This window comes from Stegodyphus dumicola, chromosome 9 (genome assembly GCF_044657685.1).
Source record: "Stegodyphus dumicola isolate Sdum_Otavi_A_Nest chromosome 9, ASM4465768v1".
Classification (NCBI taxonomy): Eukaryota; Metazoa; Arthropoda; class Arachnida; order Araneae; family Eresidae; genus Stegodyphus; species Stegodyphus dumicola.
In genome coordinates, this window is record NC_140776.1 from 115,094,614 (window position 1) to 115,166,702 (window position 72,089).

The 72,089-nt window shown below is 32.7% G+C and overlaps 1 protein-coding gene across 4 annotated transcripts; it reads left to right on the forward strand.

Moving 5' to 3' along the window:
* Nucleotides 1-6,287: 6,287 nt before the first annotated feature.
* Nucleotides 6,288-45,762, forward strand: LOC118185178 (cytoplasmic dynein 1 light intermediate chain 2-like). Of its 4 annotated transcripts, none has more exons than XM_035355000.2 (2): nt 6,288-6,443; nt 43,426-45,762. In XM_035355000.2, exon 2 carries the CDS (start codon nt 43,440-43,442, stop codon nt 45,525-45,527), a length of 2,088 nt encoding a protein of 695 aa, XP_035210891.2. In that variant the 5' UTR covers nt 6,288-6,443; nt 43,426-43,439; the 3' UTR covers nt 45,528-45,762. The 4 variants fall into 4 exon arrangements, with proteins under 4 accessions (XP_035210891.2, XP_035210892.2, XP_035210893.2 ...); XM_035355001.2 differs by lacking the exon at nt 6,288-6,443 and adding an exon at nt 6,569-6,826; XM_035355002.2 differs by lacking the exon at nt 6,288-6,443 and adding an exon at nt 6,569-6,821.
* The last annotated feature ends 26,327 nt before the right edge of the window (nt 45,763-72,089 follow it).

Genomic DNA, 72,089 nt, shown 5'->3' on the forward strand with positions numbered 1-72,089 from the left:
CACATAATACTATATCTCACTGCATATATTTGTACAACACTATATATCAGTTCTTTAATTGGGAAATTAAACTATGGCATTTAATGACACCGACTTGTTTAACAATTTGACATCTAATAAGAAATGTATTGCCGAAGGATGGTACTTTCTAGCATCTGCTTAAATTTTAAGTTACCTACAATACACTAAACCAAATTTGAACAAAACTAGATGAAAAAGACTACTACACAAATTTCGGGAAGAGAAACACTATTACAAGTAAAAATATTAAATAAACCAGTAAGCAAAAAGAATAAGGGACGTGCAAATTAGAAATTTAACGAAGAGTTCAAATTTACCATACTTGCTATCTCCTTAAAACTTGCTTCCCACTGCTAGCAACACCCTGCAGCTTATTATGACACGTATACATATAGATGGTTTGTATGGAAGAAAGGATGAATCTTAGAATATAATACAGAGAAGAAATAGTAATATACAAACACTGTGTCAACCAACCTCTTTATAATACTTTGAATGTTACCTGCATCTCTCAGAATATAAATGAAAGATCAATGTAAAATATAATAAACTTTATAATACCTAAAATACAATAAATTATATTTTAACAAACCAAACGTTAAAAAATTTACCAGTCTCAACAAATGCCGATTCTCAACCGACAATTCGGGAATTAAGAAAATATCTAATTTTAACTACTATTATTTAATTACTTCTTTGACGAATGTGTTACTGGCAGAGGTGGTCATCTAAGAAAATAACCACTATATGAGGTTTCACTTAATGTAAATTTTTCAAATACATAGTTCATATCTTATACTCTCAAGACAAGCACATTTAATATTACATATACTCTACTAATTATTCACAAATCTATTTCTATTTTCAAAGCAATTTAAGAAAAAAAAAATATGAAGTTTTCTTCATCAAACTAATACTGATGAAAATTAAAATACGCATAAAAATGTTTGATTATATGTGTTTTAACAAAATAGCACAAAATATTTAATGTAACAATGTGAATCTAGTCTCCTTCTTGTACAGAAAAAACAGATAAAAAAGAAAAAAAAAAAACAATGTAAACAAGGTTAAACTACTATGATCATCTAAACTTTCACATAATTTTTAGTAATGCAAAAAAGACTCATTGGCTTGTATGTCTTGCTTACCTCATGCAATAGGTAATACACACATTAAATATTTCAATTTTTATTTCATTAAGAAAAAAAACTTACCATTTTTGATCGCGAAATAGAATTAGTCCATTTTTAAGACATAAAACAAAATTCCTTTCTGCTCAACCACATCATATTAGTCGAAAAATTGAAAATTGCATCATCCAAGATCATTTAAGTAAGGTTTCCTTAAATTGATTAGTACATAAGCATCTACGTGAACAAGCTTTAAAACTTATTTCTAAATTGTAATTAAAAAAAAATCTCATGTGCACACCACATGACTTCCTTGTACGGAATATTAAATTGTACATACTTCATTTAAACTTATTGAATTGAATTAGATGTACTTCTTCGATAGCGCATAAACCATATTAGAATAAATGCACTTTTGAAAATTCATTACATTTGTTTACTATACCAACATTCTGGTGCTAGGTTCACTTACTAGCGTTACATTTCATTCAATTTATGACGGTTGATCGGCAGTTATGTAGCGAAGGATGCAATACATCACTTAAAGTTCATAGCCTCGAAAAACGCAATTTCGTGAAATTCCGAAAATTTGGAGGTACACCGTGAAAAAAAAAAGGGGGGGGACAGTTCTGTATTTTCCGTTCTACTGGGCTGATTGAAGAAATTCAACTTAAGGATATGTATTAGATTTATATATAGCATTGTTCTAATATAGGTATTTGACTTTTTCTAATATAGTTATTTGACTTGAAAATTGCACTTTTTCTGAAATAACATACCATTTTTTTTCCATATTTCAATTGTACAACTCAAATTACACCAAACTATTACGTTTCGTAAAAATCATACGAGTAGTTTTAAAAAAATTAACTCTCAAAATTTTAGTTCCTCAATGATAATTGAGTTTGGTATATATTTATTAATCTTTCCTTTTTCATTAATCATTATTTGATTCTTCCTTTCACATTCCGAAATTCGGGTTTATTCCAAATAAAAATAACCCATTTTTTGTGATTTATTTTTAAAATTTGTTTTTTAAAATAATTTTTATATATTTTTCTTAAAACATTTTGAATTATAATCAATAAAATTTCACCATCATCTTAAAGTAGACGTATCTCTATGCATACCTGCAAAAAATGACAATTTTTTATTCAAAATTTCCGAAGATATACGTGAATTTATATATTAGCGCGTTTTGAAATTGGGCATATTTATAAAACGATAAAACGATAAACATCAGATGTGGTTTAAACATATTGCTAAAATTATTTGGAATTAGAAACGATGTGACGTTTTTCCGCTCATGTACAATGTAAAAAGGTAGGAACGAGGTGCCTTTTTTACCGTTCCGGCATAATAGAAGGGAAAGGAAAATTGGTTGCCATGTATTAAGAAGTTCGCCAAATGAATTATTCTTGGCTCAAATTGAAAAAAATTTCGCCAAAATAAATTTTTGAATTTCTCTATAAATTTCGCTCCAAATTTTTCAAAATTTAATATCTAGGCATAATTTGAGTCGTAGAATCGAAATATGGAAAAACATTGCTATGTTATTTCAGAAAAAGGTCCGATTATGTGTCAAAATACCTATGTTAGAACAATGCTATATAGAAATCTAATATACATTCGAAGTCGCGCTTTCGAGCCATGATAAACGCAATTTGAATTTTGCCAATCAGCAAAACGGGAGATATAGAACTGTCTTTTTTTTTTTTTTTTTTTTTTTTTTTTTTTTTTTAAATCCCATAAAATACATAGTTATTACGTTTCAAATACTTTTCCGTTGTTTTCTTCGAACTTCTGTTTTAGATATGAATTCTTTGCATGTTTTCAGGATTCATGCAAAATCGAAGCCATCTAATATGGCGATTTAATGAGTTCGCGATTTTCTAAAACGAGCGAAAATAAGCCATTTGGTGAATTGGAGATTTTTAAAAACGCGCCAAACTGACCCATAATATCTAGTTTTACCAAATTCGCCTAAGCATTAGACACGATTACACGTGCATGGCTTTAGTGGTATTTCCTTTCATATTCACAGTCAATGCTGCTATTTCAGTTTCCATTATAAACATATAAGCAGTAAAACATAGTAAAATTTGTAATATAGTAAATTATTTATTGCAATACTACTATCCATCAAGACCATAAAACAAACATCCCATAACAACATTAACAAGAACGGCGCCATACTGCTTGTTTGGGAAACTTGTTCTGGGGAGCAAAGGAGGAAGGGGAATTTTTTTTTTACCTCACGTTAGCGTTAACACGGTGAAAAATAGTTTTGCAATAGATGATGTTTGATACCGGTGTTTATTTGTAATATAAAAAATGTTGATATATGCATATATAAGTGTGTATGTGTATGTATTTAGGGAGCCAACTCATGGCAAAACCCCCTCCCTAAGATGAAAGCCTCTGAATGAGACCAGTATTTCTGAAAATATAAGCATATTTTGGTACTGAATATTCCCTCTCTAAGACGATCATTCGCAAAGAAAATTCTGGAATCTCTCTAAGGCTCTAAGGCTTAGAGAAACCAATCTCTCTAAGGCGACCAGCCTTAGAGAGATTGGTTTCGGAGAGGCAAGCTCCCTAAAACAACCACCTCTAAAAGAGAAACGTATTTCAGAGAACATGAGCATCACTTCTCTAAGGCGACCATTTGCAAAGATGTATTTTTATGTGTGTTAGGGCGCTTTAGAGAGACCTCGTTGTGTGTTGTGTATATGGTTACTGTTATTGTGTCCGATAAATTTTTCGTAAAAAAATAAGCATATTTAGTAAAAATAATCTCTTAAACGACCACCTGCGTTTCCAGGTTACTCTGATGGTCTTAATGAGATCATAGTTTTATTCTTAGAAATACTGATCGTCTTAGGGAAGAGACGGACACCAGAAGGTTCGCTGTATATTTTCTAATTTTAAAGCTTTGTGTTGGTTACAAAACTGAAATAACCTTAGTTTCAAAAGTATCAGATAAATGAAATAAAAGTAAATAAATAAATAATTAAAATAATCAGTAGACAACAAGAAAACTAATGAATTTTGGTGATACCAGTATTATATTGGTTACAAGAAGTCTATTGACGTCAGACAATCAGCATAAACACATATAAACCAACAGAAGATTTATTTAGCATCTATTTCTATTATATTATTACCAATAGGGAATCCAGTAAAATTCAATATAAACCAATACAAACCGGTAGAAAGTTCTGATATTAATGTTGGTTGTATGGGTGTCAGTTGATACCAGTAAGAAAAATCCACAGAGATCAACAGAAACCAGTAAAAGTCAGTAGAGACCAAGATAATTCTATGGGTATCAATAAAACGTTTTACTGGTTTTTTTTTGGGGGGGGGGTATCTTGAGACCAGTAAGAAAAACCCACAGAGACCTGTAGAAACCATTAAAAGTCAGCAGAAACTCATAGAACTTATGGGTACCCATAAAAAGTTTTACTGGTTTCTATGGGCCCATTTTTAGAAGGGACTATTATTAATTGTTACATAAAATTGTCTTTTTTGATTGAATAGTTGACAATCGATATACAACTACATTACTTAAAAAAATTTGAAGGTATTTTAATTCAGTTTTTATCATATTATAGTTGAAGCAAAACTTCATAAACTTTCGGCTGTACTTAAAGTATTATTTAACTATTAGTGGTATTTTCTTCTGTGTACACCTAATTATCTTAGTCATTTTGTTTGGAGAAGCAGATATGATATCAATGTTGAATTCGTAACTTTTTACTCTGTTAAATTGTTTAAAATAGAAGTTACAAATTCCAGAGTAATAAGTAACTCATATTCGTTTTGATATGAATATGTTTAGCTGTGCAAGTAACAGAAGCTAAAAAGTTTCCTTTATAACATCATTAATATTAATACGTTGTTTTTTTTTTTTTTTGATTAAAATTATAATAAGACTGATTTATATATTTTTCAATTTAACATAAACGGACATGCTTCCAATTGGCTATCACAATTTTAACCGAGAATATTACGATAAGCGTTCTTTCATTTTCCAAATTGTTGCCACCAAATATTATCGCCCTGTATTATATTTAAAGAAATGAAATAATGAATAATCTGCATGAATGTATGTATGTTTCTCGCACTGTGATAAAACAACGGTACCTAGAGCTATCAAAATTTGAATAACATAATCTTCCATAGAATATGGGCATGTGGAAGCCCTAATTTAAATTTCATATCTGTTTTATTATCGATTTCATATTTTGTAACACTTCAACGAATTTTTGATTAACAAACTAAACGATTTCGCGAGCAATGGCAATACTGTACGAGGAAAAAAAATAATAAAAAAAAAAAATAAAATAAAATAAATAAATAAAAGAAGTCTCCAGCGCGTAGAGACTCTGCATCGGGAATTCTAAAGATATGCTCTTTTAAAATTATTTTGCGATATTGCGTATTGCGGTTGAATTTAATTTTATGGCTTAGGAGCGAAGAACATTATTTAATAAATAAAAGTAAAATGTTAAAAATGTTTTAAAAAACACCCCTTTGAACGTAATTTAAAATCTGAAACCTTTCAGATTTTTTTATTATTATTTTTGCCGCTTTATTCAAAATTATTATTATTTTTTTTTTCATTTTAAGTGTCTTGTAGTAAAAATCTCATATAAACTAATTAGTTGAAAAATTTTAGAAATCTTTGTAAACTTTGAATTTGATTTACAAAGTTTAAAATTGATTTACAATTTATAATAAAAAAATTAATTTTGTGTATTATCTCTCAGCAAAAGAATTTTCATCTCTTAAAATATTAACATCACATAAATGTGAATATTATTGTACAAGTTTTAAAAATAAGTATGAAAATTTTAAAAATAAGTTGTATGTTTGCCAATTAAATAAATAAATAAATAAAAGAAAAAGAAATGCTGAGCATTGCATTTTATAATATTGAAAAAATAATTAAACTAAATAAAGAAACGTAATGATTTAAAAAACGTATTTATATCTTGTTAGAATTAGTGTTATTAAGCCATTATTTCCCCCCTTTTTTTAATGTTCTAAACGAAATTAGTCGTCTGATCCGAGCTGGTGCTGCTATCTTTTGAGGAAACGTGAAGATAAAAGACTAAAAGCATACGCAGATCTCGCTTGCACGGTTCTGCCATCTATTGGCGAAGTATATAGGCTCTGAAATTTTTTAAATTATTGATAATTTCCGTGGTCAAATGCCAGCTATTTCGTACCTTTTTCCGGCATCTTAAACTGCTTCATTCAAGATGTGTATGACATATCAGTTCTGTAAGTTCTTCTTTGCTTATTGAATTTTTTTGTTATTTCTGCTACTTGTCAAATCTGTGCTTAACGAGCTTTTCAAGATGGCGTCGCATTGCGGATTTAATGTTTTACATTCTATATGTAATACCATATACTTACAGCTATTGAAATATAATACTTACTGTCAAATGTAGTGATAAAAGAAATCTTCTAGTAATCTTACATAAGAAATTTATTTAAATTTATTATATTTGAATGATTTAAATAAATGTAGCCTTATCGTTTGCCATTAAAGAAACGTATCGCAGTATTGATCGAACAGTATAGATGTAGTTTACTACAGTGCAGTTGGAAAATCCCATAATGCAAGTGTCTAGTATTTAGTACATCAATGAGCCAGTTGTAAGGTTGCTGCTAGTTTTTTGATGTTGTTTTTGTATTTTTTGTTTTTCTATTATGCGATTTTATAGAACATTTAAAACCTTAAATGTGCATGTATAAATATCAGTTACGTTTCGTTTCATGTTTCATATTTGATTGTATTTATCATTTATTATATACATAAATTCGACAACATATGCTAAGCATGAATTTATTTGATATTTTTATGAGTATTCAGAAATCAAATATAATAAATCGTAAATCTGTATGTTTAGCATCAATTGTAGAGATTCCGCAAGTCGGTGTGCCTCTTCCAAATAATAAATAATTTGTTATTACCTATTTAAAATACTTCTTTTTCACATAGTTTTTTTTATTTATTTTATATTTAATTTTGGCCAACATAGTTATCTGTTGAAACCTGAATGATTAGGGAACGTTTGATATGTGTTATGAAGTGTATGCGTAGTAGTTATTTAGGTATTTTTGTGTTATATCAAACATGAGTGAATTTTGCCATATTTTCTAGTTTATCGTATAGTTTTAAATGGTGAAAATGTCTTTTATTCAGTCTTTACATTTGCCGCCACATGTTACATTACTTTATCTCAAGATTAATTATTCTAACTGCCAGTTTTAAAAAATACGCCCAATTTTGGGGTTTTTATCTGGAAAATTATCAATTATGTGAGCTGTGTCATATTTTACAGTATCTAAATTAACCTTCGTTTAAAACACTATTGCATAGTAATGCATCAAACTCTGTGGTTTTAAATCATAAATATATATTTCTTCATTATTTTTAATAATATATTTATGTACCATAATTAACTACACGTCTGACTGGTACTTTTTACAAACATTATGACGTTAGTGCAATAGATAAAAGCAGTTCTAATAAAATCTTAAGCTGTAGAATAATAATTTATGCATTCTCTTTAAGGATTATTAAGATTCATTATTTTCATTTATGTAGTTTTTGTTTGCGTTTTATGTAAAGTATTTCCTGCAGAATACATATACTTGAATTTTTCTACGATGAAGTGTAAAGATAATTTCGTGGAATTATTTTCTAATTATAATTACCTTATTATATGGATTTTAAAGTCTTAAGTCTTAAATACCTTAATTGACGATTATATATATATATATATATATATTTATTTATTCCTAAGGTTCATTATTGAGATAATTGAACTATTTATGGTAATGCAAAATCAAAGTCCAAATCATTTTTGGAGTAATATTCGAAATTACTGAATAAAATGACTTAATATCAATTTCTAGCCGTAGTTGCTTAATAGCGATATCCGAAGAATAAATTTAGTCTTCAAGTAAGACATCTTAAAAAGATTTTCGCAACATTCACGTACTTTCTATTTATTTTTAAATTTTTTGTTTTTAGAGTATTTGTTGAATCTCAACATTATTTGTTTATATTCTTCTACATGGGCCTTGTAAATTTACGTTTGGTGTATAGAAAAGTCGCAAATTTTTACAGAAGCATTTTAATTTAGAATTTAGTATTCTAATATAGCTTATAAAATTTCGCAACTGACCGAATACAACATAAAATTATCATCTGAAAATAATATGTTTTCGTTTTCGAAATGATCAGCGTGTTTGTGTTTATAATTAAAAGTGTTCAATAGATTAAGAGACAGAATTTGAAACATCTGATTAATGACTGTGACATAATAATTTTATCTGCATATTCAAATACAGCACAGGGTGGCCAAACTAAAAACGGGCAACAAACACAGACGTTAGAGGCTTAATGATGTAATTTGTATATTTGCTCACAGATGTGAAGAATGATTTAGTAAAAAGTGAAAATTATTTTTACTAACTTTTATTGCTATGCATTAAGATGTATGCTTCTTCAAATGATTGAGGATAAATTATTAAGCATGTGAGGCTTCATGTTCGGAGGAGGGATGATTTCCTGATGCAATGTATAATTCGTTCTTCAGTCTTTTCCCTCCGTTATTTTCTTTAGAATTTCGACAATGCGTTCCCTCTAAGAGAAGTTCAATTAATTATATAGATAGCTGTCGGAAAACTATTTTATTTTTATGGTAAGATATTTGGACTAAGTTTCCTATTCTAAGAAATAAAATATTTCTCCTAGTAAAAAAAAAAAGGACTTTCTGAATATTGCCAAAGAAACTGGTGAAATTGTTATGCCAGATGTGAAAGTATTTGAGGCCAAATAAGTCTTCCTAAACAGTGAGAAGTTAAAATATGGACCTTCTTGCAAATTCTGTCGTCGAAAAAAGAAACAGAAAGTACGGAAGCGAACGCATAATGTTCCCTACGGTATGAATTATGTGAGAATGGGAGAATTAAAAAGTAGGTGTACTACGTTTCTATAATTCTAGTCTAAATGAGTGGATAGTATAAAAAAAAAGAATTAAAGGGAACTAAGAGTTTTTTCCGGTAATTACTAATTAAATAGTAGTACATGCTCTGGCATGTTGCCCTTAGCCGAAACCAGTGGCAAAATGAGAGTTTCTGGTGCTGTATTCTCCTTAACATGCCGCCGTCCGTTCGAATTCCAAATTTCAATACATGAATTATAAATATAAAAATTGAGCAATTTCAAAAACAGCTAATTTTACATTAATATAAAAGCTATTTGGTGTTTTTCATCATGACTATAAAATAATATAAACAGATAATCATGAAATACTGTATAAAATAATATAAACATTGAAAAGAACATAAACTAATTCACCTCTCACAATTTTACTTGCTTTTTAAAAACAGCTCCATTTCAATACTAAGCACAGCTTTCAATAAGGGCACAATAATATGAAGCTAAGCATTATTATCCTTAAACAGGCAGAAAACAAATTTTACTATTACAATCAATATATAATCACCATTTGGTGTTTTCGCTTTAACAACTCTTTTATTACCTTTACCTAGTAAAACTTCTACAGTTGTATCTATAAAACACTCAAAACGGGAAAGACTATCTTCCTTTAACAGTCCTTTAAATTTTCTTTATTAATAAACCGTTGGGTGTGTTGCTGAAGATGATTTAATTAATCAATTTGCCAACATTTCAAAATAATTTGAAAGAACTTGGTAACGATTTTCCATTTAGAAAGTCTATTATCTGTCAGATGAGGTAAGTCAGATTCAGACAAAGAAGTAATGGAACGTCCAGTTAAAAAATGACCCGGCGTTAAGGCCTTAAGATCATTCGTATCTGTTGATAAAGGTAAAATTAGTCGAGAATATAGAATATTTTCAATCTGTACTAACAATAAAATACTAACAATAGTCCAGAATTCTTCTAAAGTCAATTTATAACTGCTGACTGAACGCTGCAGGTATTATTTAAATGACTTTGTACCTGTCTGGCGTAAACCATCAAAATTTGGTGCCTCAAGTAGAATCAGTTTCCATTTTATATCCTCAAATGTTAAGAAATTTGATGCAGCAGAATTAGATTTGATTTAAGGACTTTAAGAACTAAGTTATGCAATTTTTCCAGTTCTGATTTTGCACCAGCCATATTAGTACCGTTATCTGACATTGTGGTATTATATTTTCCACGTCTAGCAATAAACCTTTTAATAGTAGATAGTATTAAATCTGTTGTTAAACAGTTACTATATTTAGTAGTTTAATAACATATGAATATAGCGAAGTGCACTTTTACATAAATATTTTTTGGTTTCTATACTTGATGAGGAGTGGTTCAGAAATTTGAAGTCCACAGGCATGAAGTACATACTTGGGTTAACACTTTTACAAGGTAAGTTTCTCACAAGTTGTTCACATATAATTGGTTTAAAATTAAAATATATTAAACTATTCATAAACAACCTTTCGAACCATATCTCAACCATGAATAATACAAAATTTACTGCGAACCTGATGCAATAAATCTTGCGTACCAAGATGCAAGTATTTAACATGGTAATATTAAAAAATTAATCTAGTAAATACATGATCTTTCGGTATTACATAAGGAACTTTTTCACTGTAAGTAAGATTACTATTTGCAAGTCTGTTTCCTGCTCTCAGAAGAGAATCCTTGTCTAGAAATAGACTGTAACGAAAGTTCTAGATCAAAGTCGAATCACTCATAATCCAAAAGACGAGATGCATGGCCTGGAGGGTTTTCCATAAATTTTAATTAAACTTAATATTTACATATATACAATGTAGGCTAAAATGCCTGAATCGAATATTTAATGCTCAAAAGGCAAGAACTGAATAGTTCCAGCTAAAATCTCAATCGAATTCTATTGCGTAGTGCATCGAAATTCTACCTTCAAGAAGAAGAATATTTTTTCAAGTCACGTGTTCAGAAGGGAAAAGGTTAAGTAAGCCAATAGATGGACTCCTAATGCCATCTCTTGGCGATATCAAAGAATATTCCTTAACACACTCCCCACCTGAACTCTGACAAGAGTTCATCTAACTCAGTTATACATACAATCAAGTACATAAATCACTATTCTATAAAAATATTAAAAAATATTAATTAATCAAACACTTCAATTCCAATACAGGTTATACACTTCATGTATCAAATAATAAATGTTATAACTAATAAATGAACTAAATTTTAAAATATTTTCCACTTAACTGAACAAACTTAACTAACGATATTCAATTTAATCATTAATAGACAAAAAAGGAAAAAAGCATAATTAAATCGTTAAAGTTCAAAATATCTAAAGTTCAAGAGGATATAGATGTTGAACAGTACGTTTTAAAGTCCCATTACCAGTTTTTAATTCGAATGATCGGACTTTACCATCACGTCCAGGAATAATTTTTATGATTCTACCAAGTTTCCATAAGAGTTTGTTTTTATTATCTCCTTCGACTAAAACAACATCTCCTACTTTTAGTTCTGGTTGAAGTTGCGGATTCTTCAAGAAATGGACAGTTCTAAGATCTAATAAATATTGTTGCTTCCATTTCCACCACAACTGTTTTAACAGTAATTCTTGATAACGCTTTCTTTTTAACAGCGTTTCTCTTGTCGTTTCGCTACCGATGATTCTAGCAAAGGTCAAAGGATACTTCAAATCAGTTTGTCCAATGTTTAAGAAGTGCATTGGAGTCAACGGTTGCGGCTCGTCATTGCCGTTGTAAACGTAACTTAGAGGTCGTGAATTAAGAACTGACTCCACTTCGACAAGTAGTGTAGACATTTCTTCGAAAGTCAACAATGCTTTTCATACGATTTTTCTTAAACATTCTTTAGCAGATCTAACAAGTCTATCATGAAACCCTCCCCACCATGAGGCTCGTTCGATTATAAATTTCCAATGGATTCTTTCTTTGGCAATGAAATTCTTGAATTTGTCATCTTTTAAAATTTTTGAAAAATTCTCAAGTTCTTTTTTTGCCCTCTTAAAGGGCCGTTGTCAGAGTAGATGATTACGCAGATGATTACCTCTTCTCAAAAATCTGCGAAATGCAAGTAAAAAGGATTCTGTTGACATATCTGATACAAGTTCTAAGTGTACAGCTCGGGTTACTGCACAAACGAACAAAAGAATATAGGATTTTCGAGTGTCTTTAGAATTCTTTACATAAACTGGTCTGGCGAAATCAATTCCACAGACTGCAAATGGAGGCAATTCTTGGATTCTATCCTTTGGTAAGGGTGCTGTCATCTGGTCTGCTGGTTTAGCTAAATATTTTTGGCAAATTATACAACCTTTTAATGCTTTTTTGACTAACTGTCGTCCTTTAGGAATCCAGAAGCGTGATCTGACTTTAGCTAAAGTCGCAGCAATTCCTCCATGCATTATCTTCTCATGTTCTTTGCATACAATCAAAATCGTTAGTCGAGAATTTTTAGGTAAGATTATTGGATGTTTATTATCTAGTGAGAAGTCAGAAAATTCCAGTCTTCCTCTCAACCTCATGATTTTCTTTTCATCAATGTAAGGAAGAAAATTGTACAAAGGAGAATTTTTTTCAACCGAATTACCTTCTTTGAGGGATTCATATTCTTCGGCAAAAAACTTCTTTTGCTCTGATCTTATCCAGAAATTTTCTGCTTCTTGTAACTCTTCAGCTGTGAGAGTTCCTTGAATGTCGCTAGTTTTTCTTAATTTTCTAATGAAACGTAAATATGCGACTGTACCATAGGCTTTGACACTTGCATCTGAAAAGCAATGTAGTTCGAGATTTTCGACATTAATGTTCGAGTACATGAAAAGGTAACGAGAGATGGAGAATTCAGCCATTTGAGGTAGCTCTTCACACCACTTTCTCCATTCAGAGGACAAATCTTCAGGTAACGGTTCATCCCAATCTATTTGTGACAACCAAATCTTCTGTATTAAGCACTTTATTCTAACAGTGAAAGGTCCTAAAATTCCAATCGGATCGAATATCCGACCCAACACTTGTAGAAGAAATCGTTTTGTTTCTATTGGTTTAGATGTGAAAGACAATAAGTTCCGAACATCAAAATACAGTAAGTCCTTTGAATTATCCCATGCCATACCTAAGACTTTAAATGGGAAATTTTCTCTATTAAAATCTTCAGGATTTTCATCTGGAACGATACCCTGTTTTACCCACAATTCATTAATTGTATTGAGTTACTATGCCATTTGTGAAGCTGCATGCTTGCTTCCTTTTCATCATTAGGGAAATCGGAAAACAGAAACCTGGTTGCATCTCGATCTTTTTCATGTATGAGAATCTGTAAAAAGGCTTGTTTTATATCTGCGGTGAAGGCTATTAGATTATACCGAAATCTTAACAATATTTCGAATATTTCAGGGTATAAATTTGGCCCAACATGTAGACAGTCATTTAAAGAAATGGATCCTGGGGCATGCGATGATGCATCATAAACAATACGTAATTTACTTGTAGCTCGATCCTCGCGTATAACTTCCCTATGTGGCAAGTAAAACACGACTTCCTATTCATTTGAAATTTTTGAAACTGGTTCGATAATATTTTGATTTAACTGATCTCTTAATACGTTCCTGTATTCGGAAAATAGATAAGGATCTTTTTTAAATCGTTTTCTAAGTCTATGAAATCTTTGTTCTGCGATTTCCCTATTATTATTTAAATTTGATGTGTCATGTTTCCAAGGCAATCCAACTTTATAGCGAGAATTTTCATATGTTATATTTGATTCGAAATATTCGACGACTTCATTTTCAGTTCAATCGAAGTTTTCCCTCTGATCAATAAGTCCTGAGTTTTCCAAGTCCCAAAATTTTGTTATTTGTTTGGAAATCAAATCTTCCCCTACAACTACATTGAAAGCTAAAGAGACATCATCATCACCTTTTCGTCCATGTAGGCACCAGCCGAAAATAGTTTCCACTGCAACAAGATTTTTGCTTAAGTATTTAACGTGTCCCATTACTACGTTGTAATAATAATCTGCGCCAATTAGAATGGCAATGGGTTTTTACAATCGGGAAAATCTGCGAGCATCAAATTTTTTAATTGTCTGTTTTGCTTAATTTCTTCTGATTTAGGAGGTTGAATATCTGTACCCGATATATGATCAGTTACTAATAATTCAACTTCTATTCTAGAATCGGGAGAACTTCTATGTTCTAAAGTTAATTTAACTACGTCATAATTTTTTTGGATGGGAGAAGTATTCCCAAAAGTGTAGACAGTCAATTTTTCTTTTCTTATGATTTCGAGGTTTAATCTGTCCGCTAACTCGCGAGCACAAAAACTTTTCATACTTCCACTATCCAAGAGAAGTCTGGCAAACACCTTTTCTTTAGCTGTTTTAACTTTTATCGTGCAAGTCTGTAAAAGAATTGTATTATTTGCATTATGTGAAACGGCCGAAACAATTTCTTCTTTCTGTTCGTTAGTTTGTGTATCATTTTTCGAAATTGATATACTATCCTTTTTATCACTTGGTGTATTTTTAACTATCGAACTGTATTTAAAACATATGGCTTCTGAATATTTACCTTTGCAAATTTTACAAACTTTAGTTTGGCGTTGCCGGCACTGTGAGATTTTCTGTTTATGGGCCAGGCAAAGAAAACAACGCGCTTGTTTTTTCAAAATATCTCTCTTCTCATTAACTGTAAGGCATAAACAGGACTCTGAGTCATGGTTTTGAAAACAAAAAATGCAGTTTCCATTTGGTGACGCGGCTGGCATAAATTCATGTGTGGTGACAATTTGTTTATGTTTCGGCGTCGGTGGATATCTGTTAATACCTTTCATTTCCGGGTTTGACTTGCGTGGAAAGGATAACGAATTAATCTTTTCTCGCGATTCTATTTCTAATCGGAGAAAGTCTAGAAATTTGTTTAAATCATAGGTTGAAGGATTTTCAGTATTTGTACGATGAAATTCTAAAGTTATATCGTTCGGGACAATTTTCATCAAAATTGGAATAAACATGTTGGAATATGTTTCTGGTTTCACACCGAATGCTAAAAGGCTTCTGACTTGAACGTTAATTGTATCATAAAGTTTTCGCAATTTTGCCACTTCACTTGAACTTTGAACGGGATTTAAATTTAAGAGATTAGAAATGTGTGTATTGATAATAAGGTCACTTTGACCGAATCTATTTTTAAGAATGTCTATAGCAGAGTCATAATTAGCCTCTGAGATTGAGAGACCTTCTATGGCTGATGCTGCGTTTCCACATAAATAAGTTCTCAAATAATTAAATTTTTCTGTCTTCGAAAGTGTAACATTGTCATGAATAGTGACCTTGAATGAATTCCAAAAATTCATCCAATCGTTATATTCTCCGGAAAATTTGTGAATTAAGAGTTTGGGCAATTTCACATTGTCTTCAATTTGTCTTTTGGTTTCAACTTCTGTAGATGAATTATTTAAATTCGTGTTGATATTTTGAGTATTGTATTTCCTTAAATAACGGTTGATTTTAGACTTCGCTATTATTATTTTATCGTTATATTCCATAGAAGTGTTAATATCTGAATCTAATTTTGATTCATCTTCAATCAAATTTTGTATTTTTTCATTTAAATCATGTAGTTCCGTTTCTTTACTATTTAGCAATTCCAAACAATTTTCTAACTCTTCTTGATTTTCTTCTTTTAAATAGTCATCTACATTTTTAATAATTTGAGTTACAGAAGCACGTATATGTGCTCGATTCTTAATTAGTGTCTTCTGTTCCATTTTAATAAATTATCAAAGGAGACTTACCGTCTTCGCTTACAAAGCTAATCCAAAAGGCAAAAAACACAAATTTTCAAATTAATCAGATTCTTTTCTGGAGCCGATGCACCATTATGTTGTAACGAAAGTTCTAGATCAAAGTCGAATCACTCATAATCCAAAAGACGAGATGCATGGCCTGGAGGGTTTTCCATAAATTTTAATTAAACTTAATATTTACATATATACAATGTAGGCTAAAATGCCTGAATCGAATATTTAATGCTCAAAAGGCAAGAACTGAATAGTTCCAGCTAAAATCTCAATCGAATTCTATTGCGTAGTGCATCGAAATTCTACCTTCAAGAAGAAGAATATTTTTTCAAGTCACGTGTTCAGAAGGGGAAAGGTTAAGTAAGCCATTAGATGGACTCCTAACGCCATCTCTTGGCGATATCAAAGAATATTCCTTAACAAGACAAAGCATTTTATTTTAAATTTAGAAGGAACGTAATGCTTATTTTTCAAAGAGAGAATGTCCTTGCTAAAGTGTTGTGATTGTCCATACATTACGATAATTTTCTCAGCGTCATTCAATTCTTTAAAAATTAGAAGATCTATTAAATTTTTCCTTTACAAATAATAACTATAAATGCTATAAATCTAAAAACAAAATACACGTATACAACGAACATAATTATTTCGAACAGGAAAAGTACGATCTTAAACATGAGATTTAGAGTTCAAATTTAGATTAATTTAAGTATGAGTTCCTTGACGTATTCCAGATAAGCCATATCAGATGAAATTATTTCATTAGGCTTCGGCTCTTCCTTAGTAAAGAGCGTTGGTCTATACCACCATAAATCTCTATGAAGAGGAACTTTAGGTTCAGCTCCATGTGATACAAAATCATCCGTATTATTACGAGGACTAACATGATACCACTCATGAATAGCAGTCATAACAGACACTCTATTAGCAACAAATATCTTTAATTGTTGAAGTTCCTTCTTAATCTATGCAAACACTATTGAAGAATCAGTAAAATAATACACTTTGCGGAAAGAATGTCCTCTAATATTCTTTTCATTATTTTTACAAACAAAACTGCACCCTAAGGTTCCAAACGAGGACTTCAAAGGTGAAACAGGAAACTTCCTGCACAGAAGTCTTGGACATTCATTCGAAGATGACATACATTTCGCAAAAACTATAGAACCACAGGCTTTCTGACTAGCATTGCAGAATTCTTTTTCATTTCCTGTATTGGTTAGAAGAAATCTAGTGATGAGATGTTCATTGACTATTCTAAGACTATGCAGAAATGACTCCCATTCGTTAGAGTCATTTTAGGAAGAAGTGTGTTCTAATTTAATTTTAGAGCCAAAGGTTTTGTAAAAGTATTTTAGCCTTTGCCGTAATAGGTCCAATTAAACCTACTGGGTCAAAATGGCGACCTATTGCTGATAAGTCGTCTCTTTTAGTGTCTGTGTCTTCAATGTCAGGAATCTTTAAATCGTTAGAAAAACTATCTGTAGCCGTACTTCATAACATTCCCAAGGCCCTTGTAATCTGACACTTATCCGTAACTTGAAAACGATAATCCTGAGTTGCACTTTCTCTATTCTTCAGTAGTTCAATATTATTTGCCACGTTCTAGAAGACTGATTTATTGTGTCTCCGATTCCTTGGCCTCTTGCAGTGCATTAGTACCAGTGATAATGTCATCTAGGTAATATTTCTTCAGTATGGCTCTTGAGGAGCAAGGAAATTCAGTCGCTTCATCCATTGATAACTGCTTCAGGACTCTTGTTGTTGCGAGGAACGGTGCACTTGCTGTTTCGTATGTTAACTCTTTAGACGATAATTCTATACAGGGCTCCTAGTCGATTATTCTTTGCATAAGACTAACTGCAGGTTATTTTTAGATGTTTCAGTAAGTATTTGTCTACACATATTCGAATTTAAGAAATTATTCGAAATTTAGTAATAGCAGAAAATAAATCTTCTTTCGGTGTTTCCCCATTCATTAATTAATATTGAGTTAAGTGTTATTTTCCATTAGTAGTAGCCATTCATGTATTAAACACAAAGCTAAGCTTGGTACAGCTTTTCTACAGATGATGAACTCCACAATGGCTAACATAATTGCAGGTCGATTATTGATTCCTTTTCATGAACCTTTCTTTTCCATGTGATTTAAATCCTTATATTTCTTGATAAAATTCTTATATAAGGTTTTAATATTCTAATTTCATTCTAGTCAATTCCTTATTTGATATAATCTTTTCACAGCAAGCAAGCCTTTTCGATTTTCCTAATTCCGTACCTTCCCCAATGGGTAACTGAACCCATTAGGGAATCCCAGCATATCTCCCAACATTTTGTTGACAATGAGTACGCCTCAAATATTCTTCACAATATTGTGCTTTTTCACTTAAAGCATCCTTGCTATTTTTATTGTATTCAGCTTCCCAAAAATCTTGGTAAAATTTTGTCAAACTCTTCTTCACTTTTTAGAACTAAGCCACAGTAATTTAATTTTGAGTTACTCTTGAATGAACCAAACAAAATATACCCAAAAACTATTTCTTGGAATTTCAACGTTTGATTTTCTAATTGAAATTTCCTAATTTTAAAATCTCAAATAACAACTCGGCCCCTTATTAGCATGTCTATTTTGTTAGGAGTTCCAAACTGGAGATCGATTGGGGATTTTGGGATTGCAGTACTAAAAAAGGAACAAATGTTGTTTTTTTTTTATCTGATATGCATTCTTGCTTGACATGACCTTGGTCATGTTTCTGCGCAAACTTACTAGGGGTCAGGGCCGTGCTTAGCAACACATTGTTCAGATTGTTGTCGCTTTCGTTAAGGTGACACAATGGATGCTGGTTGTGAGCAAAGAATGAGCATTAAGTTCTGCGTTAAGATTGGTTAAGCCGCTAGTGAAACATAGAACATGACTAAGCAAGCATATATAGGCGAGACATTTTCAAGAAGTCGTGTTTTCAAGTCGCAGAAAAGGTTTCGTGAATTAAGAGATTCAGTGCAAAACGATCCTAGAGCTGGTCTCCCGTCTATAGCCCATACCGATGCAAATATGAAGCGTCTAAGGCAATTATTGTAAGAAGACCGTCGTGTAACTGTGCGTATGATACCAGCAGAACTGAATTTTAATCCTGATGTGTGTCATAAGATTTTACGCGAAGATTTAGGGAAACGGAAACTTAATACAAGAATTGTCCCTCACTCACTAACAGATGAACAGAAATAGGAAAGACGAAGAATTTCCGCTAAACTATTGGGTAGAGTCAGACGTGATCCCACATTGTGTCAAAGAGTATTGTGTTTTTTTTTCTTTTTCTGGGAGTGAAAAGGTGACTGAAAGGAAAGCTTCATAAAGATTATTGCAGACAATCCAATGGGCTGTGACAAATGAGCTTGCAAGCATCGCAGTTGAAAATTTCCTTGCTTTCTTTCAAGACTTCCAGAAATGTTGGCAGTTGTGTATAAATAGCCAAGGAAACTATTTGATAGCAGCTGGGATCATTACTTGGTAAATGCAATTTTCTATTTTTTACGACCTTTGTCCTGGAACGTTTCTGTCAAAGGATGTACTTAAGGTATATCTAATACCTAGGAATTCTATAAAATGACAAATGCTATTTAGGCTATTTACGCAAAGCATGCAAAAGGTCACGTTAAGGCTGTAATTGATAAGCCGTGCATTCCTCAATAATACAAATGTTATTTTGAAAATATCTGATGTGAACACCACATAATTTCCTAGTATGGCCCATTAAATTACGTTCATTTTTGCTGCACTTCATTTAAACAAATTGTCTCGAATTAAATTAATTAACAAGTTGAAAATGGCATCACAAATTGGAAATTTTGAAATTAGTCAATTTGTTTTGTACAGGAATTGGACTTCTTATACATTTTGCTTTTCATAACGAATGGAAAATTTTCCAAAATATAATTAGGAACCGGAAGACTACAAAAAAGTTAGATTTCGCTATTTATTTTAATTTGACATTTCTAAAATATGAATATTTTCGTCATTTAAAATACTTCTGGAACTGGAAGTGTATAACTACGAGAAACGACTGCGAAAATAAAGGGTGGGTAAGGCCTCTGAAGCCGAGTAAGGTGCTTGGTTGTTTATATCTATATATAATAATTTATTTACTAATAGAGAATTTAGTATATTATCTCCTTAGATAAAAGTAGTTTAATTTATTAGAATTAGTAGATTAGTAGTAGATTAATTTATTAGAATTAAAATTGTAGTTGCGTGTTTTGTCATACAGTAGAATCTTGTTGTAATAAATTATTTGAAGATCTAGATACTCGACCACATTTTGTGTAACTTTATTAAGAGTAAGTCACTCTGGATAAATTTGTGAATTTTCAACAAGATTGAAAATTCACAAATTTTAACAAGATTTGAAAGTTAAAAAAATTTCCAGAGTTCATTACTCTTAATAAAACCATTCGCTACTTACACCACTAGAGAATTTGCGGGAAAAATGAGATAATTCTTTACATTCTTCTCCACTTCAAGGGCGAGTAAGAAGAGGCACAAGACCCTGTGGACTAAATGTCGTCCACTACATTTTAATTGCAAATTAGAAAATATGAAAAACTAAATGTGATCTTCGCCGGGATTTCAACCACCGATCTCCCAAATTGTTAGATGGGCATGCTAAATGTTTACAACACGATTCCTTTGCCGCAAAATATAGCAGTTCAGTTAAAATATATTCAGACATCAATATATGCATATTTGTGCATATTTTTATGTAAATGTGTTATTTCGAGGAAAAGAGGTCTGAACAATTACAGAAGTCAGAGAAAAATAACTAACTCATTTTTAACATTTTAAATAACTGTGAGTTATTTAAAAATGTCGGTGAGCAGCCTTTTTTTAACACTTAATTCTTTCTCATTATCCTTGAATTTTTTAGCATTGTCGAAGGAATCATTAATTCTGTTTATTTTGACTAGGGAGAACGCTAGCGCTGGGAACGGAAGTCTGAATTCCAAAAGAGAAGCCGAATTGAATGCATTTTGCATGATAAAGGATGCTTATAATCTAGCATGTTTATAGCTTCGTAACGTGAGCAGTGGTCTGAAATTGAAGGGCCGCCACTTTTTTAAGATCACTTTTTTTAGTTTTAGACCAATTTATTTTTAGTTACAAAGCAATTTTATACGGCCCGCGGATACATTTCAATTACAATAAGGTACTGCAAAGCTTTCGAAATTTTAGTTATTTGAAGTCCGAATTTACGCATTTTAATTACCATCAACGTGAATATCGCCCCAGAAAATCTAACAGTGGGGCTAATTAATTTACAGTGTGGCATAAACATTATTAGAAGATTACAGGATGTGGATTTCATTAACTTTTATACGCACTTGTAAAACATAAATATGCTGAGTTATCACTAGTTTTTTTCACTAAGAATAATCGTTTTCTTTGGACATATATTTATATGTTGTAGATACATTAGGTATTTTTGGAAGCAGGCAAGATGAAAAATGAGCAATCACCTTCGCCGGGAATCGAACCGCGGACCTCTGGAATACCGGGCCCAGCGTGCACTACACCACGAAGGCGCGCTAGGAAGGCGGGAGAAATACCTTATAATGTGAACAGCTTTTCTTTTTCAGCGGAAAATTAATAAGAAAAGAATCCGATTGAGGTTATTGTTTCTAAACCTCCATGGCTACCAAATTTATCAGAATCAAAATGCTATTGTGTGTCAAGCTGTAGTTAAGAATAAAGAAGTTTATAGTTACTTATGAACGTTAGTATTTTTTATTTTTATATATGTATCGAAAAAAATGCCAGAAACAAGAGAAAGGGCCAAAATTGTTAATTTTTATTCTCAAGTTTTGTCCCACTCGGAGAGTTCTCATAATTTGTTTATTTATAGTTCACAGAAGTTCTTTATTGATTAATTAAACATGTTGGAAATCATGTCAAATATACAGTCTGAAAATGCAATATTTAGCTACTAGTATATATATACATATAAAAGTGTAAAGTATAAAAATGTCTTGCAAGTACTAAATTTCAGATGGAAAATAAATATAAATTTGAATTTTTCCCCTTTGCAAAAGTATTATTGTTATTATTGTTTACGTATGCTTAAAAAAATACTTAGTAAGCGAAATTTAAAATTTATTTAAAATATTTTTAATTTTGCTAAAAAAAGTTTCATTTTGTTTCTTTAAAATAATTTCTAGCCCGTCCCCTGTTTTCAGACCGTGCGTTCATCTTACATGCAATTTGAGTTTCGGACCAGTGTTCTGGAATATTTTAATAGAATTAAAACTCAAACAATTTTAAGCATTTATAGGTAAAATTATAACTGTAATACTAAAATTAAAACTATTTATTATTAAATTTTAACTGCGTTACTTCTTACTAGTGAAATATTATAATTTATTCTTAGAATTGCGGCAATATTGCTGGTTACTGATGGTAAACTAAATTTTACTGTAGTGCTCAAAATGGCCTTAAATTGCACTTTGGATGGCAATTGCTTGGAAGAAACTATTTAAGGTATCGAAGTTCGAAGCTAAAATTTGAATTAACAGATATAAAAATTATCATGTTTAGTATGATGTAACACCTATGTATTGGAATGCCTTATAATTTTTCAACAATTAAACGAAACTTTAACTATTATTGCAGTGCCATTTAGACTTCTTATTCCGATTTTTTTTCCATTTGAGTAACTCTCATGAGTAATGCAAGAAATAACAATTTAAATACCTGTACGCTGTCAATAAATCTGTCACGGTCTGTTAAAATACCGATTATAAACAGAGAGTAATCTAAATGATGTTTTGTATGAAGCGGAAATACTCAGGTTTCTTCTGATGCATTTTATTTATAAGTAAGGAGTTTACTTTAATGGTTTTAAAGTTTACGCTTTTACAGTTTTTTTTTTACTTATTTTTAAAATTTATTCTTAGGACAATCCCATGCTGCGAGATTGGCAGATAGCGATCCAACGAACATCCGTTCAAACGGCCTCGAACCGTCCATCACGGTATTACTTATTTGGCAGAAGCTTGTGATTGTGTAGTATATGTAGTATTTATAAGAGTGATATAATTATTTAAAAGAATGATTTAGTATTCTCCAGTACTGCATATTTAGTTTTCCATATCGTCTTTAAAAAGTTCAAATTTCTATATTGTTTCAACTCCAAGTTTGCTTCTATTTTAGAGTTTTGCTTCAATGTTTTCGTTTATATTTTTCTAAAGCTGCTTGTACAATCCCAATGCCTTATTGCTTTGTATATCAAAATCTATAATTCCATTTTTTTCGGCTGCTTACTGCCACTTAATGTACATTATTGTCTGCCACCTCTAACAGGTATTATTCTCACGCCAGTTAGCCGCCTACAAGTGGCCGAGCGGTAAAATCGCTAAACACTGGTAGTTTCAACCTGGGTTCGATTCCAGGCGAACGGGCTATCTGGATGGCCATTTTCGTGGTTTTCCCATGTGTAACGTATATTCCAGCCATTTTCCGTCAAAAGGTCTTCCAAGAAGGTATCCCTCCCTGTAGGCAGATAGTCCTAGTGGGCTTTGCCATAATCAGTTAAACTAAACCAAGCCTTTCACCGTTTATCGGCCGCGTTGTGCACTTGTTTCATATTTAACCAACAATGACCAAGGCATCATGCGCAGGTTAATACTCCAAAGCTTGTACTTCTGATCAAGCCGTCGTGGTCAACAGTCAATGAAAAATGTTCAAACACAAGGCTGCATTCGGCCAACAAATGGCACTAATTAAAATGACGCCAAAAGATGGCGCTGCTACTGCTTTATATGCATATATTGACTTGCACTGTCTGACACTCTCTGGATATAACCCAAGACTAGTTGTAAATACGTATTTTGTAAATAGTTAAAAGAATTTTAGAATTTATCATTTGAAAGAATGTCTTTGAGGGAGGGAAGTAGCCACTTTCACAGATAAATCATGCATTTTCAGTAATAGCTAACGAAATATTGCAGAATATTTTCTTCTGCACTGTAAGCTGCGTCTGGTACGCTAAAAATTATTTACATTTTCCAAATTTTGTTTTTTTACCTATAGATATAGAGTTCGAGTTAATGCAGTTATTAATTATGTTAAATATAATTGCTCTAGACGCTATATTGGTTAAGCGGAAACTGACTTCCATGATCAGGAGCTTCAAAGTAATTTTAACCCCATGCTATGACTTGTAACCACGGCGAGAAATGGGACTATTTGTTTCTGCCGTTTGTGGCATCTTCCTGTTGCCTGCGGAAGGCTTGGCTCTGTGTCAGTGCCCTTCCTCCATTCGCGCTGGTATAACATCGGTTTGCATCCGATGATGCACCCTGGACAACGCTGTTGGTGATGAGTCTGCTAAATGACTCATAGGTTCAGCCGTTCCTGACACATGTTTGAGAAGCAAGTGCCTAACTATTTTGAGGGGCGGAGGATGAATCTTTGATGTGTATTCCCTTATTAATCCTTTGAAAATGGAAAAATAATTTTCCTAAAATGTTTTAATCTTTTCTTTTGTACAAGAGCAATATTATATTTATTGCTCAGGCGGAAATTCCTAAGATGAACGTCTCAGGATTTTTCTCCCTGAAACACTTGTATCTGTTTAATAAAACATACAACGTATAAAGCCAAATTTCTCATCCTCTTAATTCATAAATTCAAGCAACTATTATTTTTGCTTAGCAGGCACGTAAAGAATATACTAAGTGCTGTCAAAATTAAAATTCATTTCTAGTATTTAACACATGTTGCATATGAGTTCCAACATAACTTAATTTTTGAATAGAACAACACAACCAGAAAATGCGATAGCGGTGCGTTTTATTTAAACTCTAAATTATGTGCAAATTATCCTATGCTATACATATAGTATATATAAATTTCACGCGCTTTGCAGCGTTAAAACTGATGATGATGATAACAATTTAAATATACAGATATAAGCAAAAGCGTCATAATTTTAAACGTTGCTAGCTTCTTAAATATTTTATTCTTCTGCTATAAAACTAGCATTACATTGAAGGCATGTGTGTTGTTTATTGTAATAGAAAAATGTATTGCTAAACTGCTTTCATATTTTATTATTCACATGATAAAAAGAAAGAAACATCGGACTGAAAAATCCTAAAGCCAGGAGACAAACTTTTACACAGAGTCTGTCGAGAGACTGTTCGATTTTGATAAAGTATTAAAGCAAGTATTTTAGGATAAAAACTTCTGGTATTATCTTATTTTTTGAAATGAGAGTCATGGACTGCGGCCATTAAATTGATTTTTCTTTCAAAACTTCACATGTAAATGAGTTGTGGTTTCAAGGATAGGTTTTTGCGCTTTTCGAAGAGAAATACTCTTATTCCATAATTCAAAAACGTTCGGAAAGGTACGGTATTAAAATTTCTAAGCGCAAAATAAGCAACGTTATTAATCGGAAAAGGAAAATCCGTCTTTTGACATGAAAGAGGCCTCCAAACGTATTCCCGAAAAAGATACGTGCTGTTTCTCAAGTTAAATCGTTGGTAACGAGAGAAAATCCGACGACGCAGAAATCTATTGCATAGTTTTTAAACACATCTGTAGTAACAATAATTAATATAATAAACCAAGATTTAAAAGTTAAAAAATGGTAAAAAACATAATGTTCACCAGCCATTGGCGTGGCATGTGGTTCAATTTGTAGAAACTTGTACGAAAACGTTTGTAAGGAGATGACGATGAACGTGAAGAAGAGGTCTATTTATGATCGAAAGCGAAGAGAAAGAAATCTACATACTTGATTCCGTCTGTGCAAAGAATTTTTTTATAAAGAGATTAAAACTCTCGCCAAATACAGTGGGAAACTAAAAATTACAAGAGTGAACGGAATGTTAAAATCGACTGAATGTACTATCAAGAGAACTTTTTATGCCCGATATTTGCAGAAGAGAATCCATTTTTTTACCCTTATGTCCTTTAAAGTGTGAAGCTTCATCAAAATAAAGCAACAAGATACTTCGAAACGTACCTTCTGCTTTCTTAGAAAAAAAAGGAGACTGATACAGATATTGCATATATACATTTTCACCGTATTCTTGGTAAGTCCTCTGATGTTTCACCTCTGGAATATTGTGCCTTCGTCTCTTGAAAAGAGCTCTTTCTAAGCGCAAACCCACCACGATGGATGGAATCTGGAAAGTAGTGGAAGATAAATGGAAATCAATAGCCCTGGATATTTTACGAAGAGCCCTTTTATCATGGAAATTATAATGCAGAATAATAGTCAAGAAAAAAAAATCTATTAGATGGAACATTTAGAAGTGTATTTTTTACATTTTAAACACTGAAACGGCTACGGAATCATTTAAAAATGTGTGAAATGAGCCTTTTATATTTATAAGCCCTGTAATTGGTCTTTAAATCTTGATTTGCAATCCAAAATAACAGTAATTATATGAAATATTATATAAAAGTATTAAAATTTTCTGGAAAGTATCGCTGATATCTAAATTAAGTTTGGAATAATAACTTTATATTTTATTTTAATTTGATTTTACCAGCTTATGAATTTTACTTTTCTTTGCCCAAAATATTAAAATCTCGAGGCTGTTAAATATTGATGAATATTGAACAACTTGTATTGACAGGGATTTCAGAATTTTACCAGAGAGAAACAAGCTGGATGCACTGAGATCTGTACTTGGGAATTTAAGATAGGCTTGATTTCATTTGAAAGTCTCATAGTTACGTAACACTATGAAGGGAAAAATATTTTGCAAGCAAATTCAATTGAAAAAATCAATTCTCAAATTGTGGATACACAAGTGTGGATATTTTTATCAATTTTTCTACTTTACGAATATATTTGCTTACTTAGGAAACTGATATTTGTAGTTTTTTTAACATGTATAACATTCCTTTAAAAGTTAGGAAAAGTTACTTCCTCACAAGTTTCATTCGAGCAATAGAAATCACTGAAATTCATTACCATATTTTTTTGAATTAATACTAAATTCAAGACGCTTTTTGCGCTTTGGCAGCTGGGGATGATGATTCGTTAAAACCATCGAAACTAGGCCTGTGAAAATTTGCAAATATAACACTGATTTTTGTTGTTTGACTTCTAAATTAACAATGAGCTTTGCATGTTAGTCCTCCAATAGCAGGAAAATGTAATTAATGAATGTATCGGTTTCAAAGTGCGAGAAGCATACAAACGTACATGTATGCAAACTGTTCACAATTTGACAATAGAGCAAGGTCAGCCACTTAAAACAGGTATTATAAATATACCATTTGATTTATCCAATGGTTTTTCTAGTTCGTTCTTAACTCGAGAATTGTATTTCTTTTTAAAATAAATATTTTTTAATTATTTAGGGTCACGTCGAAGCAACTTATAGCTTAAAAATTAATTAAATTTTAAAAAAATGTTAAAACTGTTTTTACAATTTAATTTGTTGCACTTTAGAAGCATTTTCGTTATCTTAGATTTAACTAAATTTATATTTCTATTTTTACCAATCACCTAGGTATAATTTAGAAACGTGACTCTGTTGAAATTTCTTCGACGGCTTCATAAAAAAGCCCAAGGAATTTTCAACAATTTTTTACATATTTTTAAAATTTTATTGATTTCTTTTTGTATTTTGAAATGTTTATTTTTTATTTTAATAAATGTATTTCCTATTGAGAAATAATACACTTTTCGTGAGTTAATTTTGATTCAATTATTAAATTTTAATTAAGATTTCATGGATTCTAGTTAGTTATAAGCTATTTCTCCCGCCATCTTAGTGTGGCGTCGTAGTGTAGTGGTCTGCACGCTGAGCGCATATTCCAGAGGTCCACGGTTTGATTCTCGGCGAAGGCGTTGCTCACTTTTCATTTTGCCTGCTTCCAAAAATACCTAATGTCTCTATAGTGGCGCCCGAACTAAAAGGGTAATGGGTGATGATTCTGCACACCAAGAACTTGGCGATTGGGTCCCCTAAAATCCTAATCGCCCTTTAAAAGGGAGAGTATATAAGATATTTCTCCGGCCTTCTTAACGTGCCTTCGTGGTGTAGTGGTCTGCATGCTGGGCGCGTACCCAGAGCTCCGTGGTTCGATTCCCGAAGGCGATGCTCATTTTTCATCTCTCCTGCTTCCAAAAAATACCTAATGTCAGTATATAGTAATTAACAATAATAAAGAACTACGTTTATTGCTGTAAAATTGCGTAGCTGTTAGTTAATAACAATTTAAACTTATAGGGAAAATTTAAAATATTAATCTTTGCCGACTGGCAACACATTGCTTTTAAGTCGCTGAAATTATTAATTAAAATTTCATTAAGTGCGCGCAAAACTTAATAATAATAATAATAATAATAATAATAATAATAATAATAATAATAATAATAATAATAAAAAAAAAAAAACAGATTCCAAATTAGAGTTTCGAGGTGCACAGCTTTAGGTGGACGGTTATGTAAGCTTAAAATTTGGTGACTCTACATGCCGCCTGCGAGGAACAAACATAAATGCATACATAGATAAAGATTCTTCATTATTTTAATGTGTAAAGATTATGGCAAAGCGCTCCTGAGGGATATTTACATATGGAAATGAAATGCCTTCGTAGAAGACTTCCTAAGGGAAACGAGTTCGTACTGTCGTTACGATTGAGGAAAATTCCGAAATCGCCGATAAATCAAGTTGCGGGAGGTTAACAATCTTTTGCCACAATGTGTTTGAGAAACTTAAGGTATCACAATAAGAAAGTATGAAGTCGTTATTCTTTCAAAGAACGTGAATGTATGGAATCGTTATGCTTGATATAAGGATGAACAGGGAAAGCACGATATTTTCAGAGAAGCATTCCAGTTCTTCACGTTTAAGAAACAGCATAGCAGAGAAGAATGCCAACAAGAAAATAAAATAATATTACGTCATCTATCGCACATTCATGCGTGACGCCCATTCTACTACAAGAGTAAAAAAAAAAAAAAATGAGAAAAACGCTGGAAAGGCTGCCACAACCTATACCCTGATATCCTCTGCGCTATTTACTCAAATATAAAAACGGCAAGAATGCACTAAAATGTTGGGTTTGATTATTTCGATATACGATATGTTTATTCGATATGATAATTCGATACTGATAATATGATATTCGACATTTATTTCGATATAATGTATGATATCAATATTTTAATGTTACGCATCAAAGGAATAAACAATATGTCAAAAGATTTAGAACCGTGCGTTTATTTCTTTCATCTTAAATTCCGTATACTAAGTGACAGCAAAGACATATGTACCATAAAATGAAGTATTGTAATCGCGAAAAATTTCGGTTTTCAGATTTTAACAGAAATACCCATTTTGATTATTATTTTCCGAGGCGACTGTAAGTATGGACAGAATAAAAAACTCTTTATTCCAAAATGGGTTTCCTCGTGATGTCTGTACGTACACTTTGCACACACAAAACAAAATGGGGCAATTCTGTGTCTCCCGTTCTACTGGACCGATTGACGAAATTTAACTTGCACTATATATCGATTCTACGACTGAAATTATGCCCAAATTCAAAATATTGTAAAGTTTGGTGAGAAGCATACCGAGAAATTAAAAAATTTATCCTCGTGCAATTTTATCAGTTTGCACCAAGAATAATTCACTGGGCGAAATTATTAATTTGAAGTACCCAATTTTCTTTTCCGTTTTCGTTTCTGTTTTTCCGTTCACGATCGAAAAAAAGGTGCATCGTTCATGCTTTCAAATAATTTTGAAAAGGTGCTTAAAGCATATTCAGCGTTACTGTTGCTCATAACAAATATGACAAATTTCAGATCGCACCAATATATAAATTCGCATAGTTTGGATGAAAAGCTCTAATTTTTTGCAGCTATGGACATCTATTTTAAGGTGATGGAGAAATTTTAGACGTTATTATTCAAAATACGTTTAGAAAAATTTTTTAAATTACTAAAAAATGCACATTTTAAAAACAGAAAATAGCTGAGAATTTTATTTGGATTGAAATTTGGAATTGTCAAAGAAGAAATCAAACATATTTAATAAAAAAAAAGATACAGAAATAAATACTTACCAAATTTAGTTAATACAGAGGAGCTAAAAATTTGAGAGCTAATTTTCAAAAATCTACTCCTGCGATTTTTGCAAAACTTGGCACTTTGACTCAAAAAGAATTAGCTATAGAACGTTGAAATTTTGTTATGTGCGACTACTGTAACATCTTGTTGTGCATTTGTCTTTTTAACTGCAATTTTCAGAACCATATTTATATACATAAACACCATATTTTATATATATATGGGTAAGGATTGATGATAAGCATAACTACAACTCATGAAGTTAAACTAGGATTTATTTATTTACATTAAAATGAAAAGAAAAGTAAAAAGAATAATCGTCAAAACATGTTGGACACGTCTGTCCTCACTATCGTTCACGTCTCATCTCGTCTGACCACACCCTAATCTAGATGGCACTTTTACATAATCTTAGCTGCAGTTACAGTTCTCACATAATTCGGCCATCCGACATAGTCATCTGCCCTCAGATGACAAGAGCAAACAGTGAAATTTAACATATAAAATAAAGTAAAAAAGAAAAAATAATAATACTGTTAACCTAAATACTAAATTAATACAGAGAAATTGAAATACTAAATTAAAGAGATAAATGAAAATAATATTCTATCTGGATCTTCTAATAACAGCACCTAGAAAAATAGAAAAAAATAATAATTAGTAATCATAATCAAAGAATATATGGATAGGATTCAAGTCCAAAAGTGTAGAGCAGTTCATATGAGTAACTGTTTATAAAACACTAAAGTTTAAGTAATATGTTCTGATGAAGTCCAATGTTTCATAAATTCTGCGCAAGTACTTGTTTTCATAGGTCCATCGAAGAAACCACATTTTTTCACATCATATGTGTCATTTGGCTTGATTTTCACGATGTTATAGGGTCCGAGAAACTTGGGTTTCAGTTTAAGACCAGGTTCATATTGTGTACGCTTGATTGCCACTAGATCATGAAGCTGGAATTTACGGGATGGTTTACGATTTTCAGCCTGGTCTTTCAAAATCTGTTGTTTAGCTTCCTTGTGAAGATCATCACGAGCGTTGACGAAATCTGACTGAATCTCTGTATTTAACAGCTCTTGTAATTTTATCATGATTAGCAGATTTCATATTAGTTTCAAACATGAGTTCGAATGGGGTTGTATTGATACTTCGTTGGTATGTTGAGTTGATCATTTGCTGAACTTCACCGACGTGTGTATACCATTTTGACGGATTTTGAATCGATAATTTGGAAAGAACAGAAATTATGACAGAATTCAATCTCTGAATTTGTCCATTGACACGAGGAAGTCCTGTAGTAATTAGAATGTGCTGTATATTGTTGGTTGAACAATAATCTTGAAAATCTTTTGAAGTACTAAATGCTGATCCTTTATCTGAAATTATACGCGAAGGATTTCCAAAGACAAATTTTTGATTTTCCAATTTAGATATTACTTCGGCGCTATCAGTAGATTTTGTCGGGTAAAGCCATACAAACTTTGTGAAAGAGTCTATAACAGCAAATTATATACTTGTAATTTTTATGAGTACTCTGGAGTGGTCCTAAAGGATCCATGTGATATGTGTGAAGTGGTACATCTTGTTTAGGTATAGAATGCAGTATATCTTCTTGTTCACCACATTTACGATTAATTAGTATGCAAGGAACACAATTAGCAATATAGTTGTCAATTTTATCTTTAAGTTTAGGAATATAAAATTCTTGTTTGATGAGTTCTTCAGTTCGTTTAGAAGCGAAATGTCCACGAAGATGTGCGTCCTTAATTATGTCACTCTGCATCGATTCTGAAATAACAACTAATTCCTTACCGTTTAGAAATTTATGAAGTTTATCAGCTTTAACACCATAGTCATCATAAGGTTTAACTTTTAAGACTTCTTTGATAGCTCGGATGTGATCATCTTGCTCTTGAGCTTTTCGTATTTTCAAAATGAGGCTATCTTGAGTGATGACCATAACAGGGGATCTGCTTAATGCATCAACATGTGTCATTCGTCTCCCAGTTCTGTGTTCTATTTCGTAGTCGAAATGTTCTAACATCATTGCCCAACGTGCTATTCGTGTATTTAAGTCTTTTTTGTTCATCGTCATTTTGAATGCATTACTGTCAATAATAATTTTGAAGTGTTTTCCTAGAAGACGAACTCTAAAATTTTTTTCAAAGCTTAAATTACAGCCAATACCTCAAGTTCGTAACTGGTAAATTTCTTTTCCGCGTCAGATGTCTTTTTGCTCATATAATAAACAGGATGTAGGCAATTATCAAGCATAAACCTTTGCATGAATATACAACCATAACCATGGATACTGGCATCAGTGCATATTTCGGTATTGCTGTGCTGATTATAGACGTTGAGTACGGGTTTTTCACATAAACGTTGTTTCAAAAGATTGAAAGCTTTTCTTTCGTTGTCACCAAAGTCGTTACCTTTTTTAAGGAGATCAGTTAATGGTTGAGCAATTATGGAAAAATTGAGAATAAATTTACGGAAATATCCGGTAAGACCAAGGAAACTTTGTACGTCTTTGTGACTTTTAGGTTCAGGATAATTAATAACAGCGCCTGTTTTAAGAGGAGGTAGGAACAGTTGACCATTTTCGATGACATGACCAAGAAATTCAATTCTATGACTTAAAAATTTACATTTTTTAAAATTAATTTCGAGTCCATAAGTAGATGCAACTGAGAAAACGGATTTCAAACGCTGAATTGCTTCATCTTCATCTTCATCTTTAGCAGGAATTATGATATCATCTAGATACAGTAAAACATGACCTTGCAAGATTAAATCCTTGAAAACGGAATTTACAAATCTTTGAAATACAGAAGAAGAAGTACAGAGACCGAAAGGTACACGTAGAAATTGATATTGTCCATTATGTGTGACAAATGAAGTGTAATGTCGGCTGTTTTTGTCAACACCAACATGGAAGAAAACATTTTTTAAATCGATTGTAGTGAATGTACGAGCATCTTGTAGTTTATCCAATAAGCCTTCTATTAAGGGTAAGGGATACTGATCTTTAACTATTTTCTTGTTTAATTTCTGATAGTCAGTACAAACTCTAGGGTTGCCGTTTTTTTTTTTTTTTTTTTTTTTGCGTACTACTACAACTTGACTAGAATATTCGGGAGAACAAGGTTCAATTATGCCGTCGGCTAACCAAACTTGAATTTGCTTGTCTACAATGTCTCTTTCGACAAAAGGTAATCGTCGAGGTCTGTGAAAAATAGGTGTTTTACTTGAACAGTCATCTCAATGTTTGTAGTTTTGGTTTTAAGAGGTCTACAATCGGAGACAAGATTCTTCAATAATTCTAACTTGTTATTTTGTAGCAGTAGAACCTATTTCTAGTTCAAATGTTTGATTAAGAGAAATATTATTGATGTACACAATCTTCCGAATAATTTTCTTTAACAACATGCTTAGAAATATGAACACTATCTTTGTTTATGTTAACTTCACCTTGTTTAAGCGTCAAATGGCATTACATTACTGTATACACCATAAAGATTAGTCGTAAATAATTCTGTATCTATTAAACTATTAGCTGTAAAATAACCCATTAGTTTAATTTTGTCATTACCAAAGCCAGTGAGCATATTATGAAACACACTTAAAGCGGAATTCCCGATTTGTTTATAAATGTCATTAGACAGAACCGTTGCTTCGCTTCCGGTATCAATGATAGCGGTGAGTGATATACCATTAATTTTGATTACTTTATGGAGTAGGTTCGGCGCAAGAAAGTTGATTGATGTGACAGCATTCGTTTCTTCAGATGTTGAACTGTGTCAGTTTGCTTTTGAGTTTTCTTAACACAGGTAAAGGATTTATGACCGAAATTTCCACACAATAAACATTTGGGTTCGCGATGTTTGTCGGGACAAAATTTAGATAAATGGCCAAATTCATTACAATTATAACATTTAGATGACTGGTAATTACTGAAATTTACTGAGAAACGTTTTCTATCACGTAGAGCTAAAAATTTAGATTCACGAGATTGAATTTCGCGCTTTAAAAAAGAAAGAAGGTCAGAAATTGTTACATCGCATTTTGAATATGTGTTTCGTTTAAAATCTAAAACAAGATTTTCTGGTAATAAATTTAGAACAATTGAAATCAAAAGTGGACCATAGAATTTTGAATCCTCTTGCAGTGAATCTAAATTTCGTATAGCTATATCGAGCTCATCATATAACTTTCTCAAAGCTGGAACATTTGAAGAGTTTTTAACACTTGTAAGTTTATAACATTTGTAAGTTTATAAGTTTACTCATAAAAGAATCAGTGATATCTTTTCGACCAAAACGATCTTTAAGTAACTTGACACCGTTGTCGTAATGTTTATCAGTTAACTGAAAACCAGATACTACACTTAAAGCTCCTCCAGTCAAATATGTTTTTAAATTGGCAAACTTAATTTTCGAAAGTGAATCATTTCGATCGATAGTGGTTTCGAACGAATTCCGGAATTCATTCCACAATTTCGGATCTCCTGAATACGGTTTAATTGTTAACTTAGGAAGTTTAACTGAAGAGGGTAAATTTAAACTATCATTCGGAGTACTTCAGTTTTTCAGATGTCGATGAGTTAGTAAAACTCTCTGTTTCAATAAACGCTTAAGTTTGTTAGTATACCTGAGACATTTTTCTTGGTAATCAGTACTAGTGTTTACTTCTTCCTCAATTAAGTTTACATCAATGAAATGTTCAATTTGACTATCTAAGCACTTAAGTTTATTCATTTTTTCTATTAAAATTTCTAGATGTTCGTTTAAGATATCACATGTAACTTAGAAGTACTGCTTCTTTCAATACTACGCTTTCGTTTTAACTTTACAAACTTTTCTTCTGAAGACATGTTAATTACTTGAAACGATTATACAGTCAAAATGAAATTGATAAATGCTAATTGCTCACCTGTAATCCTTTTGGATGAACGTTTGTAATCCAAATGGCACAATCCAACTATGAGGACGGAATCGAAACTTCTGACACCAAAATATTGGGAAGGATTGATTGATGATAAGCATAACTACAACTCATGAAGTTAAACTAGGATTTATTTATTTACATTAGAATGGAAAGAAAAGTAAAAAGAATAATCGTCAAAACATTTTGGACACGTCTGTTCTCACTATCGTTCACATCTCATCTCGTCTTACCACACCCTAATCTAAATGGCGCTCTTACATAATCTTAGCTGCAGTTACAGTTCCCACATATATAACACTCCCATTTATTTAAATATATATATACATAATTACGAAACAGTTTTTTTAAAAACAAAACATAATCATGCCTAGTATTTTCGCGCATTGAGCTGTTGAAAAATTATCAATAAAGACATAAAGTAAGAAATTTAGAATTAATTTTTCAACACAAAGACCAAAAATTGAAATTCTTAAGTAATAAATTTCAGATAACCCTATAAATGCAATAAAGAATTTGAAAAATGTTAAAACCAAAACTCTTCAAAAAAGCAATACCTCAATTAAAAAATCAATGAAATTTAAAGAAAAACTAACAATACAGACGAGGAATTCAATCGGCCTCAATGCCACTTCGTCAGGAGGAGGAACCCTGAACTCAATTAAAATTTCTCTGCAAGAAAAATCCTTTCTGTATTCATAAATAGCTGATGTACACTACACAAAAAAAGAGGGGACAGATTTATATCGTTCTACTGGGCCGATTGACAAAATTCAAATTGCGTTGTTCATGCCTACAAAACGCAACTTAGGATATATATTAGATTTATATAAAGCGTTGTTTTAACATAGGTATTTTGACATAAAAGCGGACTTTTTCCGAAATAATATACACATTTTTTTCCATATTTCGATTCTGCGACTCAAATTATGCCTAGATATTAAGTTTTGTAAAATTTAGTGCGACATTTACGGAGAAATACAAAAATTTATCTTGGCACAATTTTTTTCAGTTGCGCCAAGAATAATTCACTTGGCGAATTTCTTAATATATGACAATCCATTTTTCTTTCCCTACCATTATGCCGGAGCGGAGAAAAACGCACAGCGTTCCTACCTTTGTACACTATGCAATGAGAGGGAAAAAAGTCACATTGTTCCTACTTTCAAATAACTTTAGCAAAGTGTCCAAACCGCATTTGGTGTTTTATTGCTTTCAACAAATATGCCAAATTCCAAAACGCGCCAATATATAAAGTCACGTACATCTTCGGAAATTTAGAATAAAACACTGTAATTTTATGTATGCTTAGAAGTAGGTCTACTTTAAGATGGTCGTAAATACTTTTTTGAAAAATTTATAAAAATTATTTAAAAATACAAATTTTTTAAATAAATCAAAAAAGGTGCGAATTTTATTTGGAATGAACCTGAATTTCGAAATATTAAAGGAACAATCAAATAAGTTTAATAAAAAAAAGAGAGGTTACTAACTATATACCAAACTCAATTAACATTGAGGAGCTAAAATTCTGAGAGATAATTTTCTAAAAACTATTGGGGCGATTTTAATAAACCTTGTCAGTTTGGCGTAATTTGAATCCTAGAACTAAAATATGGAAACAAATTGGTAGGTTATTTCAGAAAAAGTCCGACTTTGTGTCAAAATACCTATATTAGAACAACGCTACATGTAAACCTAATACATAGTCGAGACATGAAAAACGCGGGTTGAATTTCGTCAATCGGCCCAGTAGAACGGTAGATGCAGAACCGTCCCCCATTTTTACTTCCTTGTACGAAGTAAAAAGGAAGTATTGTAATCCCGAAAAGTTTCAGGCAGCATATTTCAACGAAAATATCCCATTTTGACCTCTTTCAAATGCAATTTAACGATGTATTTCCGTGATATCTGTACGTAAGGACAGAATAAAACACTCTTTTCCTCCAAAAAATTATAAAACTGCTTTAAAATGAATTCTGAAGAGAATTTTCGTGGCGTCTGTACGAACGTACGTATCTCGCATAACTCAAAAACGAGTAGCTTCAGAACTTTGAAATTTTGTATATAGGACTGCTATAACATGCAGATGTGCACCTCGTATTTTGGTTGCAATCGGCCGCACCAAACGTGAATAAATATATTTATTTATATATCCACTCTGTTACCCGGCTCAGTGATCTCAGTTGCTTTACTCTTATATGTTTGTAAATTGTGCATTTTTTGCTTTAAAAATGATTGAATTATGTTGTTCTTATCTTCCGGTTAAGGTTGTATGCAATATGTTTAGAATTATCAACAGTTTTAAAATTGTTTAAGTGCCGCTAAGCCTAATAATGTTTTTGATGGCGGCCATTGCTCTTGTTTACATTTGAAACAGCAGGACAGCGGATATGTTGCCAATCTAGAGAAACTTAGCTTCGCAACAACAAAGATAACGCCTTCATTTATTATTTAAATCATGCTTAATCCTTCCTGGAATTTTTTCGAGGAAATAAGAGTTTAAGATTTATTTCGTAATTTTTAATACAGATATTTTGAGTTTTTATGTATTTTTGCCTTGTCGCGAAGTGAAAACTGAATTAATTGAATGAGAAATACTCAATCGTCTGTGAAAAACTGTTTCTTTTTTGTTTTGTTTGCTTAATTTCTTTTATACATCGTTCTAGCTTTATTATAGTATTTGAATAGAACATGTGGCAACGATTAGATAATTCTTTAAATGATATACATTTTGTGGATTCTGAGTTATAATATGAACGAAATATAATACTGTTAAGTAAACCTAGCGCCAGAGTGTCGCCTATGGTAAACAAAGTGAATTTTAAAGAATGCATTTATTCTATTGTGGTTTATTCGCTGTCGGCGAAGTAGGTTTAATTGAATCTAATAAGTTTAAATGAAATGCAAGAAAAAATGCGTATAATTTAATATTCCGTACAAGGAAGTCATGTGGTGTACACATTAGATTTTCTTATTAATCCAAATGGGGTTTGACCCTGAAGGATTATTGTTTTCGTTTTGCTATTTTCCGATGAATCACTATAAACGGCGAATTATTTTTCAAACTGATGCCACCCAATGTTAGAGTCCTGCATTATATTTGAACAAATTAAATAATGAAAAAGCTGCATAAATGTATGTATATTTCTCGCATTGTGATAAAACAACGGTACATAGGGCCATCGCATTTTGATTGACGTAATCCTCCTACAAATACGAGCATGTGGAAGACCAAATTTGTAATTTGTAATTTGTTTTATTATCGATTTCATATTTTGTAAAACTATAGCGAATTTTTTTAGCAACAAACTCAACGATTTAAAGCGAGGAATGGCAATACTCTACGGGGAAAAGAAAACCTTTTTATATCCAGCGCGCGAAACTGTGTATCGGAAATTCTAGACACATGCTCATCTTAAAATTATTTTGCGACATTACTATTGAACTGAATTTTATGGTTTAAGTGCAAAGAACGTGATATTTAATAAATAAAGGTAATACACAAAACGTTAAAAAAAATGCCCTTTTGGACGTAATTTAAAATCTAAAACCTTTAAGTTTTTTTTTTCTTTTTGCGCAGTGTACATATATACCACCCCTTTATATTTCTTTTATTTTCACAATCGTTGGTCGTAGGCACATACATCCAATTACAGAAGTATTTTAAATGATGAAACTGTTCATGCTTTGATAATTTCAAATTTAAAAATAAATTTAAATTTGCACAAATAACGAAATCTAACGTTTAATGTGGTCTTCCGGTTTCTATATTTATATTATATTTGGGAAAGTTTTATAGTCGTTTTGAAGGAATAAAAGTACAATAAGTTTAACTTCCATACGACAAAAATATACCGGAATATTTGATTTCATTTTTGATGTCATTTTCAGCTTGCCTTGAGGGATCAACTAATTAAGTTAGAATAATTCTAGGAAATATATTAAATGAAGGGATTAAAAAATGTGTATAAATTAATAGACTTGCAAGGAAGTCTTTTGGTGTCTACATCAGATTTTTTTTTCTAATTTTATTGTCTGGAAACAGAGAGGGGAGAATTATGCGAATCATTTAGTTTTCGAATGACACAGTTACGGTAAGAACATAAGAAATGAAAATTAGTCATAGATAAACTGTCAGAATATTTTTTCGTTAATAGAAAAACCTAAAGAACTTTCATTGCAATAAGAACGTATAGTAATAGTAACATTACTACTATATCTAATATGATATCTTTATTTCTATTTCCCTGTCACGTGAGTTTCACCCTTTCTTATTGTTGTGTCTGCTACTCCTTGTGCCTCAAATCATCCATGCATAGTTAGAAAGAGGGAATGTGCAACCAAGTTGGTGAAATCGTTAACCGAATATCAGCTTACGTTTACTTCGCAGTGACAGATTTTGTATTAAACTGCCAAAAATTTCAAAAGTTAGAAGGGGAATGCATGACATGACCGTCGCGAGTAGTTTGCAAGGGCTTGGTTTTATAAGTAACACGAAAACAGTCATTACATTAACGAGTCCATTTTAGTATTTAGGGAAGCTTATTCTCTGAAGGCACTGAGGAATGGAAAAACGACGGAAATATTTTTAATTTTTTCCGAAACTGGCACTAAAACCCAAGGAAGAAAAATACGCTAGGAAATTCTTTACTACTAAATTAAGGTATACTTAAATCTAATTCCTGACATTGTCTATTCATTTAGTATGCAGTAATGCTTTTAAAGTTGAATAGGCTTTTGAGTTTATTCTTATCCGTTAATTTATCGGAAACCAAAGCACTGCATTCGTATTGTGCTAAAATATATTTTAATGCTGCCCGAACGGTTTAGTGGTTAGGGAAGCCTTCTGCGGTACCGAAGGAACCGGGAAGGCATGCCCGGAGAGGCATGAATCTCGAGTGCCGGAGTAGGCATGAATGTTTGTAAATGTATAGTATTCGTGTGGCACTCTAAATATATGGCGTCCCGAATGTCTTCTCGAGAGGTTGGTGGTAGGGAAGGATACCCTCAGACCCGTCGCCACCCCCCCCCGGCGTGCTCTGCATCAAATTTGGGGACGGAACTGAGCGAAGTCGTATTGTCACCTCAACGCTATTGCTGTCAACAGGCGCAATTTCACACTCCTTGCCTTGCCACGATGAATTTCGTGGGCTTTTTTTGATGTTACTGTCAGACAAATGAGATAAGTTACAACACATATATTTTAATTGCAGGGAATGCATCTCTCAGTAGTTTCAGATTTCCATAGTTTTTGTTAATTGTTTTAAAAATGTTGCTTCCTCCAGGAACAGTCCATTATTGTTCTTTAACAACGAATTTCAGCTTTTTTAAACCTGTGTTATAGATGAATTTAATAACAAAGAAGCAAAATTGAGAAATTGCGCACGTATTACATTATTGTCTCGCGTTTGGTTTTACCTAATATTTAACGCCAGGTTCTAAAAATTTTCAAAAATATTCTCATAATTTTTTCGCTTCCTCAATGCGTTAGAGAACGACCTCCCCTAAATTTAAAAAATAACTTTTATTTGAAGTATACACAGGGACAGAAAACGATGCAAAGTCAGTAAATAATTTTAAGTAAGGTATTCAGCATGCGTAGTGTTTGCATTAAAAGTCATGAAAGCATTAAAAGTAGTGTAGTGCATTAAAAGTCAGGAAGATAAACTGATTGCATAGGAATATAATAGTAAACAATGAACTTTTACATTGCATATGTTTGGTACAAGGTTTTGGAGTGAATTAGGAAAGTTAACGGCGAAAGCATACGCTCCCAAACAAATGATTTCCTTCTTACGCGTCCTCTTCAAATGGCAGGAAAGCATATCCTTTCTCAGAACAACGCTTGGTAATTGGCATGGCGGAATGGTCTCGACCTACTTTCTATGTTATATTACTGTAAGCGTAAAGAATGATGCAGCTTTGAGGTACGAATGAGAAGGCGAACGCTATAAAAGCCTCTAAACAGTAAAATCATTGATGCATTACATAAATTATGTTCATAAATATGAGAGGACATCTGTATGTACGGAGAGAATGAAGGTCTCTTCATTCAAAATCGAATTATAAAATGGATTCCAAATGCATTTTTTCGTGATGTCTCTACCTGCGTATCGATGTTTCTCCCATAACCCAAAACCATTAGCCGTAGAACATTGAAAATTTTATGTGGAAGTGCTATAACTAGTTGTGCAACTCTACTTCTTATTGCAAATGTCAGTACTAACAAAAGTATACCATACATGTATATAAACCTACCCCCTTTACCCGACCTTTTTTTTTTTCGCAATCATTCCTGGTAGTCATACACTTCTAGTTACAGAAATATTTTAAATGACAACAATATTCATGTTTTAGGAATGTCAAATTAAAAAAAGAATTTTGGAAAAATAATGAATTCTACTTTTTAATACGGTTTTCCTGGATCCTATACTTATATTTCGAAAAGATTTATACTCATCGTGAAAAATTAAAAATACAAGGAAATTTGAATCTCTATACAAGAAATTTGGCTGGGATATATAGTTTCAAAATTTCCAGTTTTTTAAATTGTTTCCAACTTGCCTTGAGGTTTATGTTATTTAAGTCAGAATAATTTGAGGAAATACGTTTAAATGAAGTGCAGCAAAAATATGTATAATTTAATAAGCGTGAAAAGAAGTCATGGGGTAAGAAATAAGAGGAAGAACACCCTCCCTGGTGCTCTCCGAACCAAAGATATTTAAAGTTTTAAAAGCCCCAAGAAACCAAAGAATGAAGTCATGGGCCCACATTCGAAGTCATGGGGTGTCCACTTCAGACTTTTGCATTTTGTGTCTCACCATTTTTGCTTTTCTTCATTGATCTTTGTTTAGCGTAGTTTTTTTTTTTATTATTTTTACTGTTCTGTTATGCGTAGGCGATTTTGCCTTTTGTGCACTTTTGGTTTTTCGAGTTTTCTTTCTATTATTTCGTATAATTCTACTTTTTTCGTACTCCAAGTTGTTGCTTTGATTTTTTAAATCTTTTCTTTTAAATCCCTTGTTTCATTTCGTGGTATTTTAAGTTAACTTTTTTACTACTACATATATATTTTCTTTCGAGTCGCCTCAGGGCAGAAAGTTAAAATTTATTTAATTTTCTTGAATAATTTTCTTTAAATTTTCCATAAACATATACTCTTTTTATTTAAGTTTGCATTTAAGTTTTTATTTTTACAGCGGATTTATTGCGCGTATCTGTGACTTACGTTTCTTTCTGCACTTTGATTTTAAACTTTCAGTTTTTATTGTAAAAAAATGTTTTTGAAGTAGTGAAGAAAAGGATGCGCGTTTTAAGCAACGCAATACGAATAAACTTCAATTTAGATCAAAATGGTGCGAAAGAATATGAATTATGATGTGTCGGGAACTTAAACTAATGGTATTTAACTTTATGATATTTCGTATTGCTGGAAACATAAAGGTCCACAGTAGAATAACCATATGGATATGAAGTATAAGAGGATATCTCTGAATTGAAAGATGTCAAAGCGAAAAAACAGTAAATAAGACATGAATAAATCCAATAATAATAGATTTGATCTAAATTAAAGTATCCAAAATTTTATGTTTTGTCATTCGTATTACAAAAAAAATTTATAAGAAATTAGCAAAGCCATAGTATAAAACTATAATGTAAAACACATGACTAGTTCCGGAAGTGTCTAGTTATCAGTAGGATTAAATGTATTACAATTATTCAGTGAACAATTACTACAATTATTAATTTATTACCAATATTAAGTGAACATTATTTCGAATGAGCACACATTCCAGGCTAAAATTAGTTTTTGTTGCTTACTTGTTGTGAAATAATTCGCGAAGTTTTAAACATTTTAAAGCAATATAAAGTATACTGTGACTATTAAACATTATTATATTTTTGAAATGAAGAATGTTTCATTTGCGTTTATGAGTATCAATACCTCTTCGAAAATATTTAAATAAAACGATTTGATTTCATTATTGGTTTTCAAAATAAGATTCCAATAATCTTTCAGACCTTATAAATGCTTGAAAAAAATGAGACAAAAATGTGAGAATATTTGTTGTAACATAATATTTTAACATTTGAAGATGTGAAGATTATTATGAAATTCCGAAATTTATGTTTTTACTCTACATAATCGTTGTATGTTATTGGAAGTACAAGAAGTCTCTGAATGTATAAAAACTCCTTTAAGTATTTAAAAATTTTTTGTATCTCTTGATACTCGATGATTTCAGCGGTTATGTGTTCAGGTGAAGGCCAGTGAAATGTTTAAAATCATACTAGTCATTTTTAGTAAATTAGACGAAAACAAGCTATTATAGAACAATTCTGTTTTGTTGAAAGAGAAATTTAATGGATGTAAAACAATGTATTTTATCTTATTTCAGGACTCCATTCTGTAATGGCTGCAACAGGTATAACAGCGTCTTCTCAAAAAGGAGATTCCGAGGATGCTGAAACTGAGGATCATGTATGGCTGGAAATGATGGCAAAGTGCCTTGAAAACTCCACAAACAAATTGCCACATTCGAAGTTGTTGCTTGTCTTGGGAGACGGTGATGGAGAAAAAACTCTTCTTGTTGGTAAGTTACAAGGTACTTCAGACAAACTTCGAAAAGGTAATGGACTTGAATACCATTTTCTGAACGTTAGAGATGAATATTGTGAAAATCAAACAAAGCTAGGTGTTTGGGTCCTGGACGAAGACCCGAGGCTGCAGAGCTTATTGAAATACGTTTTAGATCAGACCACGATATCAGAGACGACAGTTTTGCTGACAGCGAGTATGGCTAAGCCTTGGAACATTTTCAAATCCATAACTACATGGGCTCAAATTTTAGATGAGCATATTAAAAATTTAGACATGCCTTCTTCAGCCTTGGAAGAGCGAAAATCAAACGTACTCAACCGGTATCGAGAATACATCGAACCTGGTTTGAGTGTCTATGGTTCACTTACCGGACAAGAAATAGGAGAACCCAAAGAAATAGAAAATAATTTAGGGGTAGAAATTATAGTTATCATAACGCAGACTGAGCATATGACAACATTGCAAACAGATTTTGGTTATGAAGATGAGCATTTTGATTTCATACAATATACTCTTCGAAAGTTCTGTCTATCTTATGGTGCTGCTCTATGTTACGTGTCTGTGAAGGACGATAAGAATTGCGATTTGTTACTTAAGTACATTTTGCACAAGGTGTATTCTTTCCCGTTTAGGATTCCTGCTATATTTTTAGAAAAAGATTCCGTTTTTGTACCTGCCGGATGGGACAGCGCAAACAAAATACGATTCTTAGCGGAAACCATGACGACAATAGACGCACTTTCTGCACACTTTGAAGACGTCATTATCAAACCAGGTCGTCTTTCTGCAAATCCGTGGCTTCCTGAAATCGAAGCTGATAACGATCAGGACTTCCTTCTAGCTTTACAAGGCGCATTACTGCGCCAGGCTACCGACGAGGCTTCTGAATCTGCTAAAGAAAACCAGGCGGCTGCTGGAGTACAAAGAAATGCTACACGCCGAGTATCTCGATCAACAAATGTTCGAACATCTCAAAAGAAATCAGAAACCAAACTGACAACAGTTGAAGGAGATACAGTTTTGCATACATTTTTTAAAAGCCTTCTCACTAGAAGGACAAGTGCGCCAGTGGATAGGCCTGTTGGAACATCCGGCAGTAGGACTTACGCATCTAAAGACCCTTCCGAGGTCCATGTAAATGGCCTTGATAATAAATGTCTAAAGAGCAGTTCTAGCGTAGATGGCAGTGATAGCAGATCTCATGAGCATCCGCAGGATAGTGAGAATATGAGGAATTACGAGGTATCAAATATATCCTCAAATGAAAATGGAAAAGGTGAGACCGCACATGAAAACGAGCTTGCACCTTCGTCTTCCTTATCTGCTCAGCACGATCTAGATACACTAGTGGAGGATGAAGGTTTAGAATCCATGTCGGCTTTCTTGAGAAGATGTGCAAATTCCAACGCTTCTCAGGGAAATAAGAAATTTGGTAACAATATTAACTTCCCTTTAGATCAGGATAAAGATGTACATCAATTGCCAGAATACTTCTTGAGCAGCCGTGGTTCTGGTACTTGTGCTCCCGATTGTTGTTATCAAAATAATAGTTCCTCCGCCAATGGCGATTTGGAATCAGATTTTAGTTTACCACTAGACCGGGTAAGAAGCGAATTTAATCCACCTTTGCGACTCATTCTTGAAAATCCAAATTTGCCTCTAAGCCAAAACGTTGCTTTCCCGGTGAGAAAAGGAACGGAATTCGAGAATTCAGTACAGTCTTCCGTTGTAGCTAATTCTTCAACAATTCCTTCAACTTCGAAATCTCTTACTGAAACAGCTATATTGAACGACCAAAAGACTCTGCCCTCATCCAAGTCAACCAATAGTGGGTTTGCATTAGTTCCACCTATTGCAGTGAAAAGTCTGGAAAAACATAAATCTGTAAATGAACTATAAACTGAAAGTCACAGAAATGAATTTGTTTCAATTTCTGCTTTTTAATTCCTCGCATATTTTGATTTGTATGTAGGAATATATATGTAAGTTTACTTTGCTTCTGTAAATGTTATTTATATGTTATTCTCTTTCAGAGAGCTGTTTTGTAAAAGCTGATGTTAAGAATATGAGACACAAAAAATTCAGCATTTGTTATCATAAAATAAAAATTTATAACTCTCATTGACTATAAAAACGTACAAATGTTATTAATTTATTAATTCATATCTACCTTGTGTATCAGAAATAAAATATTTTCTGCTGTGTTGTAATATTAATGTTATTCCTTTTTAATTTTTAGAATTGCCTATGGCTGCTACTAGAGTATTATTTCGAAGCATTCGTGTGAAATGTTTAGCTTAATGTCCCCCAAATGTCCGTTTTTGCATATTTTATAATGATATCTGAAAGCATGTGTGTGTGTGCGGTTACGATAATTTTTTTACTCATGATTATTCATAACAAACTTCCAAGAATTTCTATTTTTCTAACAAAACAAGTACCAATTCTTATTAAAACCGCAGCATGCCGCCGTGTTAGCTCCACACTATTTCTTTTTACCAGGTTGGTAAATTTTGTACCAATCACCTTGAACGAAAACTAGAGGAAATTCACTGCCTACCGACAATTCGAAAAAACTATCCTTATCTCTTTAAAGGAAGCCACTGCATAAACCCGGGAAATGCCGGTTAAATTAGCTGGTAAATATATATATATATACACTTAACAAAACAAAATTATAACTTAACTTAGAAAAAGCCCTTTAATTCCTCATTTTAATCTGGGTATTTCCCTTTTTATTTTAAAAATAGTGATAACTTCTCCTGAACTCCGTCATTTCTATATTAATTCATATCATATAACTTTTGCAGAACGATGATAACATAGCTAATTCGGAACTTGAACTCAAAATTTCGTACCTTTCTTTTAATTAACTAGATAACTACGCACTTTGCTTCTACCTATGCTGCTGCGCTACTTTCTTCCTATCGCAACGATATGAAAAATCTGATCTATATTAAAAACGTGTGTTATGTATATATATATATATATGATAGAATAAAAGCAAGGAAAAGCCCTGAGCACTTCTGATGCGTACCACATTAAAGAATTCTGATTGCGTAACATGTTGACTGTGTAATACATTTAAAGAACTTGGCAGTCGAGGCGGTTTTAATTCCGTTTTTATTTTCTAGTTGACAATTGTGGCCACAATCACTTGGCACTAGTCGTGCCTTTTTACAGAATATTTACATTTTTGATATTTTTGCATATGTAATAAGATTGTTCCATTATCGAAATAAAACTGCGTTATTATTGTGATAAATATGACTTGGTGAGAGTTGAGTTGCAACAGATTGGCGTTGGAGAATACTACATCATAGCTTGAAGACTTTGTTGCTTGCGACGCAGCAGAAAGTAGCAGAAGAGACGAGAATAAGAGTTGCGACGTAATTAAGCTTTTATACGAAGTCCATTTCAGATCACATGACACTTTAATGTACAGGATTTTGTGTTCAGATTTCATCGGTAAATGTGCATCAGAACTGCAGGGAGAAAAAATTATTGCTGTTATTTTTAGAATGAAACGGAAGTTAAGGGCTATTAATTTATTATTTGATAGCTAGATTTTATATTTTACACCCCCCATATATATATATATACTACACAAATATATTTTGAAGATCAGACACTATCTCTTATCTTTCTACTTCCTTGTACAAAGTAAACAAGTATTGTAATAGCGAAAATATCTGCATTGACCGTTCCCGAATCTCTTTGACTATTTTTTTGCGTGACGTCTGTACGTACGGAAAGAATGAAGAACTCTTTATTCCAAAACAAATTGTAAAGTAGGTTCAAAAAAATTTTTTTTGTGATGTTTATACTTAAGTTCGTACATACGTTTTTATCTCGCATAATTCAAAAACAATTAGCCATGAAACGTTAAAATTATGTATATAACTGATATAACATCTGTTTATTCGCTTTCTTTTCTTACTGCATCGGTAGTACCAAAAGTATATGTATGCATGTATATATCTTTACCAACCCATTCATCTGACTTTTATTTTCGCAATTGTTGATTTTAGTCATAGACTTCCAGTTACTCTAAATAATGAGAATATGCATGTTTTGGAAATTTAAAATTAAAACAAAATAATTTATATAAAAACGATTTTGTCTTAAATGATGCAGTTTTCAAGAATGGAAATTTGATTCTGTCAGTTATATATATCTGATACATTCCCTTTTAGGGCAGTGTCATTTTAACATCCAAAATTTGTAGCTCCGTTTGTTCCGTTTTTTCTTGGGGAATGCTTGAATAAACTCTGCGATGTATGCATCTGTTTCGATTACATTTACTCGAGAAGAGGGGGGGGGCAAATTAATGAAAAGGTGATCTTCGACTCGATAATATTGAACTGTTGAAATCGTTTTTCAGATTTATTTCAAAGTAATTGAAAATTGATGAAAAATGCGGACTAGTGAATTTCAGCTTCGGCTATAATTTTTTTTTTTAATTTTAAATTTTGAGAAATGCACAAGTGCCTTCATCTGCAGATGTGATGTCCTTAAAATCAGTTTAAATATAAACGACTTATCCTATCTTCATTCTTCAATTACAAGTTCAAATAATTCAATTTCTGAATTATATGTATTGAAGAAAGCCAGCGAAAGGCCGGTACTTCATCAAAATTTTTATTTTCAGCATTGAAATAAACTCTATTTCTTCAGTTTTCTTCAATCTACAAATCTTGCAAAAAACTTTGCCTTTACTGATCTTCCGTACTTCCCATTGCAAAATGAAATCAGTATATTTGAGTAGGGCCTTGAAAAGCAGGTGTTCCAGAGGGGGCTGCTCCAATAAAGTTTACTATATTTACTTCCTCGTGAGAAGTAAACTAACTATTGTTATCGCGAAAAATTTCGGGCGTCCTATTTCAATCAAAAACAATCATTTTGACTCCTCTCGAATCTATCTGAATGATCTTTTGCATGGCATCTGTGTATACGGAGAGAATAAAGGGCTCTTTTTAACCAAACGTAAATTTTTAATGTAAAACATTTTGTAAAATGGATTTATAGTGGATTCAGAAGAGAGTTTTGTTTCGTGACATCTGAACATACGTACTTAAGTACGTGTAGCAGTAGAACTGTATATACAGCAGTAGCAGTAGACTGTACATACGTACGTAAGTACATGTAGCCGTAGAACGTCGAAAATTTGTATAGGACTGTCACAACATATAGCTGTGGCGTCTCTTTTCCGTTGCAATCGGCCTCATTAAACATATGCATATGTAATATTTTAATTGCGTAGGAGGAATCTGGTACTTTTTTCAATATTCGTCATGGGTGAGAAGACAAGAGTGGCTGAAGGTAAAAACCATGATGATGCAGTTAACACAACGGAACTTGAAGTATCGCATTCTTTATTTTCACGCATACAAAACCATCTTAGTAGACATTTATTCAATCATACTGAAATACGACTATTTTTACATACACTGGTTTTAAAAGTACAACGTAAGCTTTTTAACAACAAGGCAAAGCAGCGCGATGTTGGCAGAGTAGAAGTTAGGGAAAGGAAGGTGACGTAGTTAACTTGCTAAGCCGTATTTATACTGAGTGTATGCAGAAAGTACTCTAAGCTGACTGGTTAATTTTAGCTTTAGTTACCTCTTTCAAGAAGCGGTATCTAACATGGAAAGATCTTGAATTAGAGAGAACAGATGAATTTAGGGGGAGAGCATAAAATCTAGAATCGTTAATTTTGAGGTCGCCAATTATTTCTTAAAGCAGCCATCATATTTTGTTATATCTTATATACATGTAATGATTTTAAAAAATGCGTAGATGAAGACACTGTTTTTTGAACAACTTACGATATTAAGGCCGCATTCCTGCATAACTAATAAATGTAATAATAGCACAATTTTGGAAGCACTGATATAAGAACACTGAAAATGCGCAGAGATACTGATGGCGTAGCATGCTTAGAGCGTCCATCCATTTTTAAAAAGAATAAGCAGTCGAGCCGGATTAAAATCCGTATTTATTTAAATTCACATTTTGGTGGCCACATTTCACTTGGCACTCCAATCGTGCCTACTTTCCGAACATTCACAATTTTGATTCCATAGAAGCAAATATAGCAGCACATACATGATCGCAGCAAAGCGTTTGGCAAAGAAGAAAGCACAAGCAAAAGTGACACATCAGTTCATAGACAGAAGGGAGGGAGTCAAAGGTTTCAGTTTTTGGTTTTGGTTTACAATTTGGTGATTGGTCAAGAGGCATCTGCATTAAGGGTTACGTAAGATCGCATGATTAATTTTAATGATTCAGTTTAGACTTACAGCGGTATTTTTAGGACAGGTAGATGAAGTTCCCAAATGAAATAAGAAATAAAAGAGCCTCTAGTGAATTAAATTTAGAAGTTTGTTTTCATATTTTTTATCTTACATATATATACACTCCTCTTCCAAAAATAAGCACCGAAGGCAAAACACGGAATGAAAAACTATTTAATGGATATGCATGATACTGATCCAAGAGATTATTTTGGCATTACTAGACCACATATCAAACAATAAAGCAAAGACATCCAAAAATACATGTATTATGAAAATCACATCGCAAGAGACCAAATGGGTTGCAAGAATGTGCAATGGAAACATAACGCTAATAACGAATTTGATAACCTCTAGCTGAAATGCCTGTTTGATAAAGGCCAAGCAAACTGGCAGTAGTATCGTTGACCACTTGTTGTAGCCGTAGTGCACATTCCTGTAGTAATATATGTCGGAGCTCGTGCAGGGTGACTGTCGGTACACTGAGACCTGATACCCGTCATCCCAACATGTCTCACACGTGCTATATGCGGTTCAGGTCCGGTGATCTAGCAGACCACGACAAATCTGAAATAGTTTCACTGTCCAGATAACTCCATACCACTCGAGCTCTATGCGAGTGGGCGATATCGTCCATAAATATCTCGCCGGTACCCAAAGTGATAAAAGGACAAACAAGAGTGAGTGGAATTTCGTCCCGATATAGAACGGATGTGACGGAATCACCAGAAATTACACAAAACACAAAAGGTAGGTCCGGCCGTTCGTTGCTATCTAAACCCATGCAAGTAAGCCTCCTCCTCTGTAATGGTCTTTTTGACAGTGTTTGGCGCCCGATGGCGTATCTCTGGCTCTCACCATATCATTGCCTGTCGAGAATCAACCGCGCTTTGACATGCGATGAGGACCACGGAACATAAACCACAGGTTGTCGTGCGTACAGTTCACCTTCATGCAGTCGACGCGACTCCAGTTGGAGGGATATTGGTCATCTTGCAACAGCAGGGAGATGTGATGCCAGTTGTTATGCTGTTAGTGATTTACGGCACTTTGCACATAGCAACAGGAAGCAGTTGTCTGCTGTTGTTGTAGTTGTCCTCTGGTGTCCAGACGTACGTCTTCTACAGGGGTTTTGATTCCTTTCGTAAATATTCCACAGCCTATTGATGATACTGCGATGAACATTCAGGTCTTCCCCAACAGCGGATTGTCTTGCACCAGCTTGCAACATCCCGACAGTCCTCCAACGCATTTCATCGTGCAAATGTTGTCTTTGGCTCATGCTTTCCGCTTTTGCTATCTGGAATTATACGGAAGAATCGCTGCTTGCGATCTGACACATATGTTCGCCATACCCCTTCTTAAGGCATTGCGGTGGGAATGCGGAATTGCGCCGTATACTGATTTTGGTTGTCTATTTGCATTCGACAATACAACCGCTACCTCATACGTTAATTGTATGTTTTAATTCCCGTTTTTACATTTGTACCGATTCGTTTAGCGTTTGTTGCTTATTTTTACAACTTGATTGCTTATATACATATAGGGGGAAGGGTATATACACACACACACACTCTTATGTGGGTTAAAAGTCCTTATGCGGCTTTTATTTCAGCAATCGTTTGTCGTAGAAATAGATTTTCATTTGCAGGAAATGTTTCAAACGACAAAAATATGCATGTTTTGGCGATTTCAGATTTAAAAAGAAAATAACTGTGGGCAAATATCGAAATCTAACTTTTAGTGAAGTCTCCTACTTCTTATACTTTTATTTGGGGAAATTTTTTACTCGTCATGAAAAATAAAAATACAAGATGTTTAACTGCCGTATGACAACAATGGACCACGGTCTTTAATTTCAAATTTCAACTTTTGATGTCATTTTCATTTTGCCCTTGGGGACCGTTTAATTTACATTAATTCGACGAAATAGGTTTAAATGAAGTGCGGGAATAATGCATATAATTTAATAGGCCGGTGAAAAGAAGCCATGTCGTGTCCACGTCAGATTTTTTACTTCAGATTTAAGTATATAAAAATATCGCATTAAAATATTGCTGTACAACAAAGAAAGACTGGTATCTTCAAAACTGGTAAAGCAGTATGATTCTAAGCAGTCGGTATTAAAATTGTAGATTCTTTGTCTTTTACTGGAGTCAATTCTTTTGCGATTAAAATAACAAAGTATATAAGGACAATGAAGAAGATGCCAAAATAAAGTTGGAGACAATTTTACTAAAATTATGGAAACATAACTTGCAATAAATAAATATAACATGGTATTTAAGAAATACCGATTCAAAATATTTATAAAAAATTTCAAATATTTTAATGCATGTAATGCGATATTTTTTAATTCAAAAAATTATTTAACATTTTATTGAAAGCATAAAATCGAAGCAAGCAACTTCCAAAGGGAACTTCCAATTGCTAGCAGGACATATGCCTTTCAATTACACCACGAAGACGCGCGATAAAGAGGGAGAAAGTATCTTACATTCTCCCCCACTTTAAGGGAAAGTGGAGAGGAAAGGACGCAAGCACAAAATCCTACTGATGAGGAATTTTTGCCTACTAGCTTTCAATTCGTGTGCCAGAGACTTTTTCAAAGTAAGAAAACAGAAAAATCCGCTATTTCCTTTCCGAGATTCGAAATTTGGGCCTCCTAATTCCGAACGTGGTTTCAGATTACACCTCGAAGGCACGCTATAAAACAAATGGAAAACAACTTTAAAACTTAGCATAACAACTCTTCATGTTGTTTCTTCAAAGAGAAATATATATCATGTCTTACCGATGCCAGTGTACGGAATTTTCTTAAAACACAAGCTTGGTGATGTATGTTGCATGCAAGACTTAACTTATTTTCTGGATTGTAAAAATTGCTTTCATTGAAATGTTATTATTTTTATTAATGTTATTAGTCAATTATTTTAATTATTAATAATAAAAAATCAGCGAATACCCCATAACCACAAAGGAAAATTTCTGCGCATTACCTTATTAATTAAGGCGGATTAGGTGGAAGAATAAAATGTTCAGCTTTATAAAGTCGACCTGATAGAACGAAAGTAAGAGAAAAGTTTGTTTTATATTATCGTTCCATATTAACGCGTTAAAAGAAGGAAAACCGTTATAATCTGTCATTATATAAAAGATAAAACAAAATGATTTCGCAATTTAATGAACTCTGTTAGATGGCTGGCGGAAAAAAAAAGCGTTAGCATCCAACCGTAAAATTTAAACGATGACAGATTCCGGCAATCCTACTTTTTTAACGAAATTGAAACTGGTTTTTATTTTCTTTTCTATTTGGTAATGTATTTTTAACACAACTTCTTTTCTTTTTGTTAGTTGATCGTGCAGTTTTAGGAAAGTTCTTTATTTCAATTGGCATATATATTCAGTATGGCCAATATTCAATTGGCAAGGAAAATTTTCCATATAAAAATGTGGTTAGAATGCACTTAATAAATGTAATAATACTTTAGAACTACAGACTAATCTATAATCCATCAGTGGTTGAGCAGCTGTATATACTAAACACTAATAATTTATTCTGAATTCTATTTTAGCGAATAAAGGAACTAGCGATATGAGATTTCATTGTCTTCATGTACGTAGGGGGATCATAAAAAAACTTCTCGGATGTATGAATCGCTAGCGACATATCTGCTCAACCAATCGAAATGAAATTTCAGATAGTGTTACTTGAAGGTCTGCTCTCGAGATTGTGATGACGTAAAACAATATAGTTCTCACGGTTTCGGTGACAGTGAAAAAATTTCAAAATTTTCGAGAGGCAGCACCCACATTTTTCCTGCGCAGTTTCATCAGCACACTGTAAAACCATAAATGCAGTAGCTTAGTAAGGCTTTGTGGCAACCAGTGAGAAGTTTTAACTTATTACCCCCATGTCCACCAAAATATAAAATGAAATGTATTGAAGAAGCAAATTTTTATTCAGGTGGTTAATTAAAGAGGGCATTTTGTAAATAATACTTTATGAATGAAAAACAAGAAAATGTCTTTTTTACTAAGAAGCCAGTTTAATTTACAATAAAAGATTTAAAAGTAATGGCTAATTCTCTCTTTTTATGCAACCTTTATCTTCTGCATCATTTTTTAAAATGCAATTGTAATTTCTGCGAAGCATTTACATCTGAACTTTTCTTTTATGTTATTGTTATTTTTGTATTTAAATAACCATGATCCTCCTCTATCTTTTTAACATTATTGTACACTTTAAGTGTATCGGCTGTCAATTTATATCTAAACTGACAGCTAAAATATTTTCCTTAAGAATTAGATGTAATTAAAGAAATATATCATTACTGCAACATACTAACAGGAAAATAAAATCTTAAAGGTTTCAGGTTTTAATTTACGTCCACAGGGGCGTTTTCTAACATTTAGTCTGTTGCCTTTATTTATTAAAAATCAGGTGCACTTAAACCGTAAAATTCAGTTCAAGAGAAACATCACAAAATAGTTTTAAATTGAACATATCTTTAGAATTTCCGATACAGAGTCTCGCGCACTGTAGATAAAAATGCTTTTTCTGTACAAAATGCTTTTTCTGCTATTGCTCGCTTTGAAATCCTTGAGTTTTTTCTTTAATTTGTTAAAGTTTTACAAAATATGAAATCGATAATAAAACAAATTCCAAATTTCAAATTTGGGCTTTCACATGCCCATATTCGCAGTAGGACTACGTTTTTCAAAATTCGATGGCTCTACGTACCATTGTTTTATCACAATGCGAGAAATATATATACATTTATGCAGATTTTTCATTATTTAATTTCTCCAAATATAACTCAGGACTCTAACATTTAGCGGCAGCAGTTTTAAAAGTGAAACGGACATTTATAGTGATTCAACACAAAATCGCAAAACGAAAACAATAGTCCGTCAGGGACAAAGCCTTTTTGGACTAATAAAAAAACTTTTTTATAGTGCTAATACTCAATGCCTAACTTTAACAAATCAGATTGCATAACATTAAGAAGCCTAGTGCATAACGTTAATAAGCCAGGTTAATGTGAAGTGAAAGAAATCGTTTTTGATAGTGCTAGTGCCAAGTGCATGGCATTACTGTTACTATATAACAATTGAATGAAAATTCATTTTTTTACAAGTTTCATTCTCTAGGCTGTAGTCCAAAAATCTATACTTTAAATGATACTTAGAATCTTTTCTTTCTAACTTCTTGTTATTCAAACTTTTAAATACCGTCATCAAAATCGATACTCTTAAGCTCTATTATTTTCAGTTGACAAAATGGCTAAGCTAGAGAGTCGTGTTCAGCTCTAGTGGATCTCAGATAGTTCTTAATTAGTTTGAGTTTTGAAAAACTCCTCTCACATAATGACACGGAAACACATAATATTAAAAAAAATCTGAATGCTGAAATGAGATTGGGAACAGAGTCAAAACGTTCTTCAGATTCAACCTAAAAAAATAAGAATCTTAAGACTAAGGCACTAATCTTTTTGAATTTTGGTGGCGTTTAGAAATCGGCGCGGAATTTCTTTAAGGATAGTGTCTCCAGAAAGCTTATCGTAATTTTCAATCAAACTTTGTACAATTTTAAGTTCGAAACCCGGACTCCAATCACCAGAATAATCTAAATTCCGGATCTATTAGTTACCAGCAACCTTTTTCTCTTTTAAAAAATTTTATGCGGTATTCTTCCCCATTTGATATTTTTCATAATAAAACATGTGGAGATTCGCAGTTCCTAATTTCACTTCGGCACTGATTCTAATCCTATGAATCGTCATTTACTATTTTTTGCTTTCATCACTAAAAGCAAAAATTAGCTGTCATCACTAAAAGCAAAAACTAGCTTTCATCACTGCAGTCATGAGCGAAGTATAAACATTTTTTTTCAATATTAGTAACTGAATATCAAAGAGCATGGTAAACTTTTATATTGACATAACGCTTGATGATAATTTTAGACTTCAGTTTACTCCGCAGCTGAATTTGTTAACGAGGTGAAATTTCTTTCTATATGCAAAAATAAATTTTGTAAATGATATTCATAGGCTAAAAAATTAAATTTAGGGACATTTGAATTCAATATAACTGATCTGTTATTCATACAAGGGCAGGACTGTTGCCGGAGCTAATGCGCTGCGCTGGGTGGCAGAATTTAGGGAAGGCGAAATTTTTGGATTTCAGAGAAGTATCGAGCATCATAATTAAAGGATGGCAAAATCTTTAAAATTTACGAAAGACACTGAGTGCAAACGTTTAGAATTTAGGGAGGCGCTTAGTAGCAGAATTTTGGACCCACAGAGACTGCACCGGGAAACAAAATTTCTAGTGCCGGCCCTGAATAAGCCTTAAGTATATATGAGAATGTATTTACTCGAGATTCGGCTAAGCCTTAAGCATGTGTTTGAGATAGTAGTAAATGTAATAAATAGTAAATATAACTCAAGCTTAACGTCGTCAGCGGGCAATAGAAGCGAGACAAAATTTAGAGGAGCACCACATCTTTTATATTATTATTATTTAAGGGTTCTGCCTTAAGGCACTACACGGAAGGGAGGGATGCCTTTGTGGAGAACTTTCTAAGGGAAACCGGCCGTATTAACACGTTACACGTGGGAAAAACCACTAAAACGTCCAGGCAGCTAGCCCGTTCGCGGGATCTGAACCTTCGACCGAACTACCAGTGTTCAGGAACTTTACCGGTCGGCCACTGGTGGGTAGCAACATGTCTTTAGTCGCCAATCTCATGATACACTCCAATCGAGTATAGTGAACGCTCTTTAAGCTTTATAAAGACTACCGAGAGAATGAAGTTGTTCAGATATAGCAAACAAAAAGCAAAATTTTCCAATTAATGGAATTTTTGAAGAAATGCGGAGAATTGTAATAAATCAAGATGATCTAACCGAATTTTTTCATTTCGATTACAATACCCTAATCGTAAATCAAGTAACGGACGGCAAAATCCGTTGATTAATATCGTCAATCAAGTATGATCCTACCGATAGTGAATAGATAAAAAATTTCAATTTACAATTTAGCGAAAATTCTTGAAGCGGCAATTACTGGACTTGAAAAGTGGAAATTTGTACTGTACAAGAAATTATGTCTGTCTGTGGAATTAAAGAGAACGTATTAACACAAGAGCGAAGCAAATTGAACAACTTACATTAAAGGAAATGTTTAACAGCAGATGTTTAAAGCAAACAAATAAATGGTAAAATACAGGAGGATTTTGTTTTGTAAATTTTAATTTCTTTAAGATCATAAATGTTTCATTATTTCATAAATCACTATTGCATAATTTTAATTTTGTAATTTCTAAATTTTATCTCATTAGATTTAAACTGATGATCTAATATCCGGAAAACTGACAAATCCGGAATTACCGAAGTCCCAGCGAGTCTAGATCTCAGACAGTGTACCGTAAAGACTTCAGTCTTAAACTAAGGCTGAACAAGAAGTTCAGTTTCCGAGGTTTCGATCAAGTTTCTAGGCTCTAAGACTGCAAATCGATCGTATGTATTCGATGCATTTATTAATGTATGTGTGAATTCTCTCAGTATATTCCACACATCTTGTCTAAAAACCTGTCTAATTAACATCTGTTTAACATTGGAGTTTCCAGTTCTTGTGTCAAAGTCAGCAGGTCGTCTCTAGACTTCTGTCTGGACATACCTTTCTTCTTCCTGACAGTTCTTTTTACTATAGGAATGCCCATCTCTTCTGCGTGTCTTTTGGAAATTGCAGTGCTTCATCAACTAGGTCATTTCTTTTGTCATTCAAGAAAACCGTTAGACATCTCATCTTGATAACAGACTTCTCGAAGCTTATTCCAAGAATCTGTGAATATTTTTGTTCATGGTTACCGTATAATACATTAGTACATAAATACAAAGAGTACCAAAACGAGAAATCCCACATTGCAGGCAACAGATTTTGAGCTGCTGCTTCGGTTTCGGTCATGTTTGAAGCATCACACGATGGCATAGGCAATGTTCTTAAAGCAATTAAACTCAGGAATAACAGCTTCATAGTAAGTGAAAAAACACGTATAAACTAAGTTCCCCAAAAATGTTGTACTTAATTAACTGTTGCAAAAGAGTGTACTCTACACAGAACGAGAGAGTGACTTGTACAAAGTACAACAATGTTTCAGGATTAAGTCACAAATCCTTGCTTGAGCTCTTGCATGCACGCCAGTCATTGTGGAAGGAGTGTCCTACGCTTATCCGTGGTATATTGTTATACCTGGATCATCCAATAAAATAACCTTTAAAATATATTCCTTTATGCCGATGGCTTCCTTTCAGTTATCTGAAGAAAATAAACCTAGAAATGGCTCCTTAGTTTCAACTCCTTCTCACAGACGCTTAACGTTGATAGTTCGATCTGGGTTCGATTTCATAGAAAGAGGCTGGCTCTATGAGCGTTTTCGGAAAGGTTCGCTCAGGTGTAGCGTGGATACGAGTGAGTTTCTCTTAGAAATTCCTCTACGAAAGCATCCGTCCCGTTAGGCAGATATCCCTAGCGTGCTTAATAAACCACGCTAAACCATAAAACCAAAGGCAGCTGTGAAACAAATTTAAAGTCTGCTGAATATTCAGCCTCCAGTGAAAGACGAACTATTCAAACTAAAAAATAAATAAATAATTAAAATTAAAAAAAAACATTGGAATTGAATGCATGTGATACATAACTAAAATAAAATTCCGTGATTCTTTCCGTATGTTCATCGTTTTTCTATCTTCGAAAATTTTCTAAAAGTTTACACATTTTTAGAAAGTTTTCGAAGAATTACAAAAAAAGCAGATGTTTTGGAATAAATATTTCTAGCAGCAGCTTTTTATTTCAAAGGAGAAATATAGCGTGCTACATTCAGATTGATTCTTCTTTCTAAACAGCGCATGTTAAACAAGCTGGAAATTGAAGGAAATATTTTTTGCGCCATCCGAAAAGACATATCCTTATTCCATAATTTAAAATGAAATTTCCAAGTGTAAAATAAGCAACATTTTTGATCGGAAGGGAAGAAACCGTCAGTCATTTCTTACGCATAAAAAAACGAATACCGGAAAGACACGTACAGTTTCTAAAAGTTAAATCATTGGTAACAACAGAAAATCCATCGATGCAGAAATCATTTGCAGTTTTTAAATGCATTTGTAGTAATACTAAGTAAAATAATAAACCAAGATTTACAACTTAAAAAAGCTAAAAAACATAATGTTCACCAAATATTGCCGAGACACGAGGCTCAACGCAGGCCAATTTGTAGAACCCTGCATGAAGATTATTTGGTAAGAGATAAATAGAAAGACATTGCGATGCTCGATGAAGCATTGATTTAACGAAATGACTGCAGTAAAACAAAGTCTATTTATGATCGAAAACAAAGAGGAAAAGTGTACAAACCTGGTTCCGTCATTACAGAGAAAGTTTTAATAAGAGGTTTATTATTGTCGCAGGATTCTCTTACAGTGGGAAATTAAAAACGAGAAGAGTAGAAAAAATGTTAAAATCGACTCAAAGTAGTACTAAGAGAACGTTTTATGTCCGATATTCACAGAAAACATTCCATTTCCTTATTCCATTGGCTTTCAAAGAGTGAAATTTCATCAAGACGAAGCCACAAGTTATACTTTGAAAAGTACCACTGCATTCCTCGAAAAAACGAAAACTGCTGCAGGTATTTTATATATACCTCTCCAACGTATTCCTGCGAAGTCCTGTGACGTTTTACCTATGTCCACACTGTGTTTTTGATCTGTTGAAAGCACTTGTTTCTAAGCGCCAACTCACCGCGAGTGATGGACTCTGGAAAATAGTGATATGTATAAAAAGAGGAATGGAATTCAGTATCCTGGAAATTTTGTGAAAAGCCGCTCTAGCAGAGAAATCTCGATTCAAACTTCTTCCAGGAACATGGCTATCAGATGCAACATTAAAAAAAATATTCTTTACATTTTAATATTTATTGAACTACCTCGAAATCGCTGTAAAATCGTCTCCATTATTTAAAAATACTCATTGTGAGTCAATGTTCACGTGAAAGGTAAGAAAACATATAACGTTTTTATTATTTAGTGAAATAACTCTAAATAAAAGCAGCAAAAGTCCCTGAATAGAAAAGGAATTATGAATCAACATATTCTGAGCGTTCCGAGAAAGAATTTGGAAAGCTTTTCAGAAGCATTTGAGTAAATGATCTTTTGCTCAAGATCGTTTACGAAAAAAATGAAAATCTTATAACTAATGTAGGCTAACAATTCTGTGTCTGTTACTTTGAAATGCTTGTATGGCGCTTTTAAAAAAATCTTAATGTATATTAAAAATCCTTTTTTATACGTGTTATTCTTTAAAACAAATGAATCGAAAACTTTTCTTTTAGTTGATTTTCTATCAAGATAAAAACGTATTCATTTAATAGATAAAGCTAAAGATTTGCGTGCTGTAGGAATGTCCCTGAACTTTTAAACAAGAGTTACAAAAATTGTTTGTTTGTATTTTTTACTTACCGGTTTTTAGAAATAAGCGTGATATCCTTGCAAATTCTTTCATGTATTTCATTCTATTCAGTTTCTAAAATTTCCTATTTTTAATTTCCGAAAATGTTTTGCTGCTTTTAAAATAATACTTCACCATTTCTTTTCATATATGCGCTGCATTCGGGAACATAGCATTTTCATTTTTATGAATTTTAAGATCATTCCTCTTCGAGATTTTTCATATGTATTAAACCTTTATACGTGCGCAAAGCTTCTGGCAGATTTTGAAAGCATACTTTTGTGAGTATTCACTATGCATCTAAAAACATAAAAATGAGAAAACTTAGAATTTCTCCTGAATAAGTTAATCACTAAGCATGCTGTTGACTTTTCTCTCTGCATTTACCATTTTCTGTTATAACATACATTTCTCCCAGTTTGCGTGGATCTATACAATATGGTAAAATTTCATTCTTTTCCTACAGAGAGTATTTACACATGTTTGGCAGTTTAATTAATGTTTGAAATGTAAAGAATATTTCTTTGTTATTGTCCGATCTAATAAAAGTGTTTCTGGACCATAACTTTGCATCATGATTGTCCACAACAGAAGTACTTGTCGTAAAATTTCCAAGGCTATTGTTTTCTATTGCTTTTCTACTACTCTGCAGAGTCCATTGATAGTGGTGAGTTTGAGCTTAGAAAGAGCTCTTTTCAAGAGAGAAGAGGTATATAACGGAAATAAGTGAAACGGCAGGAGGCTTCTCAAGAATACGTTTAAAAATGTACATGCAATACCTACATCAGTCTTAATTTTTCCAAGGAGTGCAGTGTTGCTTTGTCTTGATGAAGTTTCACTCTTTGAAAGTCACTGGGATAAAGAAATAGAAACTTTGTAAATATCTGACTTAAAACATTCTCTTGATGATACGTTGATTTTAAATTTTCTTCGCTCTTCCTATTTTTAATTTCCGATAACAGCATATGTCCCATGTTATAGGACACAGACATTCTTAAAGACATGTAGTTTTTAAAATACATTTTTGAAAAGTGTTGCCTATAGTATGGGACATATATTGCTCATTATAAAGATTTCCTCTTTTTTCACAACACTTTAAGACACTCTCAAAATTTTCTAAATAATGATACTAAATTTTAGTTCATTTTTATATCAAAAAAGAAAAAAAAAGAAAACAAGATTAAAAGATGTATAAAGACAGTCTAGTTTTAAGCTTTTTTCACACCCTAAAAATTGAAAAAAAAAAAAAAAAAAAGATTAAGTACACTAAAAATACACGAAAAATGAAGGTTACACAATGTTATTTCAAGCACACTCTAAGTATCAAAATTTAGAACAATTTTTAATTAATAACAATTTAAAAATTTTTTAGCTTTTTCAAGAAAATAATACTTTAAAACTTTTCCAGGTGGTATGAAAATTTTCTGTCTATCATACTGTTATAGAAGAATATGTGATTTCCTTTATTAATTCTCTTAATTACATTATCAGAACAATTTTCATGATGGTTTTTAAGAAAATATTCTTTTTAGCCGGTAGATGAGAGCACAAGTCTTTAAAGCACAAGCTGTTTTCATTTGGTGAAGCGTTTTGATTTTTGCTTCCTTGTGCGGAGTAAAAAGGAAGTATTGTAATCACGAAAAGTTTCAGGCAGCATATTTCAACGAAAATATCCCATTTTGACCTCTTTCAAATGCAATTTAACGATATATTTCCGTGATATATCTACGGAAGGACAGAATAAAACACTCTTTTCCTCCAAAAAGATTATAAAACTGCTTTAAAATGAATTCTGAAGAGAATTTTTCGTGGCGTCTGTACAAACGTATGTGCGTACTTACGTACGTACGTATCTCGCATAAATCAAAACCGATTAGCCTCAGAACGTCGAAATTTTGTATATAGGACTGCTATAACATGTAGATGTGCACCTCATATTTTGGTTGCAATCGGCCGCACCAAACGTATATAAATATATTTATATATATATCCACTCTGTTACCCGGCTCAGTGATCTCAGTTGCTTTACTCTTATATGTTTGTAAATTGTACATTTTTTTGCTTTAAAAATGATTGAATTATGTTGTTCTTATCTCCCGGTTAAGGTTTTTATGCCTTTAGTAAATCTGTATGCAATATTTTTAGAATTATCAACAATTTTAAAATTGTTGTAAAAAAAAAAAAGTGCTGCTAAGCCTAATAATGTTTTTGATGGCGGCCATTGCTCTTGTTTACATTTGAAACAGCAGGATAGCGGATTTGTCGCCAATCTAGAGAAACTTAGCTTCGCAACAACAAAGATAATATAACTTCATTTGTTATTTAAATCATGCTTAATATCCTTTCTGGAATTTTTTCGAGGAAATAGGCGTTTAAGATTTACTTCGTAATTTTTAATACAGATATTTTGAGTTTTTATGTATTTTTGCCTTTTCGCGAAGTGAAAACTGAATTAATTGAATGAGAAATACTCAATCGTCTGTGAAAAACTGTTTCTTTTTTGTTTTGTTTGCTTAATTTCTTTTATACATAGTTCTAGCTTTATTATAGTATTTGAATAGAACATGTGGCAACGATTAGATAATTCTTTAAATGATATAAATTTTGTGCATTCTGAGTTATAATATGAACGAAATATAATACTGTTAAATGAACCTAGCGCCAGAGTGTCGCTATGGGAAACAAAGTGAATTTTAAAGAATGCATTTATTCTATTGTGGTTTATGCGGTGTCGGCGAAGTAGGTTTAATTCAATCTAATAAGTTTAAATGAAATGCAAGAAAAAAATGCGTATAATTGAATATTCCGTACAAGGAAGTCATGTGGTGTACACATCAGATTTTTATGGAATGTAAGCGAAAGAAACGAGGATAATAATAGTAATATTTATTTACAAATATGATGATAATATTTATAAAATATAAGAATATGCATGTTAAAGATTGAATTGATAGGTTTATTAAAAAAAACGAGTTCGAGGGGAGCTGACGGTGGACTGGTTGGATGGACAGCTTCTTCCTATGTGAACAACTCCAATTCTCTCCTTAAAAGATTCTGTATGTGTCGCTGAGTAAGTTATCATAACAACAGCGTAAATGTGAAAAGCGGCCAAGTTCGGGAGAAATCACGTTCGGTATTGCCGCTGTCACCGACAAAAGCTTTGAGATCTAATGGATTGCAAGTTCCATAGCAGTTGCTTTAATTATAGCTGTAGGAATGTACAGTGTTCTTCAATTCATTTAAAGGAATGTTATACTTTCTTTGATATAGGATTGCTAACTTGGCAAGTTTTAATTGCCAATAAATTACGTTCCAAAAATTTAACTTCTCCAATTAGAAATTTCTGTGCTTAGCTCAGACCTTTCAGACCAAAGTTCATAAATAAAGTTCATGGTCTCAGCTCAGTAAGTTTGGTGTTTTGGAGCATTATGGAAATTGTTAATGTTGCTCGTAATTAAGTATTGGTGTGTAGCCTACACACTGCTCTTTCCGCGTTTTCGTTTTTCGGTCCTAAGGTGTGACTTGGCATAGGTGGTGCTCAGGAAACGAACATGAGTGGGTCTGAAAATTTTATTCATTTCCATCTTATAAAGAGAGAAATAAATATTTTTGATATGTTTACATTATGTATGCCAGGCTTAAATTTCGCTTCTATAATTTGTATAATTTGGCGTTTATAACTAGACTTTTGTTTTTGGAATTTTTAGAGGGTGTTATTCCTCCGACCCTGAGGATTTACGCTTTCTGCATAAGGCTCTACTCTTGTGTTTTTCCATCCGTAGATCCTTGTCCACCACTTTCTATTATTCACTATTTTTGGTCTTCTTGTCTTAAATGTTCGTTCGCAGATGATTTGTATTCTTTCTGCTATTTCTTCTCTAGTTTTGCTGATTTCTTCTCTGGTGCAGGAATGCTTGATTGAGCGTATCATGGCTTCTGCATATTGGCTCATGTGTTTTACAAATATTTCATATCTTCCTTTGCTTATTTTAGCGATTACAGTGCTGGGTATCGGTTCGTCGATTTCGAAGGTACAATATTTATGATCGGATTCAGTGTGATCATCTTGAAATTGTCTGTTGTCGATTTTATTTGCTAGATGTGGTGAGGTGATGAGGAGATCTGCCTAGTCTTGGCTTCGTATGTCAGCCAATGTCGTAAGGTCGGTTGGTCGATTATGAAGGATTAGATTATTGCAGCTGATAATTTCTCCCAGTTGTAAACCGCCTGGATTTGTGTGTGAATACCTCCAAAGTGTACTGTGACAGTTAAAATGTCTGCTGATGATTAGGGAGTAACCGAAGCTCTGTATTTGATGGCTGAGTAAATCAAAAGTCGAGGTGGGCTTCTTCGATGGTGAGATGTAAATACTTAATCGAAGTGTGACAGTATCTCGCTGACTCGTAAGAATAGTTGGGTTCCATTTGCTGTTTGTGCAAATTATGGCAGCTCGGGGAGGGAGGTCTTCCAATGGGTTGAATTTCCAGCAATTTTGGACTCTGCTTACGTGTCCGGCAAAGCAGTATGTCCGTTGTATACACACACTGTATTGTCCATTAGGTGTTGAATTACTTGATCGGTTGCAGTTTTAGCTTTGTGGAGATTCATCTTTTGGCCGGTGATCGTGGTGTTGTCGCATTTTTTGGTGATTACTTGCGCTGCTAAGGGAATGTTTACTTGATTGTTTTACCATATCTTTGAGTTGGAATTTGTATGATGTTCTTGCTTTTACTTTCTTGATTTCTGCTTGGAAAGTGGGGCAAGAAATGGAAGTAGCTATGTTTGCGCAGTTGAAGTTGGCTCCATATTTTGTGTTGTTTATCCAGCAACTGATGCAATATGGAATGCGTGCTGAACTGTTGGAGACATCGTAGGTTCCCCCACAGAGAGAAGAGGGGAGCTGAATTCACAGTTGATACTCTTATGCGCAAAATCTTGACATAAATAACCTCTTCTTACCGAGGAAAATTCTGTGACACTGTTTATCCTCCAACCTAGGTTGTATAAAAATTGTCACGTTTATGCTCACGAATTCACGATTCTATATTTTTTATATAAAAACAAAACATTTAATGAAGAGCTTATGTACATTATTTACATTATTGAAAGCACAATCATACATATATTATAAATTTTCCCATCATAGGGCCAATATTCGTTTATCAAGAACAATTACCGCTATGCGGCCAAGAACAGATCATTTCAAGGCGTCGCCCTCAAGCTAACTAAAAGAGTATTACATTCCTTCTCTGCCGCCAGTCACGTGACCTAGTCGGCGACAGACGATAAAAAATAAAAGAAAAAATGAATCCATCGGAGGGAAAAAGAAATAATTTCAACAAACTCCCCCCCGATGAACAATAGGATCATCATAAATTTAACTAACTATTACAATATTACTATAACAATAAGAAACAAATAAAAATTACTTACATATACAGGTAACATTATATCAATAATTTCTTAACACCAAGAAAAAAAAAGTTTTCTGAAACTATAGAAAAAACAAAACATTTAAATTAACATTTTTCAAGATCACCACAAATCATTAAACCAAGGAAAATAATAATGAATAAATGAAAACATTATGAAAAAGAACATTTTTTTTTCTATCATCAGTTTATCAGTCATTCAGTCCAAATTTTTTTTTTAACCAATCACTGATTATTGCAATTACTGATATCATCAATTTCTAAATTGTACAATAGCTGCACTGGACGTTTGATTACCGAATTACCAGTTTTCACTTCACACGATCTGATCATTCCATCTCTACCAATAAAGGTTTTGGTTATTCTTCCTAATTTCCACCAACTTCTAGGTAAATTTTCATCATGAACAAGTACTATATCATTTACGTTGAATGTAGATTGTTTCTTCTGACCGGTATAATGAGCAGATCTCAAGTACAGGAGATATTCTTTTTTCCATCTGTTCCAAAAGTGATTTATTAGATTTTCTCGTGTACGGAAACGTTTTAACATTACTTCTCTGGAACCTGGTAAATTCAAGTCATTCCTCCTTACAGCTGGCAAACTCAAGAGTCGTTTACCAATCAACAGGTGGGCTGGAGTAAGTGCGGAGGGCTCTTCAAGATCAGAAAAGACGTATGTTAATGGACGCGAGTTTATCATCGCTTCTATTTCAAGCAAAAGCGTTTCTAATTCACTTTGAGTCAAAGATGATTTCCCAATGTTCTTTCTTAAACTAGATTTTACACTGCGAACTAAACGTTCATAAAAACCGCCCCACCAGGCAGCACGTTCCACAATGTATTTCCATGTGATTCCATGCGAAGCATAAAATTTTTTAACTTCAGGGTGGTTAATCACTTTCCACATTTGCTTTAATTCAAGTTCGGCTCTTTTTAATGTTCTAGCATCGTCCGAGTACACAGTGGAACACAAACCTCTTCGGGATACGAACCTGCGGAACGCAAGTAAAAATTCTTCAGTGCTCATGCCTTTTACGAGCTCAAGGTGAATAGCTCTTGTAGTAGCGCAAGTAAACAATAAAATGTAGTATTTGTTGTCATTTTCTTTTACATACAAAGGACCTGCAAAATCGAGTCCACAAATTGCGAAAGGTGGAGATTCATTAACTCTATCCGCTGGAAGAGGTGCAGTCATTTGTTGTCCAGGACGTACATTATACCTTTTGCATATTAAGCATTTACTCAGGATTGATTTGACGTATTGTTTTCCTCTTAAGAGCCAGAATTTTTCACGTATATGCACTAGAGTATCCGATACACCCGCATGATAAACCTTTTCATGAGCGTCTCGTACTACTAATTCACTTAATTTATGTTTTGAAGGGATTACTATTGGATGTTTGTTGTTAAATAGTAGGTTTGACTTTTGTAACCGACCTCGTACCAAAAGTAGACCTTCATCTGATAATATGGGATTTAATTCGAACAATTTTGAATCTTTTGGAATATGCTTGTTTTCTCTTAGAGACTCTATAACTTCAGGAAAACTATCTTCTTGAGCTTGTTTTAACCAAAAGATTTCAGATTTACTGATTTCTTCTGCTGAAATTTCCGCAAAATTTCTATTTTCCCTTTTTACTTTTAAATTTGATATAAATCTGAAAATCCAAGCAGTCACACGATAAAGTTTTTTCAAGGAACTAAATTTTGTCAAATTCATGAGTGGAACATTTTCAGTTTTGTCTGTTTTGATCAAACACGCTAGGATAGCTTCCGATTTTCGAGATTCTTCTGATACATCATGTAATTTTGACGTCGATAGTTTGGGTTTTGGCCATTGACTTTCAGGTAACGAAAGAAATGCAGGGCCATGCCACCATTTCGAAGAATCTATCAGTTCTTTTGCAGAACAACCCTTTGTTATTAGATCTGCAGGGTTGAGTTTTCCTTCGCAATGTCTCCATGAACAAGGATCTGAAATTTCATGTATTTCTGAAATTCTATTAGCAATGAAAGGTTTCCATCTTTTAGCTGTACCTTTAATCCAATGTAGAACTATTTCCGAATCTGACCATAAAATGACATTTGAAATATGTAGAATATTTTTCAGGTAGTTGGCAACCCTAGCACCCACCAATGCTCCCATCAATTCAAGGCGGGGAAGCGTTAATTTCTTTAATGGTGCAACACGTGATTTTGCCAAAACAAATGTAGTTTCAAATTTATCTTCATCAGTTCTGTATCTCAAGTATGCAACTGAGCCATACGCATTTGGATTAGCATCACTAAAAATGTGTAACTGAACAGTGTCCCTGTCTAAATTTGGTACATGAAAATAATATCTGGGAATTTTCAACATTTTAAGTTCTTTTATTTCAGAGAGCCATATTTTCCAGTCATTTTCGAGTTCTCCAGAAAAGATCTCATCCCAAGGTACCCCTTGAAGCCATAGCTGTTGCAATAAACATTTAATTCGAATTACAAAGGGTGCGATAAATCCAGATGGGTCAAAAATTTTGGCTGCTATTTTTAATACATTACGTTTGGTACATTCAGTGTTTATAGAGGACAGTAAGGGTGTTAATTCTAGTCCTAAGACATCTTCATCATTGTTCCATATTAAACCTAGTACTTTTAAGGATGTACATGGAGTGTCACTATTGAGAAAGGTTAACTTTTCCTCTAGCCATTTCTGCTTAAGCTCTAGAGAATTGGTTTCGAATTTTCTTAGATTTAGACCTCCTTCAGCAAGAATTTTAACAGATTCATTTGATAGATTAAGCGCTTCTTCAACAGTTGTCGCTCCAGAAAATAGGTCATCCACGTAAAGATTTGAGTTAAGCATTTCAAAAGTCTTAAAGTTAGAATTCTTGTACTTATCAATGTGATGTTTTATTGTGCAGGCAAGGATGAAAGGACTACAAGTTACACCAAAGGTTGCTCTTGTCATTTTGTAAGAAATTACACTCTCTTTTCTATCAAGGTTTTTAAAATAAAGAAATCTCAGATAATCTCTGTCTTCTTCTGCGATTGATATTTGAAGGAATGCCTTTTCGATATCTGCCGAAAAGGCGATCCTATTTTCGCGGAATTTCAAAATAACGTCCAAAACATTTGGATTTAGATTTGGCCCTGGGTGAAGACAATCATTGAGAGAAAGAGCATCATTTGATTTTGAAGAAGCATCGTAAACGATGCGTACCTTTGTTGTTGTTTTGTCGTCTCTAATTACAGGATGGTGAGGCATATAATAAGAATTAAGTGTCGAGCTGTTTTCAAGGCATACTTCTACAATTCCTAAATGTTCTTGTTCCCTGAGAATATTGTTGTATTCTTCAAATAACATTTCATTACACTTAAATTTATTTTCTAGACTAGCAAATCTTCTTTTAGCCACTTCAAGATTATTTCTCAATAAATCGCGAGATTTGCTCCATAGTAACTTTGCCTCATAACGACCATTTTTAAATTTCAAATTATTTTGAAAGTCATTTATGATTTCTAAATCACTAGAATTCTTTTCGTTATTCTCAACAATCCCCATGACTTCTAAATCCCAAAATTTCTTCAGTTCATCATTTTCACTCTCAACTGATACACTACAACAATTTATTCTTCTATCTTTTGATTCTATCTGCCCCTGAATAGTATGTCCGAAAATAGTTTCTGCAATGTATAAATGCTTCCCAATTTTTCCTACAATACCTAATTGAATTTGCCATAAAAAGTCTGACCCTAGTAAAATAGTTATTTCCCGTTCATGCCCTGTATCAGCAGGATTAAATCCTCTCATTTTCAAGCGTTGAATCAAACCTTTGTCTGGAATTTTGACTGTAGCGCCAGTTATTTTTTCAACTACCAAGGCTTCAATATTTATGGAATTGTTTGTTTGCGAAACATTTTGTAATTCAAGAGAAACTACGTCAAATGATGATTCTTGTGGTTTTCGTCCGCCAAATGAATATACTAATAAATTTTCTTTTCTAATAGGCTTTAAATTCAGTTTTCTTACTAAATTTTCTTTTATAAAGCATTTTTCTGAACCACTATCACACAAAACCCTTGCATGGATTTTGTTTTCACCACCAGAGACACATACAATACAAGTTTGGAGTAATGTAGAAATAGTTTTATTTTTCTGTTCAGAAACGCAAGATACTAAGGTTGTGGATTTATCTGCGTTAATATTTTCAGGACTTTCATGTTTTTCTGATTTATTACAGAACAGCTCATTGTGAAATTTATTACTACATTTCGAACATGGGGTTAATTTACTTTTACAGTTAGAAGACAGGTGTGATTTTAAGAAACACTTGTAACAGCGTCCTCCCTTCTTCAATTTAAAACGTTTCTCTTGGTCTGTATACCTTTTACAACCCAAGCTTGTATGATCCGAAGAGTCACAAAATACACAAAATATTTTTATAGAAGTGTTCAAGGCAGCAGCCGAAGGAACACTTTTCGTAGAAGAAAAGTTCTGATTATATTTTTGCTTGGAATTAAAATTAGTGTAAGTGTCATGTATTTTATTACTAGAAGAATTATTTACTAATATTGTGGCCTCACGGGCACGTAAATCTTCTCTTATAAATTCCAATAGGTCATTGACCTTATACTCATTTTCTGTATTATTTTTCTTATGAAATTCTAGAACCATGTTTTCTGGTAACAATTTTAACAGTATAGGCAAAAGTAGATGCCCATATGAACCTGTTGTTACCCCCATTGACTTGAGATTTCTGATATGTATTTCACATTTATCATACAGATTTCTAAGTCCCCTTATATTATTTGATGATTTTACTGGCTCTAAGTTCAAAATTTTATTTATATGACAGTTTATGATTGTATCACGCCTACCATATCTTTCGTTTAACAATTTTAGGCATTCATCATAATTTTCATCAGTGAGATCAAACCCTGATACAACATTATATGCAGTACCTGTCAAAAGAGATTTCAGGTATTGAAATTTACTTATTTTTGACAAAGAATCATTGTTATCCACAGCATTCTTGAAACAGTTAATAAATTCTAAATAAGTACTGGGATCACCAGAGAATTTTTCAATATTTAATTTCGGCAACTTAACTGCCGCAACAAATTTACTTTCGATTACAGGAGTTACAGGTACATTTTGAACTACGTTAACTTCGGTATCTGCTTTACATTTTCTTAACCTATTCTTAATTTTGGATTTCATACTCAAAATTTTATGAGAGTATTCTTCAACCGATTTTAATTCTTTTTCATATTCAGCTTTATCTTCAATCAATTTATCTATATCTTTATCAATTTCATTTAAAGAATTTTCTTTTTCTGACAAAATATCCTGGCACTCCAACAAGGAATCTGTGTCAGTTCTTTCAATCGCTGCTACCAGCAAATCTTCTGCTTTATTTATTTGTTTAGTGATTGCAGATCTGATAGCAGCTCTTTTCGACTTTAATTTGTCTATATTTTCCATATTTCAAGTAATGGAATATAACCTTATAAAATTCAACAAATAATTGTAACAAAATTTAAAGTACAGTATTTCAATATTTTAAGCACTTCCTTTAAAAACAATATACTTATAGTCCACAAATTTCCTTCGATTAAGACCAATTAATTTTTTCAAGCATCAATGAAGTATTATTCTTTCAAGTAATATTTCAATAAAACAACATAAATATTCAATACTTTTATTCAACTCAATCATTATTTTTCAAGGTTGAATACTTCAAGAATGAAAGAAAATGGCTTACCTGATATTTTCAGATATCCTTCCATTATTCCAGCATAGAACTATATTCAACTATATTCAGTTTCGATTTTAAAGTATCTAAACGTCCGGGAATTTCGGCACCAAAATACATGTGTATAAAAATTGTCACGTTTATGCTCACGAATTCACGATTCTATTTTTTTTATATAAAAACAAAACATTTAATGAAGAGCTTATGTACATTATTTACATTATTGAAAGCACAATCATACATATATTATAAATTTTCCCATCATAGGGCCAATATTCGTTTATCAAGAACAATTACCGCTATGCGGCCAAGAACAGATCATTTCAAGGCGTCGCCCTCAAGCTAACTAAAAGAGTATTACATTCCTTCTCTGCCGCCAGTCACGTGACCTAGTCGGCGACAGACGATAAAAAATAAAAGAAAAAATGAATCCATCGGAGGGAAAAAGAAATAATTTCAACATAGGTAAATGTGTTTCTTG

Bases quoted from the DNA above. Each gene is read 5' to 3' on its own strand.
- LOC118185178 (XM_035354999.2), top strand. From the start codon at position 10,536: ATGAAGTACATACTTGGGTTAACACTTTTACAAG. The intron at 10,570-43,425 runs GTAAGTTTCTCA...ATCTTATTTCAG, and splicing joins TGGGTTAACACTTTTACAAG to GACTCCATTCTGTAATGGCT.